The 65,230-nt window shown below is 35.6% G+C and overlaps 1 protein-coding gene across 2 annotated transcripts; it reads left to right on the top strand.

Moving 5' to 3' along the window:
• The first annotated feature begins 6,940 nt into the window (after positions 1-6,940).
• CAAP1 (caspase activity and apoptosis inhibitor 1) lies at positions 6,941-43,979 on the top strand. 2 transcript variants are annotated; one of them, XM_004387743.2, is made up of 6 exons: positions 6,941-7,333; positions 12,197-12,397; positions 13,256-13,340; positions 14,266-14,341; positions 27,980-28,053; positions 41,522-43,979. In XM_004387743.2, the coding sequence occupies exons 1-6, from the start codon at positions 7,028-7,030 to the stop codon at positions 41,866-41,868; spliced, it is 1,089 nt and encodes a 362-aa protein (XP_004387800.1). In that variant the 5' UTR covers positions 6,941-7,027; the 3' UTR covers positions 41,869-43,979. The 2 variants fall into 2 exon arrangements, with proteins under 2 accessions (XP_004387800.1, XP_023597611.1); XM_023741843.1 differs by lacking the exon at positions 6,941-7,333 and adding an exon at positions 7,425-7,498.
• Positions 43,980-65,230: the final 21,251 nt, after the last annotated feature.

The following is a 65,230-nucleotide window of genomic DNA, read 5'->3' as shown; positions in this document are numbered from 1 at the left end:
GCAAGCCGAGGGGGTAGGTTCCAAGCCACGCAGAACCGCCTGGCCAGAACGGGCTCCCAACTCAAGAAAAGGAAAAGAAAACAAACAATTCAAAACAAACGAGCTAAATTATTTGTGTCAGCATTTTGAAAGTATTCTCTCCTCTAGCATTACGTTTTTAAAATAATGTATGTTACTATTGTGATTATTTTTCTAATGACTAGCAGAGTTTATAACTATATAACAAATGAAGTTTGCATCTACCTCATAGCATTCTTAAATGATAGAAGTATAGCTAAAACAGATTCTTTACAAAGATAATTCTGGGGCTATAACAGGGACATGGGTCCTTAGCAGTTATTTTGTAAGGAAATGCTAAAATGCATAGTGGGCTTTTGTGATATATCATCCTGCCTTGAAATCTTAAGGTATATAGTACCCATTTGAGATTAGGAAATGTTATTCAATCTTTTTTAAAAAAATAATTTGATGTATTCTAATGCATTTTTCTATAGGAAATTATACACGGTGGAGTTGTGATTATAAATACAATTTTGAAGTCTGCTTTATTAGAATTATCATGGGAGTGTTTTTCCATGTGTTTTTTTGTGAAAATGTTCATACATTCAGAGAAGTTGAAAGATGAGTACAGTGAGCACTCATGCACTTGCCAGCTAAATTTAGCAGTTGTTAACATTTTGCCATATTTATCTCTCTAGTTTGTATTTTGAAATAATTTAAAAATAAGTTGCAGATACCATGATAATTTAATCAACTAAATACTTCAATACACATCCTCAAAGCATAACAGCATTTTAAAGGACATTCTTCTTTATAATCATAATATCACACCAAAGTAATAATTTCATAATATCTAATATCCAGTCCATATTAAAATTTCCTCTTTGACCTAAAAATACTTTTTATAACCTTTATTATGAAACCAGCATCTAATCAAAGTCTGTATATTATATTTAGTTATTTGGCTGTGTGCCTCTTTGATCCCTTAATCTGGAACAGCCCTCTTAGATTTTTCTTTTTTTAATACCCTTGACCTTTTGAAGACCTCAATCCAATGCAGAATATGAAGAGTCCACATTTTGCATTTGTAAAACATTCCTATATTGTCTGTTGCTGCTCAACAAATTACCCCAAAATTTAGTCACTTAAAACGACACACATTTATTACTTCACAGCTTCTGTGGATCAGGAATTCAAGCACAGCTTAACTGGTCTTCAATGTTTCACTGAGGCCATAATCAAGGTGTCAGGCAAGGCTGGGGGCTCATGTGAAAGCTTATCTGAAGAAGTTTGTCAAGCTTACATGGTTGCCAAGCTCACTTAACTTGGTTGGTAAGTTTTTTTTGGATTTTGGGCTGAGGACTTCAGTTCCTAGCTGGCTGTTGGCTAGAGGCTGCCCTTCATTTCTTGCCCTGTGACCCTCTCCAACATGGTAGCTTGTTACATCAAAGCCAGCAAGGGAGAGAGTCTGCTAGCAGAATCAAAGTTCAAGTCTTTATAATCTGATCACAGAAGTGACATTCCCCAATGTCTATTGATCGGAAGCAAGGAGAGTGGATTACTAATGAATACCAGGTGGCAGGATCCTGGAGCCATTTTAGAGTAGTCATGCAACATTTATTTCCTATAAACTAAAAGCTAGGTCTAAAGACTTGATTAGATTGAGATTAAACTGTTTTGGCAAGGATATTTTATAGGTGATGTATACTTGTTATTCGGATTTGATTGCATCATGTCTGAGCCTCCTTAAAGATGTTTCCCTTCCCATAACTAAGAGATATCAGGAGAATAAAAACAGGACAGAGGTATAACTGGCCTTCTAGTTACCATGTAAATATGGATTCAGGAACATTTTAAAAAGCTTTTTAGCTCCATTTGTAATTTATTTATCTACCTTTCTGTCTGCTTCCCAGAGTGATGATCAAGTTTTATTTGTTTAATCATTAAAATTAAGGATGCTCATGTGCTTGTTTTCTGGGGGTACTAAGGAAGGCAGGATCTTGACTTTGAATACAAGTAATCCACTCCAGTGCCAATTGTGGAGAAACATAAATTCTTCAGAATAAGTGGGTAATGGAAGTTTTATAGAGGAAAATGCTAAGATCCTTCTCATCTTCTGCCTCAGATGAGGTCCTGGGGCTTAATATTTAACCTTGGAATTCCTGGACACATTGTAATAAATTAAAAAATACAGTGTCCAAATGGCAATGACATTTTCATCAGATTTAAGGTTACATAGCAATGCTTACCACAATGATTTGCAGCTGGCTTTAAATCATATATTTTTTAATAGAATAGCAATACAGAGAACAGACATAAATTAGGTAATCTAGATAACTTACATTAAGTAATTTCTGTATGCTAATTGTATATGAGAGTCCTCGTGGCGCAGTGGTTAAGCACTCACCCTGGCAACTGGTCAGCGGTTCAAATCCATCAGCCACTTCTTGGGAGAAAAATGTGGCAGTCTGCTTCCATAAAGATTGCAGCCTTGGAAATCCTATGGGGCAGTTCTACTCTGTCCTGTAGGGTCACTATGAGTCAGAATCAACTGGATGGGGACCGGTTTGGTTTAGCTGTATATGTATAACCTAAGTTTATCCTCATCCCTATGGGGTACAAAACCAAAACCAAACCCGTAGGTACTACTAATAACCTTACTTTTTCAGATGAAGAAAGTCAAAGATAGGCCAAGTAAATATCAGGAATAACAAAGCAATGGCAAAGAGAGTGATATTTAATAAATGATGTTGGCAAAACCGGATATCAATATGGAGAAAGATACCAATTTGTTTTATCCTAACAGCAAGTATGGTGGCTGGTAGTGCCATGTAAGCTTTTACATAAGCAGAAGCAGGTGGCTTGAAACAAACACTCAAGCCACATTTCTTTCATTCTTGTATCCTGAAACGAACAAGTGAATTAGAGATGTTTGTTAATTTCTACATCATTTAAAAATTTCAATAGTATAAGCAACCAGAGTTGCAGTATAATATAGTGAAAGCACTAGCTTTGGCGTTATGAAGACATATATTTGAATAACATTTCCACCACTTACGAGCTAAACGAATTTGGGCAAGTTGCTAACCTCAGCCACAGTTTAATCATCTGTAAAGTGGAACTTTATATGATAGGAGATTCAAATAAGATATTTATATAAAAGCCTAACAAAATGTCTGACACATGCTTAACAAATATTCCTTCTAAGGGCAATACAAGGCTACCATATCTTTAACAAAAAAAAAAAGTGACTCCTTGTGTACAAAGAACATCCAAAAACAAGTAATTTTTATTGCTACTTTGGAAAAAATAGTGAATTTTTATAAAAATGGTTCTTTGGAACTCTAAACACAATCCTCCTTAACCCCCTTTTACATTTCCTATAGTGCCACAGAACCTCACACCAAATATAAAGGTGTTTCTGTGGAAATGCAAGAATCATATCTAGCCATACTACAGCCCTGGCAATGATGTCCAGGTTTCTCTTCTTAAATCCTCTCTTCTGTGCATTTAATAGTGAATTCGAATAATGCAGAATATATCTGGTTTTCCATCTGAAAGTGCAATCATCCACTCATTCATTCAACCATTCATTCAAAAAGTATTACCAAGAATTGGCTACATTTTATATTTTGATTAAAACATCTGAGTATTGGGAAAACAGAAGTAAACAAAACAAGGTCCTTGCTTTCATGGGGAAACCCTAGTGGCATAGTGGTTAAGAGCTACAGCTGCTAACCAAAAGGTCGGCAGTTCGAATCCACCAGGTGCTCCTTGGAAACCCTGTGGGGCAGTTCTACTCCGTCCTGTACGGTCACTGTGAGTCAGAATTGACTCAACAACAAGTTAACAGGTCATTTACTTGAATCCACAATCAACACCCATGGAAGCAGCAGTCAAGAAATCAAAGGACATGCTGCACTCCACAAATCTGCTGCAAAAGACCTCTTTAAAGTGTTAAAAAGTGAAGATGTCTCTTTGGTCAGGTGCGCCTGACCCAAGCCATTGTATTTTCTATCACCTCATATGCATGCGAAAGCTTCACAATGAATAAGGAAGACAATTGATGCCTTTGAACTATGATGTTGGTGAAGAATATTGAATATACCATGAACTGCCAGAAGAATGAACAAATCTGTCTTGGAAGAAGTATAGCCAGAATGCTTCTTAGAAGCAAGGATGATGAGACTTCGTCTCATGTACTTTGGACATGTTATTAGGAGGGACCAGTCCTTGCAGACGAATATCATGCTTGGTGTTCTGGATTGAAGTGTGTCCCCCCAAAATGTGTGTCAGCTTGGCTGGTCCATGATTCCCAATATTGTGTGATTGTCCACCATTTTGTCATCTGATGTGATTTTCCTATGTGTTGTAAATCCTACCTCTATGATGTTAATGAGGTGGGATTAGAGGCAGTTGTGTTAATGAGGCAGAACTCAATCTACAAGATTAGGTTATGTCTAAAGTCAATCTCTTATGAGACATGAAAGAGAGAATCAAGCAGAGAGACATGGGGACCTCATCCCATCAACAAAGTAGAGCCAGGACCAGGGTCCCTGCCCTGAGAAGAAGCTCCTCAACCTGAGAAGACTGAAGACAAGGCCCTGCCCCCAGAGCCGACGGAGAGAGGGACTTTCCCCTGAAGCTGATGCCCTGAGTTCAGACTTCTACCGCCCTAGACTGTGAGAGAATAAACTTCTGCTTTTTGAAGCCATACACTTGTGGCATTTCTGTTATAGCAGCACTAGAATAACTGAGACACTTGGTAAGGTAGAGGGTCAGCAAAAAAGAGGAAGACCCTCAACAAGATGGATTGACACAGTGGCAGCAAAATGGGCTCAAACATAGCAACGATTGTAATGATGGCGCAGGACAGAGCAGTGTTTTGTTCTGTCGTACATAGGGTAACTATGAGTCGGAAGCAACTCAACGGCACCTAACAACAACATAGTTCAGTGTGGAGCACTGAAGGGAAATGAAGCGGGATATGAAGAACAGCTGCCAGAGTGAGGCTAGAAACACTTCCTATTGTGTATCTTCTTGTGTTGTCTGCCCCCCCACCCCCACCCCACACACACCCGAGAATATAAGCTTATGGAGGCATGGATTTTGTCAATTTTATCCTCTTTTCTACTGCCAGCAGTAGAACAATGCCTTTGTGTCCTAGAACAAGTATATGAGAGGGTGGATGAAGACTGGGATTCAGCTGCCAAATAATCTACAGCAAACTAGTGAGCATTGCTTGCCTTGTCTCTGGTTCCGACCGGAGAACTATGAAAACTATTTTGACAGGAAGCTGTAGAAGGAGGTGGAAATCCAGAAGCTTTTCAACTGATTTTATAAGGTATTAAAATAAAACCCGGAATGAATAAACAACTAGCTTTACCCAGGCAAATACACACATTTTAAGCAATAAAAGTTTTGTATTATTAATTTTATATATTCCATCCATGAACACAAGGCTCTTATTATTATTAGATATGACACTTAATGAAGTCAATGTGGAACTTATGCAAGCACCATTGGGCTGAACCTGAGCGCTTAACTTTGAAGGCAAAGCTAAGGACAGGGACTGGGAACTAAGACAATTGTTTTCCCAAGGCTACAACTAGGCCTATTTCAAAAACACATTAAACAGTTGTTGAATAACTGAGACAGGTAGGGAATGTAGTCAAAGAGAGGTTCTTTTCTTTCTTTTTTTTTTTTAAACAGATAATATCTGTTGGGTGCTTACAATGTGGCAAGCATTATTTTAAGTGCTTCAAGTGATTTACTTATTTTGGTAAAATATATATGAGAAAAATTTGTCATTTTAACTATTTTTAAGTGTACAACTCAGTGACGTTAATTAACTTCACCATGTTGTGCAACCATCACTGTTATCTATTTTGAGAAGTTTCCTACACCCCAAACAGGATCTCTGCATCCCTTAAACATTAAATCCTCCTTCACCCCAAGTCTTAGTAACCACCAAAAAACTCTTGTCTCTATGCATTTGAGACTCCTTTTTAATTGCTTCTTATCCAGCATCAAAGCCATCCAAAAAAAAAAAAAAAAAAAACAAATCCATTGCCATTGCGAAAATTCCGACTCATAGTGACCCTATAGGACAGAGTAGAACTGCCCCACAGGGTTTCCAAGGAGCGGCTTAACCCAGCTAGCTTCTTCCCAAGGCCCTGCTTTGTGCCTCCCGTAGATAAAGGCCCCTGCTGAGACCACCCCAGAGACAGAGTGGCATATTTTTGTGCAATCTTGACTTCTGCTTTAAAAATCTGTTGTAGAGTAACGACACGTATTCTATTTAAAAATAAAATCAAGAGAGATTTATTGAAAGTAAAAGCAGTTCAAGCCGGGGACACGTTAGATCTCACAAAGTGAAAGCCAATGCTCCGGATAGGACAGTCACAAGTATAATTATAGAGCTAGAGCAGGAACTCAAGTTACAATATTCTGATTGGAAGTTGCAACATTAGGGAAGGTGAGGGCGGGACAACTCAGAGGGAGTGGGGGGCTTTATAGCAGGAGTGTGGGCTATTTGGGTTGTGCTTTAAATCCTCTTCGCTTTCAGTTTTCCCTAAATTCTCTTTATTGTTATAAGGTTGTTAGTGTCATGAATAAAAACTGTAAGACGAGTGACAATGGAGAATCAGAAACTATACCTTTACGCTAATCTGTATGTTTTATTAGCAAATATTGAAAAATACTGTCAATAAGGCAAACAGCTGTTTGATGTTTGTAAAGCTCCACCTTTCCTCCTTTGTAGAGGCATAAAAAACAAACCAGTAAAACAAAAACTACTGTACTTGCGAGCCAGCCCGCCACCAAGCTCAAGTCGACCTCCGCGGTTCTCCGAGGCTGCGCGATTGGTCCGGACCAACTCCAGAAACGCCACAGGGCGTTCTGCAACGAGGTCGGAAGTGACGCATCAAGCTGCGACGCCAGCGTCCGTCGCCTGACGCCGCGGGAGCCGGGCTTCGGTCGCTCAAGAGATCACCGGCTTTCTCCCTATGGTTGCAGCAGAGAGATCATGACGGGGAAGAAGTCTTCCCGGGAGAAGCGGCGCAAGCGAAGCAGTCAGGAGGCAGCCGCAGCGGTCTCGGCCCCGGACCCGGTACCTATCCTCGCCAGCAGCGGCAGTGGAAGCACCAGCGGCTGCGGGAGTACCAGCGGCTGCGGGAGCGTCACCTGCTGTGGGAACACCAGCTTCAGTGGAAGTGTCACCGGCGGTGGGAGCGTCGGCAGCTGCTGGGGTGGGAGCAGCGTGGAGCGTAGCGAGCGCCGGAAGCGAAGGAGCACCGACTCGTCTTCCAGTGTCTCGGGTTCCCTGCAGCAGGTGTGTGCGCGCTGCCTAGCCGCTTCCTAGGGTTGCTGCTGCTTCGAAAGAAGGCCGATGCCCAGCGCAGTGTGGCGGCGACATGGGGCTTCGAGCGTAGCTCACTGGTAGCGCGGTAATCCCGAGGTTCCACCCTGTGCTTGAGGTTCACATTCCTAAATCCCGGTGAATCCCACACTTCCTTGTCTTGAATTTAAGGTTCTGATGAGTTAACTTCTTGTAACTTTTGGCCCCTTCCATGTCTCTGCTTTCCTCCGTCTCCCTGAAAAGTATAGGATGGGAGTTAGCCTTCAATGCCCTTGCGAGGCGGACACGTTACTTGTCTCTTAGTCTTCACTTTTTAGTTAGATTGTGATTAACTCTGCATTACAGATAAGGAAGTTGAGGTTCAAAGAGATTAAGGAAGTTTACCCACGATAACAGAGTTTAATAGCGCCTAGATTTGAATCCAGATACCTGACTATAAAAGCATATTGTTTATTCTCCATTCTGCCGAGATAAGTTTTCCTTAATCGTTTGTTTATAGTATATAAGACAAATGCATGAATACATGAACAGAATTCATACAACAATGAAATAAAGGGAAACGCGTTGATGTCCCTCTTCATTCTTCCCCATCAATAGTTTGATACGAAGCCCCTTTCTTTTCATTACCCTTTGTGTGTATATAAATTCCTACACGTAGGCTTTGTTGTGATTCCCCTTCTCCAGTTGGGTAATACCACTGTATTGTTGGGATGAAGGTCTTTCTATATTTGTTCCTTATTTTTTTAGTGACTGCATGGTATTTCGTTTTGTCTTTATGGATGAGCATTTAGGTTTCCAGTATTTTGCTATCACATAGACATTATGAAAATGAGCACTTTTGTACATATATCTTGTGCAAGAATTATTTTAGGATAGAGTCTCAGAAGTGAAATTGCTGGGTCAAAAGGTATGTATTTTTAAAAATTTAGTAGGTAACCAAACTGCTTTCCAAAAGACCATTCACTGATGTATAGTCCAAACAGTATATGAGAATTAAGTATGGGAGAATTGGGAGATGTGGAAACATAGAAGACCATTTATTTTTATGTATTTTTTTGTAACTAGCCACAGTATTAGTTATTAGCTTTAAATTGGTTCTCAGAAAAATTTCAGCAGTGAGAATTTTGTCTTGTCGTTTTCAGCGTTTATACTTCTTATTTTTCTTGTCTTTTTGCATTGGCTAGAACTTGTAGTGTTGAACAATAGCTGTGATAGTAGGCATTCTTTTCCCATTCTTTAGTGGGAACATTTTTAATATTCCACCAATAATATAATATTTTCCATAGGTTTATGAAAGGTATCTTTGATCAGCTTAAGGAAATTTTCTTCAATTCCAAATTCACTGAGGGTTGTAGAGTTCTCTCAGACACTTTTCTGGCATTCTGTTGATACCACATAGTTTTTCTCCTTTAACCTGATGATGTAATTTTATTGATAAATTGTTTGATATTGAGCTGTACTTGAAGTATTGGGATAAACCCTATTTGGTTTGTTGATTTGTTTGTTCTCAGCTGAAATTTGGTTCGGTGATACTTTATTTAGGATTTTCACATTTGTATCTATGTTCAAAAGTTAAATAGGCTTATGGTTTTTATTTTTGGAGTTAACTTGTCTTGTTTTGGTGTCAAGATTATGCTAGCCTCATGGATGGAGTTGGGAAGCTTTTTATTTTTTTGTGTGTTTCAGAATAGTGTTTATCTTTTTCTTGTAGATTTGGCAGAACTTAATCATTCGACCATACTGCTGTCTAGTGCTTTTTTTTTTTTAGGGGTAGGTTATTATTTTCAAATTCTTTATAGTTATAGCTGTATTCAGTTTTCCCACCTCTTCTAGATTTAATTTCGATGTCACTATTCTTAGTTTAAATAGTTTCCAGTCTCTAGTTCTCTTTATCATGATGGCACTAAGTTTGTAAATGTTTACATATGGAAGTAAACCCAACTTCTAATGAGAAAGCAGTGTATTTGTGAAGAAAAAAAGAAGTTAGTTCATATTAGGCATGTAGATAACATCTCAAAGTTCTGAGAACGCCAATGTATCTGCTGTGTGTTGAATTTCATAGGTGATTTTTTTTTGTAACAGCTTTGGTGGTGTTGTGGGCTGCCTTTGAGTTACCCTGACTCATGGGGACCCTTGCACAATGGAACGAAGTGTGGGCTGGTCCTGCACCATCCCCAAGATTGGTTGCAGATCGGTCTGTTGTGATCCGTAGGGTTTTCATTTGCTGATTTTCAGAAGTAGATCACCAGGCCTTTCTTCTTGGTCCATCTTAGTCTGGAAGCTCTATTGAAACCTGTTCAGCAACATGTAAGCCTCCACTGGTGAGCCTCCACTGACAGATGGGTGGTGGCTGCCCATGAGGTACATTGGCAAGGAATGTTGGGCGAGAATTCTACCACCGAATCACTAATGCCCCCGTAACAGCTTTACTGAGATATAATTCACATACCATACAATTCACCCATTCAAAGTGTATAATTCAGAAGTTCTTAGTAGAATCACAGAGTTGTGCAACCGTCGCCACAATCAATTTTAGAAAATTTTTAATACCCCAAAAAAGAAGCTGTATGCCTAACCTTTAGCTGTCATTTCCAAACCTCCCTCCTGTCCTTAGGCAATCACTAATCTGCTTCCTGTCTCCATAGATATATAGGTTTCCCTGTTCTGGATGTTTATATAAATGGAATCATATAATATGTGGTCTTTTGTGACTGGCTTCTTTTACTTAGCATAATGTTTTCAAGGTTCATCCTTATTGTAGCGTGTGTTTGAACTTCATTCTTTTTAATTGCTGAATAAAATTCCATTTTCTGCATATAGCACATTTTATTTGTCCATGCATCAGTTGATAGATACTTGGATTATTTCTAGTTTTTAGATTTTATGAGTAATGTTTCTATGAACATTCATGTACAAATTTTTCTGTTGATCTGTGGCTACATTTTATTGAATGTATACTTAGGAGTGGAGTTGCTGGGTTCTATTATAACTCTATATTTAATTTTTTGAGGAACTGCTGAACTATATTCCAAAGTGGCTGCACTATTTTATATTCCCACCAGCAGTATATGAGGATTCCAGTTTCCTCATATTCTCACCAACACTTAGGTGTTTTTTCCATTGTAGCCATCCTAGGGGATGTGAAGTGGTATTTTGTAATGGTTTTGGTTTGTATTTCTCTGGACTAATGATAGTGAGCATCTCTTCTTGTGCTTATTGGCCATTTGTATATATTCTTTGGAGAAATGTGTATTCAGATCCTTTTCCCGTTTTTAAATTGGATTATTTGTCTTTTTATTTTTGAGTTGGAAGAGTTCTTTATACACTCTAGATACACGTCCCTTATCAGATACATGATTTACAAATATTTTTTCCCATTCTGTGGGTTGTCTTTTCACTTTCTTGATAGTGTCCATTGAAGTACAATTGGAAGGTGTGACTCATCCAACTTGGTTCTTTTTCAGTATTGTTTTGGCTATTTTAGGTCCCTTGAGTTTTCATATGAATTTTAGGATTAGCTTGTCAATTTCTGCAAGAAAAGGCCATTGAAGTTCTGAGAGGGATTTCATTGAGTCTGTAGGCAAATTTGGGGGAGTATTGTCATCTTAACAATATTAAATCTTCCAATCCATGATCATGGGATGTCTCTCAATTCATTTAGATCTTCTTTAATATCTTTCAACAATGTTTTGTAACAGTATACATTTTGTTCTTCTTTTGTTAATTTTATTCCTAAGTATTTTATTCTTTTTGATGCTATTGTAACTGAAGTTATTTTTGTAATTACCTTTTTCTGATTGTCCATTGCAATCCAAATGTATAGAAGTACAATTGATTTTTGTATATTGATCTTGTATCCTGCAGCCTTGCTGAACTTTTTGTTAGTTTAATAGTTTTTTTTTAGTGCATTTCCTAGGATTTTCTATATGCAAGATCATATCATCTGCAAATATAGTTTTATATCTTTCTTTCCAATCTGGATACCCTTTATTTTCTTGCCCAATTGCTTTAGCTAGAACTTTTAGTACGTATTGAATAAAGATACGGGAGGGGACATCCTCCTGGTCTTGTCGTTGTTGGGTGCCGTCAAGTTGATTCCGACTCATAGAGACCCCATGTGACAGAGTAGAACTGCCCCATAGAGTTTTCTTGGCTATACATAACAGATTGGAGAAACCTCAGATTTGATGTAGGGAGTCCAGTTCAGTAAGCTATTGAGACAATCCAGGCAAAACCTGGGTTGTGGCAGTAGATTTGGAGAGACTGGATAGATCTACGAGGTAGGAGGTAAAATTGCCAAAAATGTGTTAAATAACTGAAATTACTTGGCTACTTTGAATGTTTAAATTATATATAACAGTTTTTAAAATGACAGTAGCTCCTGGTAAACAGTATTACATTACTGTATAATAGTTGTGGTTTGTCATATTTTTGCTGCTCTCTATTCCATTTCTTTATATGATTTTAGGTAGAATGACAGGCATATATGTAAAACTTATAGGTGAATGACCAACTGCAGGAATGCTTGAATTCTTCAGTTTTATTGTAGGAAAGCATTCAATATTGAGTATATTTTCAGTTGTGTGTCCTAGGATACCGTCACTTCCCATATATCAAGTTGCTGAGTTAATTGCAGTATGGAGAGTAAGATCAGAGAATACTGTACAATTAAATAGTCTTTCCTATGGTTTTAGATGAATAATCTGTCCAAACAAAGAATTTGGAAATGTTTAATGAAGAAGAATTTATTATGTGAAAATGTGTAACATCATGTACATGTTTTATATATTTTAAAGAGTATTATTTAATGGTTCTTTTTATCACTTCTAATTTTAGGAAACCAAATATCTTTTGCCATCTTTGGAAAAAGAATTATTCTTGGTAGAGCACAGTGACCTTGAAGAAGGTGGACTGGACCTGACTGTGTCATTAAAACCAGTTAGTTTCTATATATCAGACAAAAAAGAAATGCTTCAGCAGTGCTTCTGTATCATAGGGGAGAAGAAGTTACAGAAGATGCTTCCTGATGTGTTAAAGGTACTTCGTTATATACATTATCAGACTATATGCATATATAGAATGCAACAGGTTTTGTAGCAGTCATCTTACGTATGCAATTTATAACTGAATGTTTTCAACTGGAACAAGTTGGTTGAAAAGATATAAAAAGGGATTTTGAGAACCATAAATGGCCTTGTATATTTAAAAATTTGCCAAGAAAAAACAAGACATTTTACTATGTGTAGGCAAGGATTTTATTGAGCCTAACCTATGGAAATAATTCTGTTAAGTGCAGGCAATAGTAGTAACTAAATTGGAGGAATAATAGATCTTTCTGGTGCTTTAAAGAATAATATAATAATATATTGCTGTGTAACAATACACAGTGATGATTGGTAGGTAATAGTTTGTATTCCATTGAATTCACAGGTGTTTTCATGTACTTATTTCTGAAAATTATCCAGAGAAAAACATGGCATTATTCTGATTTTATAGTTGTGGGAAAAGAGCTTGGATAAGTTAAGCCCAAGATCATATATCTAGAAAGTACAGAGCCAGGACTTGAATATTTAAACCTTTAAAAGAATTGCCTGGCATAAATAGGCTGCAGTTATGAATACTAGGACACTTGACTTACTCTTTAGTTTATTCTTTTATAATAAGTATGATTTTAGGTATTCCCACCAAATTTTTGTAAAATGTTCACTTGTTAACTGGCAGTTTTTCATATTTCATCCCACAAAAAGATTTATGTGAATTCTGCTTGAAACTTTTAGTTTGTTCTCCTGCAAGATTTTGTTAACCAGATTTTTTTGCATGTGATTGCAGTTTTCTGGTTTACATTGGAGCTATATTACATAAGTGCACTTTTTTTTTTAATGTTATTTTCCTTAGAACTGTTCAATAGAAGAAATTAAAAAACTATGCCAGGAACAATTAGAACTCCTGTCTGAAAAAAAAATTTTGAAGATTCTTGAGGGTAAGTATACATATTATATTCTAATAACTTACATATTCAATAGAAATCCTGCAGTATTCTTTTTCTTATTTTAGATATTTAATTTTATTAATATAGGTAATCATTGAAGTTGTATTTTTACTGAGAAATATGTACATATCAGAATAGCATTTCAGGAAAAGATTTGCTATGTATCATTTTTCTAAATCAAGTGTATAGGTAAGTGTATAAGTTTGTACACAGTAGTAAAATGGAATAAAAAATGTTTACTCAAAATACCATAAAAATTAATTATTAAAAAGGCAGAGATTTCTCTTAAATTAATTTTTTACTTGCTGCTTTATTTCCTTCATAACTTTTAGTTGTCTTTTGCATACTGTTTGTTCTACTCAGACCCAGATTCAGAGTTAGAAGAATTCCTTGCAGTTAGTCAACACTTACATCTGCCTGAAGTAGGACTCGTCTTTGTAATACCATTTATTACCTCTAGAATTTTGGATTTCCAAGCATTTTTGTTTTTTTGAACATTGCAAGGATATTTGCATTAGCATCATAAGAGTAGGAACAAAAATAGAGATTTTCAGTTATTAGAAATTTTTTAAAAATGTAAAACGGTTTACTGGAATTTTATAACTCTGGCAATAGATGTATATATGCGTATATAGTCTGTAAATATATGTACACACAGTCTTGTGTATCTCTCTCTATATATATAATGCATTGTATGTATATGTACATATAATGCATTAAGGGAATACAATGAGACATAGCTAATAAGGCATTAAAAATATAAGCAATTAAAATATAAGCATGTAAAAAATGTAGTCTTTCAATAGCTGTAAAGTTCCTTATCTGCATCACTTTTAGAGTTGATACTTTTTGGCTGATTGAATCATTTTGACATTTTTTATAAGCATGCTTTTATATAGTTTATTTCATTTATAAGGTGACAATGGTATGGACTCTGATATGGAAGAGGAGGCAGATGATGGCTCTAAGACGGGATCTGATTTAGTCAGTCAGTAAGTTAAAAACTTTCATTTTTATTTTTAAATTTCTTCATTTTTCTTTTGATGATTTCTTACCTCAAGGATGTAATTATTTTATTGTGGTTTATTTATATAAAATAATTCTACAGTGTAGAAGGATTGATTTGTTGTAATGACCTAGAGCATTACAATGATTGGTCCTTTTGATGTATGTGAAGATGGAGTTAATTGCTTTCAGAATTAATGTGGTTTTCTTAAACTACTACACATAGATATAGGACAACAGGGATGTCATCCTAAAGCAGATTCATATCTCTCCTTGGAATTTGAATATATTACTCATAGTGCCCACTATTTATTAAGTATGTACCATATGGCAGACACTATGTTAATAGCTTTGATCAGTTTATCTTACTGAATTCTTCTACAGATCTATTAATATTAGGTTATAATAAACTAATTTCACAAACGAAATAGTAAGATGGTTCATTTTATATATGTATATGTAATTTGATTTATTGTGGTGAGAAAAAATGCCTAAAGTTTTGAGATACTGACTGACCAAGAAGAAACATGCCAATTGATTTTTTCCTAAATTTTTTGGTGCTCTAACCACTGCTCATCAAACTTTCACCCACTAATTTTGGCATCTATTGATGATTTTTGCCTGGAAAACTTACTTCTTTGGTGATTGCCAAAGACTGATTTTTATCCCCCTTTGCGAAGCCTGGCATTTTTCTTAAAGAATAGGACAAGATTTGTGCAATAGGTACAGGTATTAGGAAAAATAAGAAGAGATTACTGGGGCAGTAGAATAAATAAGCAGCACATATTTAACTTGAAATCTTGAGTACTTTTCCGTTTCTAATCTTTTCTGAACTTTTCCAGATCATTGAGACTCTTTTGAATTACTTCAGAATATAGGCTTTTTTTAACTTGTATTTTAGATGAAGGTTTACAAACCAAACTAGTTTCTCATTAAACAGTTAAGACACATATTGTGTTGTGACATTGGTTGCCAACCCCATGACTTGTCAACACTCTCCCCTTCTCGACCTTGGGTTCCCTGTTAACCAGCTTTCCTGATCCTCTTGCCTTCTCATCCCTGTCCTTGGGTTGGTGTGCCCATTTAACCTCGTTTTGTTTTATGGGCCTGTTTAATCTTTGGGTGAAGGGTGAACCTCGGGAGTGACTTCAGTATTGAGTTAAAAGGGTGTCTGGGGGTCATACTCTCAGAGCTTCTCCAGTCTCTGTCAGACCAGTAAGTCTGGTCTTTTTTGTGAGTTAGAATTTTGTTCTACATTTTTTCTAGGTCTGTCTGGGACCCTCTGTTGTGATCCCTGTCAGAGCAGTAGTGGTGGTAGCCGAGCACCATCTAATTGTACTGGACTTAGTGTAGTGGAGGCTGTGGTAGTTGTGGTCTTTGGTTTTCTTCATTCTCTCTGGCTCCAGATGGGGTGGAACCAGTGGAGTGTCTTAGATGGCTGCTCACAAGCTTTTAAAACCCCAGATGCTACTCACCAAAGTAGGATATAGAACATTTTCTTTATAAACTGTGTTATGCCATTTGAGCTAGATGTCCCCTGAAACCATGGTCCCCAGCCCTCAGCCCAGTAATTCAGTCCCTCAGGGAGTTTGGATGTGTCTGTGAAGCTTCCATGACCTTGCCTTGGTCAAGTTGTGCTGACTTCCCCAGTATCGTGTACTGTCTTACACTTCACCAAAGAGAATATAGGCTTATTTTTAAAATCAAACTTCTAAACTACAAGATGCCAGGTAAATAATACTACTCATAGCTAACACTTTCTGAGCATTGTATTACAGACATTGTTCTAAGCAATTTGTGTGCATTCATTCACTCATTGTGTTCATGTAGCAACTTTGTGAGTTAAGTGATATTGTTACACTATTTTACAGATATCAGCAATGTTCGGTTGGAAATTAAAATTAAAAAATTCCTTTATAGTAATGCCAAAAACTGTAATACTTAAGTATAAATCTAAAAAAAAATGTACAAATTGTTTGCAAGAAACTGTAAAATGCTGGTGAAGGAAATCAAAGATGACCTGAATAAATGGAGAGACGTACTGCGTTTATGGATTGGAAGACTCAACAGAGTAAAGATTTCATTTATTTTCAAATTGATCTATAGATTTAATGCAATTCCAGTCAAAATCCCAGCAGGATTCTATGTAGAAATGTGCTCATTAAAAAATTTATGAGGAAAGGCAAAACAACCAGAAGAGCTAAAATCATTTTGGAAAATAATAATTACACTACCCAATATTAAGACTTACTATAAAGCTATAGTAATCAAGATAGTGTGGTGTATTGAAATAGGGATAAGCACATAAGTTAATGAAATAGAAAAGAGTTCGGAAATAAACACACACAAATATAGCCATTTGGTTTTTGACAGTAGAGAAAGACTAGTGTTTTTAACAGATAGTGTTGAAACAATTAGATACCCATATGCAAAGAAATGAACCTCATTCTAAACCTTATACTTTATACAAATATTAACTCAAAATTCATCATAGATCTAAATGTAAAATGTAAAACTGTAACACTTGTAAAAGAAAACAGGAGAAAATCTTCATGATGTGGAGTTTCGGCAAACGATTCTTAAGCCTAGCACCAAAACCATGACCCGTAAAAGAAAAAAGTTGGTAAGTTAGATTTCATCAAAGTTAAAAACTTTGCTCTGGGAAAGATTCTTGTTAAGAGAATGCAAAGACAAGCTACAAACTGGGAATATTTGCAAATCACGTATCTGCAGAGAACAGGTATCCAGAGTCTATAAATAACCCTTAACACTCAGCAGTAAGGAAACAAACAACCCAATGAAAATAATGAGCAAAAGATTTGAACAGCTACTTCACTAAAGAGGATATGCTGATGGCAGATGAGCAGATGTAAAACAATGTAGGTGGCCTCTAGAAGCTGGAAAAGACAAGGAAATGAAATCTCCCCAGGATCCTCTGGAAGGAATACAACACTGTCTGTATCTTGATTCTAGCCCAGTAAGACTCAATTTGGGCTTCTGATATCCAGAACTGTAAAGGAATACATGTTGTTTTAAGCCACTGTTTGTGGTAATTTGTTACAGTAGCAATAGGAGAAAACTAATCCAGCATACTTGATTAAAACCTAGACATAAGCCAAAGTTACTGATTTATTTGCTCAGGCCACATAGGTATTTTCTTGGACCTAAACAACATTTAAAAATTTCTGAAATGGTTTCCAGCATTTAAACCTAGTGGCATAACACTAAAAACTGGATATTTAAGTTGTTTATAAAGTCAGATTAAGTGATTATTCCTGGGAGAGCAAAAAAATTAGTTGGAGCTGAGGGCAGTTGCTTTCTTTTTGTATGGCATGTATATTTTGGTGTGCTACAGAGTAATGCACTTGCCTTAATGTTTATTGTATGAAACGTCTGTAAAATGAGACTTATATTGAAGGGAAAACACATAAAGGCCAAAGGTTGGCCTTGAAAACAATTATGTCCGTTTGTCAGCTTCTTATCAGCTGATATATAGACCTTTACCTTCTCATCCTAATTTTAATGAACAAAAATAGTTTTAATAACATAGATAATGGGATCTATGTTAGTAAAAATCCATGAAAATTTTGAGTTTCTTTCAGTGCTACCTATGCTCCTTTATTATAGTTCGTATCAGAAACTGTAAAGTGACAGAGTTCATTATAAGGTGTGCATGTGTGTTTATGCAGTATATCGTACACCCTACATGCATTAACCTTCCCTGGGTGGTATGAACGGTTAGGCAGTTAGCAGCTGAGTGCATTAACCTTTTGCACCTCTCAGGTACTCCCTATGTATACTAGTTTTTTCATACTCCCTTAAAGATTTTAAGATACAGAAATACACACAAATGTTTATGCACAAGTAAAGAGAATCTAAAATTACATTTACAGTTTTATCTTCTCACATTGTCACCTTTATATGTTCAGATTCTGTTTATCCTTTAAAGTCGGCATTCAGATGCATGTTTTTCTTGCCAAACTTCTTGATCTCTAGTGCTATTTAAAAGATTATTTGCTTACTTTTATTTTACCTTACAGTAGTTTTTTTTTTTTTTTTTACTACCAAAAATAACACCAAGAAAGCAGTACTTATAAGAAATTATTGAGAGTGGGCTACCTTGAAACTGAAATGAATGCATGGATGTTAACTTTATAACAATTGCAGTAGGAATGAGATTTAGCAACTGTGAAGATAATAATAACATCTATAGTTTTCTAAATATCTTCAGTTTAACAAATGTGAGGGATGGGATTGGCAACTTAAATAAGCAAATAAGCAAATTTATATTGTCGGTAATCTAAAAATTTTAGCATCTGTAGTTTGCAGTGTTTTAAAACTACTAAGAATTGTGTCAAGATTTGCAAATGTTACAGATGAAGACAAATTACTTAATACGAACAATAATGTTAAGTAAATAAAAGTAATATGGAATTAGAGTGCCATCTGCATTTGAAGATGGACTGGGAGAAGCTTTGTTATAACTAAAGTAGCACAAAAAGTAAGAACAGGTATTAGCTTGACCTTTAACGTTACTTAACTGTGCTACAAAGAATGTGTTTTTAATGAAATTTAAGTCTTGAATAATGCAGTAAAATAATAAGGATTGAGGTTTTTATATATATAAAGAATGAAAGTAAAAACACTTTAGGGAAATATCAGCAATATTTTAGAATTGCTCTCTCTAGTCTCTTCATGAATTTTAAATTAATGTACTTTTAGTGAATGGTATAGAGGGAGTTGTGAGTGGAAATGAGGCTGTATTTCTCTGTAGGTGATAAGTAATGTTGAGATAATAAAGTAGGTTCTGTATGAATGTTCTGGAACTATTGATCCTAGCCACTGCCACTTTTGTATCGGCAGATGGACGTGTTCTAAATTGGTTTTTATCAAATTCTAATTTTTAATGATTAACTTTTTTTAAACTAGATACTTCTAAAGAGGCCTTAGAGGTTTACATAATATATATAAAGAACCATTTTGTTTTCACTAGAATATTTAAATATCTAAGGTAATTTATAGTGAATTGTTTCATAAAGAATACCTCTTTGGAAAGAATTATTTTAAAATTGCCATTTAAGTTGTCTATTTTGTAAATCGGAGACCTGGTGGCGTAGTGGTTAAGAGCTCAGCTGCAGACCAAAAGGTCGGCAGTTCTAATTCACCAGCTGCTTCTTGGAAACCTTATGGGGTAGTTCTAATTCACCAGCTGCTTCTTGGAAACCTTATGGGGCAGTTCTACTGTGTCCTGTAGGGTCACTGTGAGTCAGAATTGACTTGACAACAATGGGTTTTTTTGGGGGTTTGGGTTTTGTAAATCTGAAATATGTGAAGTTTTGGTTAAAATGGAGTACATGAGTATTCTTGAAATGTAAAATGGTTGAAAGAGCAAGCTGAGGATCAGATTTATATTTATATTTACTATTTATAATATACTGGTTACTATTTATATTATGTTAAACTTTAGTACATTGTTATAGTTACATTTCTTAAATAGTCTACCAGTTATTGCACACTTCAAAACAGGAAATTTCCTATATACTGTTATTTATAGTCAGATGAGGCACTTGAGGGATGATAGAATGAAAGAAGATCATACTACATAAATGTAGGGGATTTAATGATGATGGAGCCTTGAAATAGGATGTTTATTCTTAAAAATATTGGGCATTTCCTCTGCAGTCTTACTGAAAGTAGCAGCTAGAGTTGTGTACAAACCATTTTTCTATTGCAGGACTCTAGCAATGATGTTTGGTAGAACTCTATTGCAGGCATGGAGTTTTTGTATGTATAATAACTTTCAAAGGGGCAATGATATTCAGCAATACCCTAAACTCTCAGTGTCAACAAAACTGAACTTGTTGGAAATAAAAGAGTCCTTCATAAACTACTATTATTAAAGTTAAAAGAAAGTATTTGAGTAAAATTTATAGTGTGCTAGAGCACTGGATTGATGAATAGCATAAATCTGTAGTACATAATTAAAGAAACATTTTTATCAATGGATGCAAGAACAGGCCTCAGGTAGACATGAGACTTGGCCTTGTTGGGGATAATACATTTAGGAAATTGACCTTTGATTTATCCAACTCACATCACCGCTCTGGAATATATGGGATTGTTTTGTACCAGTTACTTTTTTGTTTGTTTAATTCTTTATTATGGAAAATTTCAACACAAAAGAAGATAGATATATTGAGCCCCTGCATACCTATATATCCCATTCCATATTATTTTAACCCCCCTCAACTTCTCCCACTCTAATTACTTTGAAGCACATCTTGACCTAGTTACTTTTAAATGGTAAGCAGATAGGCACTTCCTCTAGAACATTCCTAAGAATGGGAGGAATTGAACTTCTCAGAGGTCCTAGATGGGATAGATCTTCACTCCAGTCAAGTGATATGATTTGCACTCTGTGTTTCTGTGGGGACCTTTGAGAATTTGAGACAATTTACTTTTTATTACTAAAAATGTCAAGCATATAGAAAAGTAGATACCAGTATAATGAATCTCCCATATACCTGTTGCCTAGATCTAACAATTATAGTACTTTTGCATATTTACTTCATCTTCTTTTTTAAAAACTATTTTAAGTCAGTTACAGATATCTTAATTCTAAATCTCTATGTTTGCATTTCTAGAAAATAGGGACATTTTCCCACATAGGCATAATATCATTATAACACTTAACAAAATTAGTAATAGTTCACTAATATCAGGTGATATCCGTTTTGTATTCAGATTTTCCCAGATGTCCCAAAAGGGTATTTTTCCAGGTGATTTCTTTAAAACATAGTACGAGTAAAGTCTTCACATTGTATTTGGTTGTATCTCTTAAGTGTTTTTTCATCTAGAACTGTCTTACCTTCTTACTTTTTGATTAATGATTTTGACTTGTTGAGGAAACTAGGTAAGTTGTCCTGGAATATCTCACCTCCTGGCTTTATCAGATTGCTTCGTCATGGTGTTGTTTGACTTGTTCCTGTATCCTCTGATTTTTCTCATAAGCTGGAAATTATTTATTTATTTTTAAAATTAATAAGTATATTAGTATTCTATTGCTGTTTTAACAAATTAACACAAACTTAGTGGCTTTAAACAGCACACATTTATTTTTTTACAGTTCTGAAGGTCAGAAGCCCAAAATCAGTTTTACTGGGCTAAAGACAGGACGTCGGCAATGCTGGTTCTTTCCAGGGCTTCGAACCAGTTCAGACTGGTTCAGTCATGGCCGACAAAGCAAAACCAGAACAGACCCAAATTTTTAAAATTTGGGTGATCCAAAACCATAACCGAAATGGGAAAAATTACAGGCTGAAGTCCTGGAATTGGAAACATGCAAGAGGTGTCAGTGAGTGCTTTCAGGAGCCTGATGTGTGAGATTGTATTATTGCCAAGATTGAGGAGAGCAACACACATTCATAGTGGAGCAGTCAGCCGCCATCTTTCAGCAGGGCACCACTGTTTTTGACTGTGTGCAAAATCTGATGGGCAAGAGATTTGGTTGCTATGTAACACATACGCTGCCCTTGTTTTCTAAGAGGGAGATTAGGTTTCTAGCAGGGCTTCAACCCATAATTTTTCCATTCTGGTTCCGGTTCACCCAAATTTTAAAAATTCGAGTCTGTTTCTGTGTCGCTTCCTCAGCCATGACTGCACTGGGAAGAACTGGTTTGAAGCCCTGGTTCTTTCTGAGGCTCTGAGGGGAGAATCTGTTTTCTTCCCTTTTCAGCTTGCTTGACTTTTCAGCTTCTGGTGGCTGCCTGTATTCCTTGGTTTATGGCCTCTTTTGCCATCTTCAAAGCAAATTTCTCCAGTCTCTGCATCCTTCATGACATTACTTTCTCCTCTGACTCCTTATGATAAGGACGTTTGTGATTACATCAGGCCTACCAGGATAATCTCCATGTTTTAAGATCCTTAATTTAATCACATCTGCAAAGTCCTTTTGCCATATAAGCTAATATTCACAGGTTCTGGGAATTTTAGGATGTGGAACTATTTGAAGGGCTATTATTCAACCTACCACAATAAAGACAAATATGAATCTAATGATAACCTCTGTTGACAAAATATCTATATATATGTATACATATATACACATATATACATATATATACGCACATATATACATATATACATATGTATATATATACACACACATATATACATATATAGACATATATATACATATGTGTGTGTATATATACATATATATATACACATATATGCATACATATGTACGTATGTATGTATATATATATATACAGGACCCCTGGTGACAAAGTGATTAAGAGCCCAGGCTGCTAACCCAAAGGTCAGCAGTTCGAATCCACCAGCTGCTCCTTGGAAACCCTATAGGGCAGTTCTACTATATATATCATAAGAAAAGTGAAACAGTACACAAAGGTATAAAATGAAAATAAAAAGCCTTTCCTTCACGTCTCCACCCCATCCAATCCTTCTATTTTTGTCCCTTCTTCAGAGCAGTACTTCTAAAACTTTTTTGTGCCATGGACCCCTTTGGAAATCTGGTGAAGCCTTTTGAGCATTTTTCAAAATAATGCTTTGTGTGTGTTTAATAAAATAGATTCACAAAGGAAACCAATTATATTGAAATGATTAATTAAAATATTTTGTGATACGGTAATATAGGTACTTCTTACAACATATTAATAAAATCTAGCAGCAGTAATTTTGATAACTTTAAAATAGTGATAGGCCTAAATAATATTTTGATATCTGCAGCAACTGTATCATGAAGTGAAAATATCTATGAAATCTATTCATGAAAAAATTACAAATATTGCTAATACCTGAAGAAAATGTTTTGATCATTAAATTCTAGTGAAAATACAGATGTAATATTTTTCTACCTGTGGTAGGCTGAATAAATCCCTCAGAAGATACCCATGTCCTAATTCCTGGAACCTGTGAATGTTAGCTTATATGGCAAAAAGGATTTTGCAGATATGATTATCTGCTGGAATTGGTCCTCAGTTTAAAGCCAGCAAGAACATAGGGACTTCAGGAATTGAATGGATTCTTCTCTAGGGCCTCCTGAAAAGAGTACACTCTGTGGACACAGCTTGCCTTTAGTCCAGTGAGACCAATACCTGACTTCTGACCTACAAAACTATAATAAATTTGTGTTGTTTCAAGCCATTAAGTTTGTGGTAACTTGTTTTGACAGCAATAGAAAATGAATACAGGAACATTTGAGTTATTTCCGGTTTTGGGGGATTCCAGATAAAGCCACTGTAAATATTTGCATGCAAGTTTTTGTATGAACATAGGTTTTTTTATTTCACTTGGACAAGTACCTAAGAGTGGGATTGCTGGGCCATATAGTAAGTATATGTTTATAAGAAACTGCCAAAGCATATTCTGCAGTGGCTGTACCATTTTGCATTCCTACCAGCTATGTATGAAAAGTTCCATTTGTTCTGCATCCTAGCTGATACTGTGAATGAGAATTCCATTTGTCAATGGTTTTGATTTTAGCTATCTTAATATATGTATAGTGGTACCTCATTGTGGTTTTAGTTTGCATTTGTGTGTGTTTGCCATCCATGTATCTTCTTTGGTGAAGTGACTTCATTTTTTACCTATTTTTTTAAATTGGGTTGTTATCTTTCTTATTACTATGATTTGAGAGTTCTTTATATAGTCTAGATACAAGTCCTTTATAAGATCTGTAACTTGCAAATATTTTCTTCTAGTCTGTGGCTTTTCTTTTCATTTTCTTAACAATGTCTTTGGTAGAGCAGAAGTTCTTAATTTTGGTGAAGTATAATTATTTTTATTTATAGATCTTGTTCTTGATGTCATATCTAAGAAATCTTTGCTTAACTTAGACTCACAAAGATTTTTGCTGTGTCTTCTGTAATTTTATAGATTTACATTTAGGTCTTTGATCAACTTTGAGTTAATATTTGTATGTGGTACAAGGTATGGATTGAGAATCATATTTAGATAGATATTCAATTGTATCAGCACCGTTTGTTCAAAAGACTATCGTTTGTCCATTGAATTGTCTTTGCATCTTTGTTGAAAATCAGTTGACTATGTATATCTGGTTCTATTTTTGGACTGTATTCTGTTCCATTAATCTATATGTTTATCCTTTCTCCAGTACCATAGTGTCTTGGTTTCTGTAGCTTTGTAATCTTGAAATCCAATAGTTTGTGTCCTCCAACCTTGTCCTTTTTATTTTTTTTCAAAATTGTTTTGGCTGCTCTAGTTTCCTTGCCCATCTCCTATTTTTAAGATAGGCCAGCTTCACTCAGTCTCTATTGTTTAATCCTAGGAGTGCGGAGAGAATTGGAGGTTATTTCTTTTGTGATACCATTTTACCTGCTTCTCTGTCAGCTAACTTTTATCAAAATGAGAAGAATCAGGCTGTGCGTGTTTGGTTCTGTTTCCTTATTTTTCTGTTGAGACATCTTTCGGTATTTTTCATTTGGATAAGAAATTGACTTTTTTTTTCTGTTTAGAATACATTTAAAACCTTTAGTAATACACGTTTGATGTTGTGAAGTTCCACAAACCTCCCCAATGTATTACACTGTTTAAAAAAATCACTGAGTTGTAAGAAAGGATTGTGAGTGGATAACTGTATTTGAATGAAGGAAAAGTTGGACTGATGTTGATTTGAGACCCTAAATTCCAAGGATAGATATAGGGCTCTGTCATAACCCAAGGCCAAGCTTGCAAATTAAGCTGCATTAAAGAAGAAGGGGCACTGCAGATGGGGGAAGGAAATTAGAAAAATAAGGTTTTGTTGTTGTTTTTTTTTTTTTAATGGAGAGTAGCACAGAGATCATAAAAAAGATTGTTAACCCAAACCAGCATTGGCACAGTCTGTTTTCTTCTCTCTCTCTGTTTCTTTTTCTTTACCTCTCTCTGTCTCTGCCTATGTATCCCTTTCCTTGTCTCCCTCTCTTCTATCTTCTCTTTCTCTTCTCCTTTCTCCTCTCTCTCCAGTTGTTTTAAAATTCTTACATAGTTTTAAAAACGGTTGATAGAAATGTTTAAATGTCATTCCTAACTCTGGCACCTAGTTTGTCTTATTTGCTAGGGGTAACTATTTTCTTATTTTCATAAAACTAGAAATAAAAATGTATCATGTGCATGCTGTAGTTTTCTTAAACTTGAATACATTTCCCTTTTTTGCAAATGTATCACCTTTCATACTGTTTAATGAAGATCTTTAAATTGTATCACAGAACTATGAACCCATATGATAATTTTAGTTGTAAAGTCTACATCTTGGAAAAATTAGCTAGTATAGGTTTTAAAATTTTAAACTCTTGGGATTTTTTTCAACTTCTGATAATAGTGATACAAAAACATCTAGCTTTTCACTTCTCAGCCACACGGTGGTGTCCTACCCCTACTATCTGAAATTTTATTTGATGACTTTCTTCAACAGCCTGATCAAACCCAACTTGAGATCAAATAGATAGTATGTTATAGAAGTTCACGTTGGGCACTAAAAGAAATTGTTTCTGACAGCAGATGGTCTTTATACCTGTTGCCATCAAGTTGATTCTGACTCATAGTAACCCTATAGAAGAGTCTAATTTTATTTGAAGGAGCTTCGAGGGACTTTCAGAGAGAGGCTAGTTTTACTGCATTGTTACTAATTAAAAAAAAAATTATTTGGAAATAATTTAAAACTCATTAAAATATTGCAAGAATAAGAATAGAACAAAAAATTCATATACCCTTTATCTAGGTTTACCAATTAACATTTGCGTACACACTTTTCATATGTGTGTGCGAGTGTATTTTTTCCTGAAACATTTCACGCACATATATCATGACATTTTACCCCTGAATGCTACATTGTGTTTTTCCTACAGATAGCGGTATTCTACCTATAACCACAATACAGTTATCAACCTCAGTCAGCATTGATATAATACTTTTATCCAATCTACCGTCCGTATTTCGGTTTGTCGTTCGATTCAGTGATGTTCTTTATAACATTTTCCTCCTCTCGTTAGCAGTCTCAGGTGTGTTTGTGTATTTAGTTGTCATGTCTCTTTAGCCTCCTTTAACCTGGAATATTTCTACACACTTGCCTTTTATAACATTACCATTGAAAAAAAAATCCACTCCTTACCCTTTTAATAGAACATTCCTTATTTTCATTTTGGGTTTGTCTGATGTTTCCTTTAACATAGGTTATACATTCTGAGCTAGAATATTATGTAAGTCATGTGTCCTTCTCAGGACATTACATATGTCCATCTGCCTCTTGTTGGTGATGTAACGTTATGTTTTGGGGGAAGTAATTTCTTTGTAAATTTAGATGTATGTGTTTAAAGAAGAATTAAGTGCTTTTCAAGGATGTGTAAGTGCAAACAAACATTTTTTCTGAAGAAAGATACTTAGAAATAGATTAATGCTCCCAGTAGCTGAAATTTAATTTGACTGCAAGGCTTGAAGTAGCACATTTAAACTTTATTCCTTGCAAAGCTCTTAATATAGTATGTTGGCATTTAATCTTTCCCTGGATTTTAAAGAAGCATTGTTGATACCCTCCTTGGGATTTACCAATGAATTATTCTGGTAAAAGAATAGAAGAGTAGGTGACATTAGAAGTAAGTATAAAAAACTGAGATATCTTAATTATAAATCTCTCAGATGTCATAATTAATACCAAGTCCAAATTATTTTGTAGTCTGTGTTTGAGTTCTTGCTTAAATTAGTGAAGTTTTGATACAAAATAAACATGTAAGTGCCAATATGTGGGCGGGAAAGCATATGATAACCTTCTAAAATAAATGATTACAAGTCTTTGTTTTTTTCCTCTTTGATTATTTGAGTCATTTGCTACTGTTAAGTGGGTAGAGTTTTGTGAGTAGAAAAATTTCCTAAATATTTCTAGTATATTAGTTTTAGGGTATATATAAAACTTCTTAGAAGGTTAGATACTAGGAAACTAATAGAAAATAGTCACTTTTCTTGCTTGAATAGTTGAAATTAATTGATTACTTGATTTGTTAGCTGAGAAGTATTTGTAACATTAAGATGGTATAACGCTCTCTAAGAGCGTGAGTTTAATTTATAGTTCTGTTGCAGAACATGATGAATCAAAACCTTTTTTTGCATGATCTTACACTTGATCATTTACTTTGATTACATATGTATATTACATATAAAATACACATTTCCCACAGACTGTAGACATCGAAGTATTTGAGGTATGAAATTAGATGAATATAAAATAATTTGAGTGCCAAAGTGCCCATTAAATTTAACAGTCGAACTTGAAATATTACTGGATACTGCTGTGTTTTGTGATTTCTCCCATCACCTACCCTGCAGAGTATTAGAAGGGAGAAAAAATTACCTTCATATTCCTTCCAGGTTTGCCTCTTGATTTTACAAAGAAGTACATGTCTTAAATTGGCAGTAGGTGTTGCTGCTACTTCTGACACTTGTATACATGTTTCTGCGTTTCCAGAGTGCACTAAATGCTATCCTGGGGGCTTAGAAGAATTTAGTGTGTCTTTCCAAATGCCTAACTTAATTCTAGGAACCTGGACAGTAAATATCATTTGGATTTAGTGTCGTTTCAAAAATTGTTTTTATTTCTTTTCATTCCTCAGACAAGACATCTGTATAGATTCTGCTTCATCCCAGAGGGAGAACAAGCAACCTGAAGGTTTGGAATTAAAACAAGGTAGGGATCAAGTACTTAATTTTGTATAACACTTACCTGAAGATTAGAAGCATTTTAACAGTAATATATTTTCACAGTGTTCCAACTCACCTCCCCTTTGCAGATAGGGAGACAGGATCATTTATTTGGTCAAAGATCAAAAGAGTCAAGAATACATCCTTTAATTCATGATTCCCTAAACCACTAGAATCTTCCTCAGTAATGCATAGTGGCTGATGCCCACAGAAAGTTGTCATCTTGAATAATTTTAGTTCAGCAATCTCTATTACTCCTCAGCTGCAGGATATTGGAGATATGTTATCTGGATAACTTCAGGTTGTACATGGAAAAAAGTGATAAATTTTATAGAATAACTTTTCTCCTTTTTTTGCAGAGATATTTTGTCTTTGCTTACTTACTACCTTATTTATTGTTTTCTCTAAATTAATAGTTTTTGATGGGACCATCTAGCAGAAGTGAAGTAGTAATATGTAATTTATTAGAGCCAAGTTAGATTAATAGGGCTAATCTTCTAAATGTCTTTTTGTTTCTTCTTATGCCTAGTAGGAAAAATTGGAAGTATAATAAATTTTTATTAGTTACTCAAATGCCACCTCACATTTTTCCTTTTTCCTGATAAAATTAATTTAGAGGAGTGAGAATCTGTTGCTGCCAAGAGGGTTGTGTTTTCTATTATGTAAGCAACTAATCTTTGATGTCTTAGAATAGTTTCTTTAAAACTTGAATCATAAGAACATATTTGGTATAGAAAAGTAGGTCATCTGTTTACTTAGGTAACCCCCCTATGGTCTGTTACTAATGTTTAATTAGCAAAGTGAAAAATAAAGTTGGATAATTAATTTTGTGATTCATTCAATTTATACATGAGGAGAACAAACTCTAGATTTTTCTGTAGTTCTAGTTTATATACTCTGGGCCTTATAGATACTTCTGATGATTTTGAGAATTCCCAATGCTTTTCAGAAGTCCTGTTGTTTAGTCTCATAAATAGCTTGACAAAATTATGTCTTTGTACTCTGACAACTTCTGAATACCGCCCACATACATAAACACAGATTCATAGTTTGATTTACATATATTTGGCATATATACATACATTTCAGCTAGGTACACATTGTTTTCGTGTATTATAGTTTTAGTCATATCCTTAGTTCAGCTCTCTGTATCACCATGTATATTGGACAATACTGCTATTTTTTTCCCTTTGTTTCCGCTCTTTGCCTCAGATGAGCAGGCAGTGATGTGCAGGGTATGCTATTACTGTATTTTTACTCAAATAATGTGTGCCTTCTATGTTTGTTTGCCAACCACGCCGTCTGCCCATGACATATTTTCATAAGCACTGCTATTCCAATCTTTTTCACATGTTGCTGTGAAAAAAGAAATTAGCGTAGCGCGTTTACAAGAGTACCTTGCTGGGGGAGGGTGCAGTTGGCAAACAAACGTAGAAGGTGCGCATTATTTGTGTAAAATATGATACATCATTTGGAGAAGGAAGAATATCATATAAAATATAGAAGAAGCTAGAATGCGCAAGTTGATTCCAGTTCCTTAAGGAAAAAGGAGTGGAGGTAGTATTCTACAAATTAGTCAGTGCTGCCCTCCTAGGGAAGATGTTTTTCTACTCCCATGTACTACCACTTATACCAGTTGCTGTGGAGTCAGTTCCAACTCATGGCAGCCCCATGTGTGTCAGAGTAGAGCTGTACTCCATATATACAGGCACCTGGAATTAGAGGTCTTTAGAACTCCCTTCTCAGTGTCAGCCTATTTTACTGTAGTTTTCTTACGGTAACGTCAGTCATTTGAAAACTAGCCATGGAGGTAAAGAGGGGGAGCAAATGGCCTCAGATGTCACAAAGCCCAGGCCTGTTATGCCCAGGAGCCTATAGACCACCCTCAGGTTCTCAACTAGGCATCAGAAGCATCAAGGACACACTCTGATGACATCAGTAAGTGTCAACAAGCAGAGGTGAGAAAACATAAGATCAAAGTGCAGCAGTACTACTGTGCAATACAGTAATTCACGCTCATGTGGTAACTAAATCTATAGGAAATGGTTAAATTAAGTGCCAGCTCTTTTGTTAATAAAGCAGGGAAATAGATACAGGCTTTTAGAACATGTCTATAAAAATGATTAAAGTACAAAATGTTTTGTTGCATAATAGGATAAACATACATTATATAGAAAATTCTTTTATGTAGAATATCGTCCAGATAAATACTACTATAGCTGAAATGTGAACGAGACATTAAGTAACTTGCTTGGAGTTGCCCAATAATCTGAGGTGCAATAGAACAGAAAAATCTTGGTAGGCTCAATAAAGATGATTGCCTTTTTCCTGAATGAACAAATATTGCCTATTTTTTTCTATGTAAAACTTTAAAAATCAATTTAATATTATCTGTAACTTTTCTTTCATAGCTATGCTTGCTCGTAGTGAGCTCAATAACAATAGAATATATAATGCTCCCTGTGAATACATTCCATCATTTTATTTAATGGCTTGTCCATTCAAAAAAATTCATCTAACTTTACTTTGTACTAAAGTAAACCGTTTTTCAGTAGGCCAATACATAAAGCAACACAGAATTTTCCTTTCGTTCTTTCAGAATAAAATAATCGTATTACGTGACATATTATTAGTGTATGATGGTGAAAGGTTATATAAATTACATTTTCAGTTTTTTCAGCTTGCTAACTATGAATTAGTTAAATTGGCATTGGCATTTCTTTGTCTAGTACTGGTTGCATTTGTCTTGTTGACAGAAAATACCATTTATGAAACTGGCAGTATTGAAGATGAGTATCAGATTGTAAACTAACTTCTACAACATTGGACTAATACCTACAGAACTACCTTCACTGTGCAAACATTCTTTAAATATAAATATAATATGTTGGTTGATTGATTGGTACTATAGTAAAAGAAAACTCTTTTGTTAGGATTAGTTTCCTAAATCATTCATTTTAAGCCAGGGGTCAGCGGTATAAGAAATATCAGTTATGGTTTTGCTTTTTAATATTGTGTGCACACATGCAGATTCACATCTGCAAGTCTGAGATTCTGTGTTAATTTCCTGAAGGATTTCAGAGATTGTGTCATTGAAAAGGTAATAGTGACAGTCAATATAAATTTTCTAAATTGATCATTTGTGTTACAGTTAAAAATGAAAACTTACTTGTCTAATGCATATGTAGAAAGTATTTTTAAAATATCAAACAAGTCTTTGCTAATCTTAATGAATTCTTACAGACTTTTTTTAATAAAAAATGTAAATTTACTCAAGACATTAAAATATTGGTCTATATTTAAATGGTTGCTTTGAAGGTTACAACTGGGGTTATGCATAAGTTTGCAAATTGTTCTCCTTTGTAACTTCCAGAATTAAGTTCTCATGTTTGCATTCTTTCTTGGAAGTTTTCATGAGTAATTTTTAAAAAATTATACATCTGAGAGAAGTATGGTTGAAGAGTTTAGGTGTAAAGTAGTCATTTAAAAAATATTTGAAGGGCTGTCACATGGAAGAGGGGTATTATTTTTCCATGTGGCTTTTGAGAATAAAAATAGGGCCAGTAGGCAGATTTATTTCAATTTATTTATTTCAAATAATCGAAAGTATCAGAAAAATGTAGTGGGCTGCCTTGAGAGGTATGTTCCTATTGCTGAAAGTATTCAGCCATAGGTTACGAAAACAGCCACTTGGTGGTGCTATTGTAGAGCTGATTCAAGCCGTGCTTGGCTGTTGGACCTTGATCTTGAAGGTACTTTCTAACAGATTTTGAAAAGACCAACGCCTAGTGCAGTGTCTGCACTTGAGAGGGGTGTTTAGTAATTGTTTTTGTAAATCATTTAGTGGAAGCAGAATGTCTAATTGTACAAAAAGTTTTTTCTGTTGTCTCTACATTTTTTATCTGTTGGGAAAAGAAAAGATGCTTGATTTAGTCTTTAAGCTGTGTGAAGGGTGCTTGAAATTCATTCATTTGAATACAGTCATTAAAATATATAACTGTATAGTATATGAAATGACAGAAGTTAATAAGACCATTTACTACATCTTACTCTGTATCTTTTCACTTTAGATTTCTCGTGTAAAAAATACTTTCTTTTATTAGAGAGATATGCAAACACTTGCACAAAACATAGCACAGAGTTTTGCTTTATGTAAGACTCAGATCTTCCTACTTTAAAACAAAAATAATGTAGTTGCTTCCAGCAATTATATTTTGGCCTTCTAGTTCATGAGTTAGATAGTGAATGATAACTAAAAATTGCCTCGTTAACAAGAGCTTCAGGAAGTTGAAAGGTAGACTTTAATAAGGGAAGAGTGTTTGAAGCTATGTGATGAAAACTTAGACTAGGTATTTTCTGTGGAATTCTTTCAGCCTTTCAGACTAGTGGTTACCAAAGTGTGAATGTGCATACTCTATGGGGATGCAGGAAGAAGATACCACAACTTCTAAAATAAATGAAAAAATATATAAGCATGATTATTTGTCCTTTTTAAAATTTCAGATTATGTGTATATTAGTGTAGTAGTAGAGCCCTGGTGGCACAGTGGTTAAAGAGCTTGGCTGCTAACCAGAAGGTCAGCAGTTCAAATCCACCATCTGCTCCTTGGAAACCCTCTGGGGCAGTTTCTACTCTGTCCTAGAGGGTCACTGTGAGTCATAATCAACTTGATGACAACAGGTTTGGTTTTCTTTTTTTTTTAATTGTAGTAGTACCAAACCAAAACCAAACCCACTGCTGTCGAGTCGATTCTGACTCATAGCGACCCCATAGGGTTTCCAAGGCTGTAAATCTGTGGAAGCAGACTGCCAAGCCACATCTTTCTCCTGCAGAGCCGCTGGTGGTTTTATACCACTGACCCTTCAGTTAGCAGTCCAGCACTTTAACCACTGCACCACCAGGGTTCTATACATATTAATTTCAAAGTAAATAAAAAATATATAGTGGGGCAGGTACTTAAAAATGTGTTTACTGATAGAGTTACATAGATAAAAAAGTTGAGAGTCCACTCTTTCAGGCTCTCATAAAGAATTGATGTTGGCCGTAGCTTATTGATTTATCATTAAAAAAAAAATTAGGTGTGATATGAGAGATTTTGCCATCATTAAGCAACGGTTTTAAATATAAAACTGTGTGAGATACCAGAATCCTTAAAGTGAGGGATAAATTGAAAAGCCCAACTGATATTTATTCTTGCTGTTATTATTGTTGTAAAGTACTGTACTAGGAGAAGTAAAGATGAGTAAGTAGATGAATTAGAGTCAAAAAGAATGAAGAAATGAATTTTCAGATAAAAAGGAATTGAGTTTTGCTGAAACTTCACAACTATAGTTGAAGGAATAAAAACAAGTTATCACAATTAAAAAGATAATGAGAAAAATGCCATCAGAGACTTCTATTGCTTTGTAAAGAAAGGTAATAAAGATCATTAGCTAATTAAGCAGTATTTGTAGGCCAGGGGGTTTATATCCCCACCATCTGTGTTTTGCCATACAAATCTCCGATTGGTGGAAGCTCTGTGTTACCTCTTCCTTTGAAGACCGAAATTGCAGTCCTGAGTGTTAGAGAACTGTGGGGAAGACTGAAAAGAGTTACAAGGTTGTCTGGAGTTGGAAGCAGAGAAGCATATGTACCACTGATTTGTTTTAAAAGACTGTGTTTAATTCCATTCTTTCTAGCCCTTGATTATCTCCATGACTGCCTTTAGTAAATAAGTGTTCACAGAATGAAGCTTCTAATCATGACCTTAAGTTCTTTAAAGGATTTTTAAAAACTTCTTCTAGGGAAATGATGTCCAGTTCAGCAATTGGTGACGTAAAAAGAGATTGTGATATAACTCTCAGTGGAACTTAAGAATTTACATTTCTTTTCTCACTACTGTCAGCTTTTTCACAAGTTATTACCAGCAAATGACCCCAAACAGGATCCGCCCAGCTTTTTAATTTGTCTCTTTCTCTAAGTAGTAGTTGAATGAAAGGGTGAGAATTACATTTTGTATGGCAGATTAGCACATGCTGTTTCTGTACCTTTTGAAGGCTTCTCTGCTGCATTTAATTATGACTTTTCTGAATTAAAAAAAAAAAAGTTTACTGGCAAGGTTTTTGGATGCAAAATGACCTGTGTCTGTTTTGTCAAGAATAAAATTACAAAGGATTTGATTCATTACTGTGAGAAGAGTGTTTATTTCCATGTTTCTTTAAATGATGTCCATTTGAAACTTTCTGTCCTGTGTGATGTATTTCATAGGGTCCTAGACATGCTTTTAGGGCCGCTGCTTCGGAGATTGCACGGTGCAAACCTGCAATAGATGCCTGGATCTTTGGAACAACACTGTGCTTTTCAGTCATTCTGTTCTCATCCAGTTCATCGGAAAATAGCCTCCTTATATAGAAGTGCTCCTACCAAAGGAAGGATAGTAAATGCTAGACTTGAATTCAGGTTTTGTTGCCAATTCCTGAACTTTTTCTGTATACATTGCCGTAGTCAGTGATTTAATTAGCAGTTTTTAGTTCTGTCTCCAGCATCTTATTCAGGTGGGTTTAAGGGACCTCAGGAGCCCTAGTGATGCGATGATTAAAGTGCTCGGCTGGTAACCGAAAGTGGCGGTTTGAACCCACCAGCCGCTCTGCTGGAGAAAGATGTGGCAGCTTGCTTTTGTAAAGGTTTACAGCCTTAGAAACTCTACGGGGGCAGTTCTACTCTGTCCTATACGGTCGCTGTGAGTCGAAATTGACTCGACAGTAGTGTTTTTGGTTTGGTGGTTTTAAGGGACCTGTAAGAAGGTACTTTCAGCTTGAACTTAGTCCATCATTCCAATCGTTGAAGCTTCTGTGGTTTTGATTCTGTTACGATTTAGAGGCAGTATAGAATGTTTAAGTGTATGGATTTTGTAAATATACTTGGGTTTGAATTCTGATTTTGCCACTTAACTAGCTGTGTGAACTGGGGCAAGTTATTTAAACTCTCTGTTCCTCAGTTCCTTCATTTCTAAATGTTGATAATAAATATGAGTGCCTATTTCATTATGTTGGTATAGGATTGTTGTTGTTAGGTGTTGTCGAGTCAGTTCTGACTCATAGAGACCCTGCGTACAGCAGAATGAAACACTGCCTCGTCCTGTGCCATCCTCATAATCATTGCTATGCTTGAGCCTGTTGTTGCAGCCACTGTGTCAGTCCATCTCAGTGAGGGTCTTCCTCTTTTTGCTCACCCTCTGCCAAGCATGATGTCCTTCTACAGGGCCTAATCCTTCCTGATAACATGTCCAAAGTTTGTGAGACTAAGTTGCACCATCCTTGTTTCTAAGGAGCATTCTGGATGTACTTCTTCCAGGACAGATTTGTTTGTTCTTCTGATGGTCCATGGTATAGGATTAGATGAGTTAATACATGTGAAGTACTTTAGAGAAGTGCCTAGTACATAGTAAGTGCTCAGTAAATATTGCCTCATTATTATTATTGTTGTCGTCATTCTTTTCTGCCTCATTACCTCAGTATCATTCTTGGCTGTCTGTAATTGGTAAGTCTCTGTTTTGAATCATAGTCCCTCTTTATGTAACTTTTATCCATTGGTCTTTCTGTGAAATGTGATGTCTTTGTGGTTTGCTTCTGCTTTCATTTTTCTGTCAGTTTGATCCTATGTACTTACATTTTGTAAAAATTCTGCAAAATTTCTGATCTTTAGATGACACTCTTTCTTGTTATCTAACACTGATTTTATTCTTTTCTTTTTAAACTTTTTACAAAGTTATATTCTTTTCAAAATTGAAGAAATATGTACATTCATACAGCAAAATTGGGAAACTCCCTTTTCCTCTCTTCCCTTTCTACTTCTACTCCCTTTTTCAGAAGTAACCACTATTAATAATTTAGAGTACTTATGTTATTTTTAACATAAACACAATTATTGCTCTTTAGCATACTTTTTTGACTTAACAGTATATCTTGGTCATTTTTCCATCCTACCAATCTAGTAATTTTTTTTTCAGATGGATAAAAGTCCTGTTTTTTACTAATGGGTAAAAAGTAATATCTTATTTTAATTTTTATTTCCCTGATTAAAAGTGAGTTGAATTTTTTTTCATGTATATTGGCCGTTTGTATTTCATATTATGTAAATTGCTTGACTTGTTTCTATGATGTGCCCATGTTTTTGATTGTTTCTTAATGATACATAGAGATTCTATATACTTATATTCATTCTTTTTTTAAATATATTTTGCTAATATTTTCTTTCAGTCTGTTTCTGTCCTTTAATTTTATTTTTATCTCTTTTCTCAGAAATCTTATTTATTTAGCTAAATCTGTTTTTTTCCCCTTGTATATTCTCCATTTTGTGTTTCTTAATTTTATCCGAAGTGAATGTACAATTTCATGCTATTAGTTTTAAGTGTCTCTTCTGTCACTTCAGTGGGTTCTTGGTAGAGAAAGAAGTAGATATGTGTGCTCAGTTTACCACCTTGAGCAGAATTCAAACAAGCACTTAAATACTTTGTGTTCTACGGTTTGAGTCTTGGCTTACTTTAATAATTCTCTATCATGAGGTTTCACAGATACGCAGTCACACATTGCATTAGATGAGCCCTCATTTTATTCCTTAGAACTATTTCCAATGAATTGAATTATTAGCAAGTAGAATATTATAAACCCTGTAAAGGTTTAAATACGCCAGCATAACTTATTTTTTAAAAGCCTTTTGAAATTTTTTATAACTTGAAATATTTTATGATATGATTAATAATTCATGTAAGTTTGTTTACTTTTATTGGGTATTCTATTGAAAATTTTTATTTTAACCAAAAGAAAACCTATGCTATAAAATATTTTTCCTTTATCTAGTTTAGGAAACACCTGCAGCTGTCAGGCATTGAAATTTGTTATAGATGATAATAGGAGTATTGGCATTATATTTTAGTTTTTCCTGCTACATAGTATACTCCTTTTTATCTATATTAAATGTATATTACTTTTAAAGTGAATGAGTCCTATGTAGTTGTCTTTTTTTCTTTCTGTCAATAAAATGCGTAAAGGGTGTTGGCGTTCTATTTAGTTGTGGGATAGTTTGCCTTTATCAGTTTATCCCACGTTTATAACTATGCCTCATTGAATAATATAAACAGATATTTTTCTGATAAATTATTCCATTTATTCGTCTGTGTCAGTGATGAATTTGAGTAGTGAGTGATTCATTTTGCTGTCTAGATAATCACAGACTAGATCGATTGGCTTGTTATTTAAAAAAATCTTTGGTACTTGGGTGCAGAGTTTGACTGGGGTATGAATCAAGTTGGTAGCACAAAGATACCAGGAAAATGAAAGACAAGAGAAATGGTGAATGTCTACAGACAAAAGGACAATGTAATAGAATATACACTGGTGAGTAGTTGGTCAGGGAATCAACGATAGGAGATGAGTGTTCAGTAAATCCGTGTAATCTTTGTTACTTTTTCTCTGAAAAGATTTTTAACTCTGACTTTGGCTTTCTGTAACTTGGTAGCCAAGCTCTTTGAAATTAATTCCTTTAATTCTTTCCCATAAGCTCTTTGCTCCATTCCTTCGTTCTTATTGCTGTATGGTATGTAGTATTTTAGGGGCCATCCATCTTACTGGATATATAAAGTAACATAATTAATGTAAGGAATATGTCATATTATATCCTCTTCTTTCTTTGTGTATAGTTTAAAATAACTTTGATTACTATGAAATGAGTAACTTTTATCTGATTTTCTGTTTGCTCTCTTCCCTGAGCTACTTTTGATTATTATGTCTTTAGTAGTTCCTAATCTGAATTTTTAAATTATTTTTAATTACATTTTTATTATTTTACCTTAGATTCACCTAATTTTATATTTCTTGATGCATTTTAGTAGCCTTAGTTAACGTGCATACATTAAAACATTTGTTTTCTTTAGGCCTTTAAAAAAATTAAATGGGGTTAGGTTCTAGTGTCTTTGTAAAGCCCACGAGCATCTTTAGTTCACAAGTTGATAGAAACATTTAAAACCTTTTTTTTTTTAAAATTTTTACCATAAATCATGTCATGATTATTTATAATCATTATTAAAACAGTTTTTTAACATAACTTCAGAATAAGGATATTACTGTTATAAGCTCAGGGCAGAGGAGTTCGTTAGCTGTGGTTACTTCTTAAGCTTATATAAATAGACTTAAAAGGATGATCTGAATTGAGGGTCTATAGTTCAGTGGTTCTTAGTTGACAAGTGTTTGAAAGCTGTCAACCTCCTCCCAAGGAAAAAAGAATGGACATAATATACATTCCTGGTTAAAAAAAATCTCTGCACACTCATATAAATCCCTGTAGTCTTTTGATGGGAGGTATAGTCTGGTGGTGACATGGCAATGACATTTAGCTGGAAGATTTGCCACATGTCTTCATTATCCAGTAGTGTAGAATCTCCACTTATTTAATGAAAATATCTCTAAATTTTGCTACTATTTTATTTAATTTCATCTAGATTCAAAGCAGATTAATTTCATACAAGTGCAGCCACTTCACATTTTGTGATTTAGCATATAAGGAATTGTATACACCCACTCCTCACTTATCGACATGGTTAGGTTCCAAAGACCAGGTCATTATTTGAAAATTAGCGTTATGCAAAAATGGAGGATTTTTTTTTCTGTTTTCAGACCATCCATTTGCCTGATTTTTTTTTTTTTTTTTCCAGAAAATATGATCATAGAAATAAGAACAATTAAGATTTACTGATGTGCTCATCACTGTGATGAGTCTAGTTATGGATTATTCCCCTGCGGAGAAGGAGGATGGAGGAGACAAAGCTGGATAAAGCCGGGCTGTGTGACTGGAGGGCCTGTGGCTTAACCACTTCGCTTTCCTCCTGTGCTGGGTCAGAGCTTCCCTGGTGGAGCCACCTCCAGGGCTCCACTGCCACCCCTGCACGTCAGAGTCTGTTCTGCCTTCCTTGCCTGGCAAGTCACCGAACCTGGGCTCCAGGCTTCCTGCAGGGTGCTGGGAGCCTGGCCAAGCACCCGGCCCCACTGAGTCAGAGGCTTTAGGCCCAGTTAGGCTCACTTTGGGATGTCATTAAACTCACACTCATTTCTTCCAGACACCCTCTCTGGTGCCTCCTTCTTTCCTCCCTTCCCACCTACAGCAGATTTGAGCTGCAGGGCCTCAGGCTGCATAGGAGCTGGGAACCCAGAACAGGCATCTGCTGCCTGGTGCTGCCTGCACATCCTCCTGGAGTTGTGGCCATGGAGGAGGCTGGCCCTGGGTGGCAGCTGGACGTGGCACCCCAGCTGGCAGACGGGAGCGGAGGGTGTGGGGCAACGTAGCCCAGCTTTCCCTAGGCCCCCTGGAGACCCTCCTCGAGGGATGGGCTGCTCCATAGCCATTGCTGCTGTACCCGCCGCCTCGTTAATGTGCAAAATAGTTGGCTAGTCAATTTTTGACTATTGTCGTAAATGCGAAGTGTCGGATAACAAGAAAGTTGATAAGTGAGGAGTAGGTGTAGTTGTATATTGGTATATCATTACACATCAATTCTTGGACTAAGATGATAAGTATGCTACAGTTATAATGCCTGGGCATCATAAATATACTTCTTTTCTCTAGAAAATTCGTTGCCAAAAAGGTTGTTTGGTAAAAAAAATTTAGTAGAGCATAGTTTGTTCATTTGTAACTTATCTTTCCTTGGCTACTGCTGCCAATAAGAAGTTCTTTGGGAATTATCATCCAGGTGAAGAATATATTAAGTGAAAGATAAATGGTAACTGTATCTTACAAAAAAATCAGGAAAATAAAGTATTAATATTTTATGTAATTTTATATAGACTTACTGTAATATTAGACCTTGGACTTCAGAAATATTCTAGAACAACTTGACTTCTTTTTTACAGGAAAAAAAAGAAAAAACCCAGATGTTAAGGGATTTGTTAGAAATCACATACTTTGTGTTGGAGTATGGATTAGGACTCAGGTATCTTAATTTTCAGGACCACCCCAACACTCCTATTATATTCTTGTGCTCTTGATTCATTATCTTACAACAACCTGTAGTCTGAAAAACAAATCACATTTTTTTAAAACAACATAAGTTTTAAAATCTTTTAAATAGCGTACAGATTTTCATTCAGAATCAGTGACTACAGATACAGAACTTTAGGTTAAGGAGATACTACAATTAACTTCTTGAGGCAGTGAACCACTTAGCATTTCTTCTCTTTTAATTTGTTTTTGTCTCAAATTAGAATACTTATATAAAGCATTATTTCTTCAGGCAAGAGGCTATATTCATTTTTCCCGTAATTTTTCTTTTGCTCTTTAGAAATACTTGCTGCTTTCAGGAGATGTATAAAATGTTCTTTGGCATCAAATATTTGTAATTGCAGCCATTTTATTTTTTTTTTACAACTTCGGTGTGCACAAAAATGATTTATTCTTTTTCCATTTTAATTTTGGAATAAGGAGTATGTTTTGATTATATGAATGTAAGAGGATCGTGACCAGTCAAGGTCAGTGAATCGTCTATTACAAAACCAGTGAAGTAGAATTGTTTAATGTCCTTCCTACACATTCTATTATCACAAGTTTTCACCTGTCAATTTATATTTTGTAAGTAAGTTATCTCCCCTATATGAAAGCTAACATTTTTGGGGTCGTTTTTTTTTTCCTCCTTTTTAACGTATTAGGTATTTAAATAATAAATGAATTAGAGAGCTAATTGTGTACTTAAAGTTATGAATGACACCTGGACTTAAGTAATGTCCAGGGTCAGTGTGGTTGAGAGCCATAATCTGAGTTTATATTCAAGTTCTTAGCATCAGTTATAAAAGTTTTATAACAAATGCATTTTTTAAAATTATGCTGTACTAACTTTACTAATTAAATTCCTCTTGATGAAAACTTCTTTTATCTTAGAAAATGGCCTTAGGCATTCTCTTTTAATTTATCGATTTAGAACAAACTGAAAAGATTTAGGATAATTACAATGCACATGGTGTCTAGTTTGCTGATGGTATTTTTCCTTTTTTGTAGCTTATAAAGTGAAGTATTTTAAACTCCTAAAATTAAATTTTACTTCTCTAATGATAAGTAATAATCTATCCAAAGGGTGTTCAACATCAGCTTTCATTTTATAGTGCAAAAGCTTCACGGTGATATAAAACCTTATGACATTTTAATTAGGAAAATAGACCATAGAACTCCATAAGATGGAATAAATTTCCCACTGCTTGCATCTTCTACTAAGTTGGAATGAAAAATATATTAAAATTTACATTAAATCAGATCTGTTTTCTAAGTTGAGGAGTCAGGGAAAAGGGGGATAGAATGGGGATTATAGGATGTGTTTGGGACTCCATGTGGGGGCAGGGTCAAAGCAGATCTTTAATGATAAAGAAAAAGGAAATTTTTGCCAGGGCATTTGAGTTACATGGTTCTTCCCTTCCTTTTTTTTTCTTTTTTTATTGCAGGCAAAGGGGAAGATAGTGATGTACTCAGTATAAATGCAGATGCTTATGACAGCGACATAGAAGGCCCATGCAATGAAGAAGCAGCTGCTCCCGAGGTCCCAGAAAATACGGTCCAAAATGAAGCTGGTCAGATAGATGACTTGGAGAAAGACATTGAGAAAAGTGTGAATGAGATTCTGGGACTGGCAGAGTCTAGTCCAAAGGAACCCAAAGCAGCCACCCTGACAGTTCCCCCACCAGAAGATGTTCAGCCCTCTGCACAGCAGCTGGAGCTGCTAGAACTGGAGATGAGGGCAAGAGCGATTAAGGCACTAATGAAAGCTGGCGATGTGAAAAAGCCAGCATAGTTATTGAATTTGAATTTTAGGTGTATTTGAATGAAGCCATGTCATATAATTTTGTTTATGAGGTTTATTTTGGGTCTTATATGACATTTCTCATGTAACTCTTATTAGGTAAACTGATCATAGGCTTAAGATGTCTGGTTGTTTTTTGTTCCTTTTATATTGTATATGTGTGTTATTGTTTTATGAATTCATGACAGATATAGTTGGATAGCCTGGAAATTTTGTTAGATGAGTACTTAGCTACGTCTGCAAATTAATATCTTGAAAGCCATTAGCAAAGAGTCACAGTGTTTTTTCTTTACTTGTAAATATTTTGACACCAAACCTCAACGCTTCAGAAAGATTGACCAAGCATGTTACTCTTAAGGCTACCTATATTTTAAAATAGAATATTAAATTATTACTCCTAGATTTGTTAACAATTTAAGAAATTTAGTTTAGTTTATCTGCACTTTTAAAATATATACTGTCTTGGCGATGCCTTCTGTTGGTGTGGATTTACTAGTTAAAACTGAATCACGTTTTTTTTTATAAGGATGAGATCCCAAATAGCTGAGGGAAACTTTTTTTTAATAAGTCAAAAAAGTGACTTAATTTAAGGCAATTATTAACAATGTAGAACTAATTGCCCAAGTTTAATTCCAGCAGACAAGTCATTCTGACAGGTATTGGACATTATTGGACACTTAGTTCAAGTTTTTTTGTTTTCAATTAAAAAAGAACCAATTTTCATTTACATTCCAAGCTGTCAGGAAGAGGAGAATGTTTTATTGTATAATATTTCATTGGGTGTTTTTTCTTGACGATCTGATGTGATATAAACTCCATGAATCAAAAAAAAAAAAGAAGATTGTCATTCTGGAACTGAAGACTTTTGATACTTTTCCAAAGGCAAAATTAATTTCAGGGACCTTTGATAGGTTGATGTCATCATTAATCTAATTTTGTATAGTTTTTGTAAATAAAGTAACATCCTGCCGTAATGAAAGATGCTTTTTCCTCCCTTTACTAATTGCAGTTGTTTGATACCAACATAAATTTAGGTAGGGACCCTTAACTTAAATTAATTTTTCTTCTTGAATATAAATTTCAGGCTATTGTTTTAATATTCAGTTACAACTATAGTGCATTTTATTTGTAAGTCATGCTACTGGTGTTGTATGAGAATCTACCTCATACACAAAGCTTGTAGGGATTGATTTTACTAGCTGACTTAATTATATGTTCATTTTAGAGGGTTTCTTATGAACTAGAGGGCATTTATTAAACATTGGAGTTGCGGTTACAATTTTTGTTTTTTCCTGAACATGGCTTTAAAATAACCCTGCTTTTTTTCTTTATTCATGAATCTTTCTAATGAAACAGAGATCTATATCATTTGAAATGCTGCTTTTACAGTGGTAAATGTGGATATGATTTACACAGTGAGTTCTCATTGTTACTGCTTTAGGATGAAAAAGCATCGATTATGGTAAAATAATTTTTCTATTCCAAGTTAAAATAAAAATAACAATAAACTTCATTGCTGCTTACTAATTACAAAATGCAGTAGATGTCATTCATGTGATTCAGTTTATGACATAAACATAGAAAAAGGTCTGAGTGCTCTATGACCGTTTAAAGTCACCACCTTCATGAGCATTGTGTGTCTGTTTTATTCAGTGTGCAGAATGGTTGAGAGGACATTTGACTGGAGTAGAGTAGATAATGTGTGAGGTAGAATGAGCTGAACAAATTAGAGGCTACTTAGATGCCGACCTTAAAAAATCAACTTTGTCTCTCTCTCTCCCTTTTTTTAATACTGAAAGACCTGAGAGGTTTTTAAGAATGAATAGCTTTAGAGAATAGGAATAACTTAGTTTTAAAAATGCCAAAGTAATGGGAAAATACCATATATTGATCTGATGCTGCCATTTAAATCATCAACTTCCAAGTATTTATTGAATGCCTCCAAGGTGTTCAGTCTTGTTTAGAATATTAAACCCAGAGATGCTACAGTATAGATTTGTGTATGGAATACACTGATTAATAAAGCTATGAGTGCTGCTTCTAATGCCTAATTTCTCCTTTTTGCTGAGGTAAGGAAAATTTCTAGGTACTATTTAATTAATTAAAACAGCCACAAAAAAAAAAAGTCAGCTTAATTTCCCATTCAGTATCAAGCAGTCCTGATATTTTGCTTGCTTCAAGTCTTGAATAGGTGGTAATTCATAAGAACCTCTGCATTAATGAGCAGTTGCCTCAAGCACTAGGCCTTGGTCTGCTTTTCAGTGTTCCTACTAATCTGCACACTCAAGATATATCCTAAACACTTACCAGCCAGTTACCAGCATAACATTCCCATTATGAAAAAAATCACTGAAGCCCTCCAAATCTTTTCGTTGTACACTATCATTTCCTTAAAACTTTCAGGTAATATGTTCTTTCCTTATAAATCTTGCTGCCAAAACTTATTGTCAGCAAAATGTTAGATTTAGGCGTGCTATGCTAATTTTTTCTTACAGCAACATGTGGAAGAGGATTGGCATGGAGGCACTTGTGTGGGTGCCTTGCAGGGGAGGGCACAGCCGTCAAACCCAGAGGCTGCGCGTTATTTGCATAAAATATGGTAGTTATCTTGAGTAAAGGTGTTGTGAATCATTTGAACAGTAATACAAATTACAAGAAAATATGCATTTTTAAAATGCCATTTTCAAGGCAAATATGAAGCCAGAATTGGAGCCAAATCTATAGAGCAGCCTAAAAATGTTAAAAATTCTCAGAATATTCTTCTATTATAAAAACTAGGAAAAAAGAATCTGTGCATACTTTTCCTTTAATATATCTATTTAATCTTTAAGATTTAAAAGACCAATATGTTTTAATTTAAAGCTGCTTTAGATATTTTGGAGCCCTGGTGGTGCTTTGGTTAAGAGTTTGGCTGCCAACCAAAAGGTCCACAGTTCAAATTCACTATCTGCTCCTTGGAAACCCTGTGGGGCGTTCTACCCTGTCCGCTAGGGTTGCTATGAGTTGGAATTGACAGCAACGGGTTTGTTTTTTGGTTAGATATTTTACATTTTCTTTATTTTCAAGTAGCCTCCCTTTTTAAAACAACAAAGTGCTAGTGAGTAATCAATAGGAACTCTATTTTCCTTGATATTTAATAATTATTTTAAAATGCTTTATGATCAATGGAGTGTGAAGAGCTAAGAGCACAGGGTTCTGGGTCTGTCCTAACCAGCTGTGTAACCTTGGACAAATAACTGTAAATTAAGAGAAATAAATAATCAGCCAATATATAAGACTTCTTTTAGCTATAATCTGTAATATGAATACAGGATACCGTGAAATTTTTAGGAAACATGTAGAACTCTTTTGAGGTTACGTATTATCTTCTTCCCCTGCACACATTCAAATTGAAGCAGTCTATTTAATCTTTGTCCCTCAGTGTTGCTGGAGATGAGCAATAGTCTTAAAAGTTATTTTTTTTTTCTCTTTACCTATTATAGTCTTCATTGTCAGGATCACTTCGTAAGTACACTGTCTAGAATTTCTTGCTTTGGCCCATAAACTTAGGTTAACTTATCATTAATTTATGGTTTTATTTATTTCAAAATAATATGTAAATTATTTTAAGAGTCAAAGCTTTTTTCAAGTTTTGTAGTGAAAAACAGCACTCTCCTTCCTGACCCTTTCCACACACTGTTCTTGCTTCTGAGAGTTAACTACTTCCAAATCTTAGCTGTTTCTTCTAGTGTTTATCTCTCTATTTCTAAATAACATGATCGTTACATTATTTCTTGGTATTGTTTTAGATTTTATCTATTGATCTATTTTGGAATATGAAGATTAATCTCTATTCTGTCTTCTTGCCAAAGCATGTACCTTACTCCCTTATCCTCTCAATACAGTGCAGTTACATCACAATTTTTGGTTAAATTAACATTCAATATTTATTCAATTTTAACTACGTAAATACTATTAAAACTGGGCTATGTGTTACAAGTAATTATGTTTCCATTTTTTTTCCCCAAATTTTTGTTTTAAGGTTTTTGGGATTAATAATATAATTACCTTGTTACTTCATTTACTTTATTTTCTGTGTTGTAGACCTTAATTTATACCCTAACTTGTTCTTGTTGGTGCACTTGAATCGGTTCCGACTCAGACACCCTATGTACAACAGAACGGAACACTGCCAGGCCCTGTGCCATCCTCACAATTGTTGCTATGTTTGAGCCCATTGTTATAGCCACTGTGTCAATCCATCTCATTGAGGATCTTCCTCTTTTTTTCTGGCCCTCTGCCAGCATGATGTCCTTCTCCAGGAACTAGACCCTCCTGGTAACATGCCCAAAGTATGTAAGACAAAGTCTCGCCATCTTCACTTCCAAGGAGCATTCTGGCTGTACTTCCTCCCAGATAGATTTGTTAGTTCTTCTGACAGTCCATGGTATATTCAATATTCTTCACCAACACCATAGTCTAAAGGCATCAATTCATCAGTCTTCCTTATTCAGTTTTCCCAGGGATGTGAGGCAATTGAAAATACCATGGCTTAGATCAGGCACACATTAGTCCTCAAGGTGACACCTTTGCTTTTTAACACTTAAAAGAGGTCTTTTGCAGCAGATTTTCCCAGTGCAATACGTAGTTTGATTCCTTGACTGCTGCTTCCAGTGGGCGTCGATTGTGGATCCAAGTGAAATGAAGTCTTGACAACTTCTCTTTTCTCCGTTTATCATGATGTTGCTTATTGGTCCACTTGTGAGGATTTTTGTTTTCTTTATGTTGAGGTGTAATCCATATTGAAGGCTGTAGTCTTTGAGCTTCATCAGAAATTCTGCAGAAGTGTAAATCTCTTCTCAATAGGTTCAAATATATAATATAACCTATCACTTGTCTTTAAAGAATTTCCTCCTGGAGCTCGCTAATCTATACTGGTTGCTCTTCAACTTGATCCCCATTTACTAATCCTCTGTCATCCTCTTTTGGTTTATTTCCTCATCTTGGTGGAACAGCTTTCTTCCAACAGCTTTCTGAGAAAGACTGCATGAACAATAATTTGTTTTGATTCTTTATTCTGTCTATGCACTCAATTGAATTTTTATATAGAGTGTTGACTTCTAGGCTGAAAATCATTATCCTGAATTTTACAACACTGCACAAATGTTTTCCAAACCAACCCAAACCTGTTGCAGTTGACTTGATTCAGATTCATAGTGACCCTATAGAACAGAGTAGAACTGCCCCATAGGGTTTCCAACGAACAACTGGTGGATTCAAACTGCTGACTTTTTGGTTAGCAGCCGTAGCTCTTAACCACTGTGCCACCATTGCTTCTACTTACATTGAAGTTGTTGAGCAGTCATTTGTCATACTTATTCTTGATACTTAACGTGTTCTGTTTCTTTCACTTTGGAAGCTTTAAAGATCTTTATCCCCACTAATATGAAAATTCTTGATGATATGTCAGGGTATGGATCTTTTTTCACTCATTGAGTTAAAATTGATGGAGTCTTCAGTGGGGATATTCATGTTCTTCAGTTCTGGGAAGCTTTCTAATATTACTTCTTGGATAAATTCCTTTCTCTCCCGCCCCCCACTTTTTTTTAATCTGCAATTCCTTTTATTCATATACTGACTATTTTGGCTTGACCTTTTGATTTCTTATCGTTCCTATTTTTCATCTTTTTCTTCTACTTTTTTGATCTTTTCTCAATTTTCTCTTCCAGTTCTTCCAATGATTTAAAAAAATTTCCCATATCATATTCTTAATATACAAAAGATTTTTTTGTTGTTTATTATTCTCTAAATATTTGCATTAAAAAATAGTTATTATGTTCTTGTTTCTGTAGGGGAACATGTCGGCCGTGGCACCCTGGTGACATTGCATGTATCCACATAGGTCATGAAGACAGAACTTGGACTTCAGGCAGACCTAAGTTGGGGTGGAACACCCTGTGATCCTCCCAGGAACGTGGCAAGACAAACAGTCTTGTGTGGAGCTGTCACATGACCATATTCTTATCCCCCTTTCTATCTTGCAGGAGGTTCCCTAACTTGCAGGCAGACATCACAAGACAGTTTTTTCCCATCTGCTTCCCTGGTTCCTGTGAGGCAAAAGACTTTACGCCTTTCCCTCTCTTAGGGCACAGCAGGAGACTATAAAAAGCTTGGCCACAGCATGGCATTAGTTCTTGTGCAATAGGGTATCACACAAAGATACCTCAAGTTGCATTGTCGTTTGACCTTTGTGTGTGTGTCACTCTGTACAGCGGCCATGTGGGGCTGGCACCTTTGATTACTATTTTTTTCACCAGCTGCTCCTTGGAAACCCTATGGGGCAGTTCTACTCTGTCCTGTAGCGTTGCTATGAGTCAGAATCGACTCGAAGGTAATGCGTTTGGTTTTTTTTTTTTTTTTTTGATGTAAGTAATAAGCTGTGTTAACCTTTTTTTCTTTTTTTTTAAATTCTGCTTTAGGTGAAAGTTTACAGCTCAAGTTAATTTCTCATACAAAAATTTATACACATATTGTTACTTGACCCTAGTTGCCGTCCCTATAATGTGATAGCACACTCCCTGTTTCCACCGCAGGTCTTCTGTATCCATTCAGCTAGCTCCTGTCCCTTTCTCCCTTCTCATCCTGCCTTCGGACAGGAGCTGTCCATTTAGTCTCATGTATCTACTTGAACTAAGAAGCACGCTCTTCAAAAGTATTATTTTATGTTTTATAGTCCAGTCTAATCTTTGAAGAATTGTCTTCGGGAATGGCATTAGTTCTGGGTTAACAGAGAGTCCGAGGGCCATGTCTTCTGGGGTTCCTGTAGTCTCAGTCAGACCGTTAAGTTTGGTCTTTTTACGTGAAATTGAGATCTGCACCAAACTTTTCTCCTTCTCCGTCCAGGACTCTGTTATATTCCCTCTTAGTGCAGTCATTGGTGGTAGCCAGGCACCATCTAGTTCTTCTGGTCTCAGGCTGATGAGGTCTCTGGTTTATGTGGCCCTTTTGTCTCTTGAGCTAATATTTTCCTTGTGTCTTTGGTGTTCTTCATTCTCGTTTGCTCCAGTTGGGTTGGGACCAACTGATGCATCTTAGATGGCCACTCGCAGGCTTTTAAGACCCCAGACGCCACTCACCAAAGTGAGATGCAGAACATTTTCTTAATAAACTTTGTTATGCCAATTGAACCAAATGTCCCCCAAAACCATGGTTCCCAGACCCCCACCCCAGCTACTCTGTCCCTTGAAGTATTTGGTTGTATTCAGGAAACTTCTTAGCTTTTGGTTTAGTCCAGTTATGCTGACTTCCCCTGTATTGTGTGTTGTCCTTCCCTTCACCTAAGATAATTCTTGTCTGCTATCTTGTTTGTGAATTCCCCTCTTCCTCCCTCCCCACCCTTGTAACCATCAAAGAATGTTTTCTTCTGTGTTTAAACCTTTTCTTGAGTTCTTATAATTGTGCTCTCATACAATGTTTGTCCTTTTCCGACTGACTAATTTCACTCAGCATAATGCCTTCCAGATTCATCCATGTTGTGAAATGTTTTGTGGATTCATCCTTGCTCTTTATTATTGCATAGTATTCCATTGTGTGAATATACCATAATTTGTTTATCCATTTGTCTGTTGATGGACACCTAGGTTGTTTCCATCTTTTGCTGTTGTGAGCAGTGCTTCAGTGAACATGGATGTGCATGCACCTATTTGTGTGACGGCTCTTATTTCTCCAGGATATATTCCAAGGAGTGGGATTGCTAGACCATATGGTACTTCTATTTCTAGCTTTTTAAGGAAGTGCCAAATCGATTTCCAAAGTGGTTGTAACATTTTACATTCCCACCAGGAGTGTATAATTGTTCCAGTCTCTCCATAACCTCTCCAACATTTATTATTTTGTGTTTTTTGGATTAATGCTAGAGTTGTTGGGGTGAGATGGTATGTCATTGTAGTTTTGATCTGCATTTCTCTAATGGCTAATGATCGTGAGCATTTCCTCATGTATCTGTTAGCCACCTGAATGTCTTCTTTGGTGAAGTGCCTGTTCATATCCTTTGCCCATTTTTTAAGTGGGTTATTTGTCTTTTTGTTGTTGAGGTTTTGCAGTATCTTGTAGATTTTAGAAATTAGACCATGATCGGGTATGTTATAGACAAAATTTTTTCCCAGTCTGTAGGTTATCTTTTCACTCTTTGGTGAAGTCTTTTGATGAGCATAAGTGTTTGATTTTTAGGAGCTCCCAGTTATCTAGTTTCTCTTCTGGTGTCTGTGCATTGTTACTTATGGTTTGTATTCTGTTTATGCCATGTATTAGGGCTCCTAGGATTGTCCTTATTTTTTCTTCCATGATCTTTATCGTTTTTGATTTTATATTTAGATCTTTGATCCATTTTGAGTTAGTTTTTGTGCATGATGTAAGGTATGGGTCTTGTTTCACGTTTTTGCAGATGGATATCTGGTTATGCCAGCACCATTTGTTAAAGAGACTGTCTTTTCCTCATTTAATGGACTTTGGGCGTTTGTCAAATATTAGCTGCTCGTAGGTGGATGCATTTATGTCTAAATTCTCAATTCTGCTCCACTGGTCTATGTATCTGTTGTTGTACTAGTACCAGGCTGTTTTGACTACCGTGGCAGTATAATAGGTTCTAAAATCAGGTAGTGTGAGGTCTCCCACTTTGGTCTTCTTCAGTAATGCTTTACTTATCCGAGGCCTCTTCCCTTTCCATATGAAGTTGGTGATTTATTTCTCCATCTCTTAAAAAAAATGTCATTGGAATTTGGATCAGGATTGCATTGTATCTGTAGATCACTTTGGGTAGAATTGACATTTTCACTATGTTGAGTCTACCTATCCATGAACAAGGTATGTTTTTCCACTTATGCAGGTCTCTTTTAGTTTCTTGCAGTAGTGTCTTGTAGTCTTCTCTGTATAGATCTTTTATGTCTCTGGTTAGATTTATTCCTAAGTATTTTATCTTCTTGGGGGCTATTGTAAATAGTATTGATTTGGTAATTTCCTCTTCGAGGTTCTCTTTGTTGGTGTTCCCTTTAGGAATCCAACTGATTTTTATATGTTTATCTTGTATCCTGAAACTTTGCTGAAATCTATTAGTTGCAGTAGTTTTCTTGTGGATTCTTTGGGGTTTTCTGTGTATAAGATCATATCATCTGCAGATAGAGATACTTTGACTTCTTCCCTACCAATTTGGATGCCATTTATTTCTTTTTCTAGCCTAATTGCTCTGGCTAGAACCTCCAGCACAATGTTGAATAAGAGTGATGATAAAGGGTATCCTTGTCTGGTTCCCGTTCTCAAGAGGAATGCTTTCAAAGTCTCTCCGTTTAGGATGATGTTACCTGTTGGCTTTGTATAAATTCCCTTAATTATATTGAGGAATTTCCCTTCCGTTCCTATTTTGTTGAGAGTTTTTTATCACAAATGGGTGTTGGACTTTGTCGAATACCTTTTCTGCATCAATTCATAAGATCATGTGGTTCTTGTCTTTTGTTTTATTTATGTGATGGATTACAGTGATTGTTTTTCTAATGTAGAACCATCCCTGCATAGCTGGTATGAATCCCACTTGGTGATGGTGAATTATTGTTTTGATATGTTGTTGAATTCTATTGGCTAGAATTTTTCTGAGGATTTTTACATCTGTGTTCATGAGGGATATTTGTCTGTAATTTTCTTTTTTTGTGGTGTCTTTACCTGCTTTTAGTGTTAGGGTTATGCTGGCTTCATAGAATGAGTTTGGGAGTATTCCATCCTTTTCTATGCTCTGAAATATCTTTAGTAGTAGTGGTGTTAACTCTTCTCTGAAAGTTTGGTAGAATTGTCCAGTGAAGCCGTCAGGGCCAGGGCTTTTTTTTGTTGTTGTTGTTGAGAGTTTTTTTAATTACCTTTTCAGTCTCTTCTTTTGTTATGGGTTTGTTTAGTTGTTCTACCTCTGTTTGTGTTAGTTTAGGTAGATAGTGTGTTTCTAGAAATTTGTTTGAGTACAATTTTTCATAGTAGTCTGTTACGATTCTTTTAATTTCAGCTGGGTCGTTTGTGATAGCAGCCATCTCGTTTCTTATTCAGGTTATTTGCTCCCTCTCCTGTTTTTTTTTGTCAGTTTGGCCAACAGTTTATCAATTTTGTTGACCTTTTCAAAGAACCAGCTTTTGGTCTTGTTAGCTCTTTCAGTTGTTTTTCTATATTTCATTTAATTCTGCTCTAATTTTTATTATTTGCTTTCTTCTGGTGCCCGTGGGCTTCTTTTGCTGCTCCCTATTTGTTTGAGTGTAGGGTTAATGTTTTGATTTTGGCCCTTTCTTCTTTTTGGATGTGTGCATTTATTGCTATAAATTGACCTCTGAGCACTGCTTTTGCTGTGTCCCAAAGGTTCTGGTAGGATGTGTTTTCATTCTCATTTGATTCTGTGAGTTCTTTGTTTCTTCTGTGACCCAGTAGTTTTTGAGCAGGGTGTTATTCAATTTCCATGTATTTGATTTTTTTTCCTTGCTTTTTCTGTAACTGATTTCTACTTTTATGGCTTTATGGTCAGAAAAGATGCTTAGTAATATTTTGATATTTTGAAGTCTGTTAAGGCTTGCTTTGTGGCCTAATATTAGGTCTGTTCTGGAGAATGTTTCATGTGCCTTGGAAAAGAAAGTATACTTGGCTGCTGTTGGGTGGAGTGTTCCGTTTATATCTTTGAGATCTAGTTGGTTGATTGTGGTGTTTAGATCTTCTGTGTCTTTATTGAGCTTCTTTCTGGATGTTCTGTCCTTCACTGAAAGTGGTGTTTTGAAGTGTCCTACTATTATTGTGGAGCTGTCTGTCTATCTATTCAATGCTGTTAGAGTTTGGTTTATGTATTTTGGAGCCCTGTCATTGGGTGCATTAATATTTATTATGGTTATGTTCTCCTGATGTATTGACTTTTTAATCATTATGTAGTGTCCTTTCTTTCTCTTTTTATTGTTGTAGTTAAATGAAGTTTACATTTCAAGTTAGTCTCCCATACAAAATTTTATACATACATTGTTATGTGACCCTAATTGCTCACCCCATTCTGTGGCAGCACACTCCTCCTTTCCGCCCCTGATTTCCCATGTCCATTCAACCAGCTCCTAACCCTCTCTGCCTTCCCATCTCATCTCTGGATAGAAGCTGCCCCTTTGGTCTCTTGTATCTACTTGACTAAGAGGCACACTCTTCACAGTATCACTTTATGTCCCACAGTCCAGTCCAATCCCTGTCTGAAGAGTTGGTGTAATATCCTTTCTTATCCTTTGTGATGAATTTTACTTTAAAGTCTGTTTTGTCAGAGATCAATATTGCCATTCTTTCTCTTTTTTTGAGTGTTGTTTACTGATTTTTTTTTCCATCCTTTGAGTGTTAGTTTGTGTCTTCGAGTCTAAGGTGTGCCTCTTGTAGGCAGCATATAGACGGATCATGTTTTTTTTATCCATTCTGCCACTCTCTGTCTCTTTATTGGTGTGTTTAGTCCATTTACATTCAGCATAATTATTGATAGGTATGAGTTTAGTGCCGTCATTTTGATGTATTTGTGTGTGTGTGTGTGTGTGCGTTGTTAAGTTTCTTTGTTCCATTTAATTTTCTGTGTGGAGTCATTTTTCTTTATGTATTTTCTTTTCATCTTTTTCATTGTTGTTGATTTTGTATTTGCTAAGTCTTTATGTTTTTTTAAATTTTTTTTATTTTGATGTGTAGGATTGTTAGTTTCCTTTGTGGTTACCTTAATATTTACCTCTGTTTTTCTAAGTTTAAACCAGTCTTTTATTTCTTGATATTGCCTTGACTTCTCCATATGAAAGTTGTATGACTACATAATTTAGTCCCTGTTTTTTGTTTTAATGTTGTCATCTTTTACATATTGATGTCTCTGTTTTCAGTGTTTTAGCTTTGATTTATTTTTGTGACTTCCTATCTGGGTTGATAACTGGTTGTTCTGTCCTGTGGTCTAGTTACCTGATGTTATTGACTTTCTAACTGGAGGACTCCCTATGGTATTTCTTATAGTTTTGGTTTGGTTTTTACAAATTGCCTTAACTTCTGTTTATCTGGAAATGACCTAATTTCACCATGATATTTGAGAGACAGTTTTGCTGGATATATAATTCTTGGCTGACAATTTTTTTCCTTCAAGGCTTTATATATGTCATCCCATTGCTTTCTTGCCTGCATGGTTTCTGCTGAGTAATCAGAGCTTAGTCTTATTGACTCTCTTTGTAGATGAATTTTTGTTTATCCCTAGCCACTCCTGAAATTCTCTATCTTTGGTTTTGGCAAGTTCGATTATAATATATCTTGGTGACTTTCTTTTGGGATCTACCCTGTGTGAGGCTCGATGAGCATAGATACCTTCTCGTCTTTCATGATATCAGGGAAGTTTTCTTCCAACAAATCTTCAACAATTCTCTCTATATTTTCTGTTATTGCCCCCTGTTCTGGTACTCCAATCACTCATAGGTTATTCCTCTTGATGGAGTCCCACATAATTCTTAGGGTTTTTTCATTTTTTAAAATTCTTTTATCTCATTTTTTCCTCCAGTAAATTGGTGTCAAGTGCTTTATCATCAGTCTCACTAATTCTGACTTCCATTGCCTCAATTCTGCTCCTATGACTTTCTGTTGAGTTGTCTGATTCTGAAATGTTATTGTTAATCTTTTGGATTTCTGTTTGCTGTCTGTGTATGGATTCTTGCATCCTGTTAAATTTCTTATTATGCTCTTGTATAACCTTCTTAAGTTCCTCTGTTGCTTTGTCTGAGTGTTCCTTGGCTTGGTCTATGTTTTGCTTGATCTCCTTCCTGATATCTTGAAGAACTCTGTATATTAATCTTTTGAATTCTACATCCAGTAGTTCCAAATTCTCTTCCTCCAGGAGATTTCTTGGTTCTTTGTTTTGGTCGCTTGCTGAAATCATCATGGTCTGCCTTTTTACCTGATTTAATATTGACTGTTGTCTTCATGCCATCAGTAAGTTATTATATTTATTTATTGTATATTTGCTTCTTATGTCTTAGATTCTTGTTTTGGTATGTCCAGATAGGCTGGTCATGTGAGCTACTTTGCTAATTGGTGTCTTTGAAGCTCTCACTTTCTATCACCAGGTGGTTAGAGCTGTTACGCAGTATGTGAGCCCAGGAGTCCATTTACTTTTCTTGTGTGGATTCAGCTCAGGTGTCCAGGTCATCAGTCACTGTGTGTGTGGTATAGGTCTCACCTGCAGTCCTAGACGGGCAGGGGTGATTGGAGTAGGCACAGGTATCTGGCTGCAGTAGGGGGTTATGTGCTGAGCAAGGTAGGGGGCTGATGGCTGGCCCTGAGTGCCTGGGTGAAAAGTGTGTCCCTGTTTCCTAGCATGTGTAGGTGGGTGTGTTTTGCAGCTGGACTTTGGGCACCCAGTGCTGTTGGCTGTAAGGACTGGGAGGCATCACTTATTCTTGGACCCCTGTCGCGGGTGGCTAGGTGGAGTGGGTCTAGCCATAAGTCCTCAGGCCTCTGATGTGGGTAGGTAACAACCCTGCTTAATGGGCAGGGTGGTGTCAAATGTCATGAATCTGCCACTCCCCCTTAGCTGTTGCAGTTGAAAATAGGCTTCAGGTATATACCCTGTTGTACTGTGCTAATGAGGGTGTATGCTGTTGAAATGGGCCCACATAGGTCTAGACAGGGGTGAAAGGCATTCAAAGTCCATGGACCCCTTATGCCTGTGCCTAGGTAAAGGGGTTTTGCCTGTCCTGAGTTCCTAGCTTAGGGGATCTGGCAGGTTATTTTTTTCCTGTTTTATTTGTTCCCTCGTCAAAGCCAGAAGAATGGCTCGAAGGGGGTGTGGCAATCACTGAAGCTGGACTGGGACGGGAATAGAGTGGGAAGCAGGCTGGCAAATGGGAGAGAGGTACTTCCCAGGTCGGGGAGGGGTTTTTTTGATCCCACTCGGTAGGTTAGACACTTGCATTTAACTTTCGCAGATTCAGCACCGCTTCTCTCTGGTTCTGGGGGCTTGTGCAGATTCTCTGCTGCTCAGTTTCTCCTGTGGGTAAAACACGTGATGAGTGCTATTGCTTGCCTCACTGGGCTCGCGCTGGCCAATCTAGCCTGCAGAGTGCTGGCCAGGTCACGTCTGGCAAATCCTTGTTGCTTCTGAATTGTCTCTCCCTCTTCTGTTCAATCCGACTCCTCAACTTTGTCTTTGATGTTCAGGGCTCCTAGATTGTCATATATAATTGATTCACTTGTTTCTTCGAGTCTTTTTTGTAAGAGGACCTCAGGAAGCCTCTAACTACTCTGCCATCTTGGCTCCGGCTCCTGTGTAAATCTTAAAAGGGGTCATTGTTTCTTTAACAGCTAAATTTGTCAGGCCTTCTCTCTCACAATGGGTTAGCCCATTTAGTCTCCTGTCATTTTAGTGGACTTTCCTGAAGGAGCATAGTGGCAAATGTGGTATTCAGTATACTATTTAAGGAGAAGTTTCCTGATTTTTCAACCTGTTTTTGCTTTTGTTAGTCTTAATTTTTTTTTTTTTTTATTAAATCCAGGTTTAGTGAGATTAATGTGGAATCTTAATTGACTGCAAATGGAAGGGATGTGAGAAAAAGAGAGACAACAAAGGATGACAACAGATTGGAATCACTGATACCTGAAGCTGGCAATGACACAGTTGTCTATAAGTGGCCATGTGTTTTTTCTTCCTTATTTCACTGCAGTAATTTTTGCTATAATATGTCAAGTTGGTTGTTCAGTGTTGATAGTCTCACATACATGATGTGCTCTTTCATTATGTAATTTCACATCCTTTTTTTAAAATTTCAGGAACAGTTTCTTGAATTATTATTATTTTCCCTTGCTTTGATTTTCTTCTAGATTTTTATTACTTGTATTGGATTTTCTTTGCCTATCTTCAAGATATGTGACTTTCTTATGGATTCTTTTTTTTTTATTTTTTCTTCATTTTGAGTTTAAAATTTTTTCTTTTACCTTTCTCTTAAGACATTATCTCTTAAGGGGCACTCCTGTGTTCCTTCTAGTTTATAATTTTTTGAAATTATTTTTTTCTTTTATATAAAAATCTCCCCTGAATTCTGTTAATTCTTATCTTATTCTGATTTATGTTGTCTTGTATGGTTTTCTTAATGACTTTTATCTCACTTTGAAATACACAGTAACAGTTCTGATATGTTTTGTGGACCTGTTTCTGGTTTACTTGTATTGTCTTTAGGGATGTTATTTTGCATCTTATTCTCTCCCTGTCTTTTTTTATTTATAACAACATAGCGTGGCATTTGGCCTTGATACTTTTGTTTCTCATTTTTTCCCCTAAATTTTATTTATTTTGTTGTTGTTGAGAATATGCACAGCAAAACATACACCAATTCAACAGTTTCGACATGTACAACTTAGGGACATTGATTACATTCTTTGAGTTGCACAACCATTCTAACCTTCCTTTTCTGAATTATTCCTTCCTTATTAACAAAGACTCACTGCCCCCTAAAGTTTCTATCTAATCTTTTGAGTTGCTGTTGTCATTTTGATCCCATATAGACAGTTCTTAAAACAGCATAATGCTCATGGCATTTTTTACTAGTTATCTTAGTTATCTAGTGCTGCTATCACAGAAATACCACAAATGGGTGGCTTTAACAAAGAGAAATTTATTCTCTCACAGTCTAGGAGGCTAGAAGTCCAAATTCAGGGCACCAGCTTCAGGGGAAGTCTTTCTCTCTCTATTGGCTCTGGAGGAAGGTCGTTGTCATCAATCTTCCCTTGGATTAGGAGCCTCTCAGCACAGGAACCTCGGGTCCAGAGGACACACTCCACTCCCATCATTGTTTTCTTGGTGGAATGAGGTCCCTCTGTGTCTCCACTCGCTTCTCTCTTTTATATCTCAAAAGAGATTGTTTTAAAACACAACCTAATCTTGTAGATTGAGTCCTGCCTCATTAACATAGCTGCCTCTAATCCTGCCTCATTAACATCATAGAGGTAGAATTTATAACATGGTAAAATCACATCAGATGAAAAAATGGTGGATAATTACACAGTACTGGGAATCATGGCCTAGCCAAGATGACACACATTTTTTAGGGGACACGATTCAATTCATAGCACTACTTAAGCTAAGTTACTGTTCAGTTTTAAGAAGACTTGAGAGGTTGTTTCTCTTGTGAAATTCTTGTCCCTGAATTTTTAGAAGGAACCTGGCTCAAGTTAGGTTTTCTGTCTTGATAGAGCTTCCAACTGTTTTGGTTCTCTAGTGTTTAAAAATATGATGTCTTGCTTACTGAGATTTCCTGGCTCTATTCCGTCTCCCACTTTTACCTGGACTTCTCTTTCCTTGCTGTCGATTTTCTCTATTCTGGTGAGCTTTGATTCCATAGTCAGTTGTTTCTCTTCACTGGGGACTCTGTCCTAGAAAGGGACCCGTGGATGGTCAATCTCAAGGGCTCATAGGGACCAAGTTGTTTCAGCTTCTTTCAGACATTATTATCTCTTGCATTCTCTTACTAATGTTAGAGGCAAAACCCCTCCCAGTTTCAGCTGTACTCTCAAATGGGCTCACCATGTTTTCCAGTTATTTGTGGTTCCTCCTACTTTCAGGTCTATTAGATGCCCACTTGGCTTCCTACAGAAATTATGATATCATGAAGGTCTTAGGGCTGTTGTCAGTAGTTTATTCTCATCTGCTTATACTTTGGAGTTCATGGGAATACCTTGTACTTAGTTTTTTTTTTTAATTTTTTTTTTATTGTACTTTAGATGAAGGTTTACAGAACAAATAGTTTCTTATTAAACCGTTAGTACACATACTGTTTTATGACATTGGTTAACAACCCCACGACATGTCAACATTCTCCCTTCTCGACCTTGGGTTCCCTATTACCTGCTTTCCTGTCCCCTCCTGCCTTCTAGTCCTTGTCCCTGGGCTGTTGTACCCCATTAGTCTCGTTTTGTTTTATGGGCTGTCTAATCTTTGGCTGAAGGGTGAACCTCGGGAGTGACTTCCTTACTGAGCTAAAAGGGTGTCTGGGGGCCTCCTTGAACTTAGTTTAATTTTAAATGTTCCCCATGGTTTTTGGTTTTTCTTTCTACAGTTCTGTTTTTAGGTAGGGATTTGGAAAGGCTCAAAAACTCTACTTTTGTTACTGCCATCTTCTCAGGACACTATACTGTGTTTTCATTTTAAAATATGTGTTTGGTCCTCATTGTATACAAATAATAATAGAGTTAATTTTTGTAAATGATGTGAGGTATGGTTCCAACGTCCTTGTTTTTCATTTTGCATGTGGAAAATGTCCAGCACCATTTGTTAAAGTGACTATTCTTTCTCTATTGAATTGAGTCCTTGTAAAAAATCAGTTGGTCATAGATGTATGGATTTATTTCTGGACTCTCAATTCTATTTCATTTGTCTATATGTCTATGCCATTACCACACTGTTTTGATAATGTAGTTTTGTGGTAAGTTTTGAAATCAAGCAGTGTGAGTCCTTCAAATTTATTCTTCTTTTTCAAGATTATTTTGACTGTTGCCCCTTGCAATTCCATATAAGTTTGAGGATTGGCCTTTCCATTTCTGCAAAAAGGCTGTGTTCAATCTGTATGTAGCTTTAGATAGTACTGATATGTTTTAAAGTCTTCCAATCCATGAATAGAGATGTCCTTCCATTTATTTAGGTCTTTAATTTCTTTCATCAGTGTTTTATAGATTTCAGTGTAGAAGGCTTTCACCTCCTTGGTTAAATTTATTCCGAGCTATTTTATTATTTTAGATGCTATTGTAAATGGAATCATTTCCTTAAATTTTGAATTTTTCATTGTTGATGTATAGAAACACAATTGATTCTTGTGTGTTAATCATGTACCCTGCCACTTTGTTTAATGTGTTTATTATTTCTGTAGCTTTCTTATGGATTCTTTCAGATTTTTTTAAATACAGGATCATATCATCTACAAAAAGAGATTACTTATTCTTTTCCGATTTGTATGTCTTTTATTTACCTTTCTTGCCTGGTTGCTCTGGCTAGAGAAACATTGTGTCACTTTAAAAAAATAAACCATTATTTCCTTTGACTAAGTCATATTTGTTCATTACTCTTCTGTTTTAATATATCTTCTTCGTTTAGGATGTATTTTCTCAAAGTCCAAAAAAGAACTAGAAATTTTGGTAACTGATTTTTTTTCCTTTAAATATATTTGATGTGAGATTTTTAATGAGATTCTGTTTTTAGTGTGATATTTAAGATAATGAAATTAATGGCAATTTGTTATTATTGCCTATCATGTATATCAGTCTATTATAATATGGTCATAGTTTAAAAACAAAACAAAAAACTCTCTGCCTGACACAAAATTCAGGAGGTAGTAGTAAACATTATTATATTAAGTTTTCTTTTTGTCCCTTAGCAAAAACATAACTCAATGTAGTTGATAACTATAAAACAATTGTTTGAGTATTAAACAGCTGTGTAATAGCTTATTTGCAGGATTTTTCTTTTACCAAACATGGAGAAAGAAAATGTAATATCAAGAACACTAAGACATCAAATTAAAATCTGATTATAAAGTCCTTTAGCTTATTCATGATTATATAAACTTTCATGCTTACTTCTATGTGAAATCTGCAATATGAGGAAAGAAAAAAAGGTTTACTATGTTTACCTTATTTATAGCCAAATTTAAATGTTAAAATACTGCATTTTTGTCAAGTTTTGTGTTTTATAGCTCTGTCTTTCCATTAACATTAAATTATGTAAATGGAATACTTACGTATTCTGAAGCCTGTAAAAAGGTTTTGCTGCACACTAGTTAATCAAACTGCTGCTGTAGTCACAGGGGAAAGAAGCAAAGACTATAACTGTAAATATTGCATGGTTACGAAACTATGGAGGACAAATAATCATTGCTTTTTTTTTGTTTTGTTTTAATACATGTTTATACAGTCAGCTATTCTTTTTTAAATCTACCATAAGATGTCATCTTTTCCACGTAATCTGTAGACTATTTTGTGAGACTTAAATGTAAATTTTAACCTATGTGGCCAAAATCAATCTTAGGTAACTTATTGTTTTCCATGTTGAGTAAATGAAGTCAATCCCTCCAGTTATAGAACATGTTAACAGCAACATATGAAAATATAAGAACTTGGTGGTTTTCATGCTCCATTTATATATTAATTAATGTTAATTGATTTTTTAAAAGCCTGCTAACCTTCAGTGAAGGATAAGCATTTCACTGATAGTTGTTTTCTGAGTCCCAAAAGTGAAACTTCATTGAGTGCACTGATTTGGAATTTGGGAACTCTTAAATTGTAGCTCTTCCTGTGAGTATTTAAACATTGTGAATCATCAATTTTAAACACATTGTGTGAATTTGTTTGAAATTATTTGCCTTTATCACCTAGATATTATCAGAAAATAGATTTTTGAATGGCTGGCAGGAGAACAAAATTTTTATCAGATCTTATGGAACTACCAGATGGATAGGAAGCTGAGGGGCACAGCTACTTGCATTTAGCTTGGCTGATTTGTCTGCTTTGAATGAGCTCTATCTGACCAACATTTTTAGTAAATCTTTTCTGCTCTCTATTCTTCCCTTTTCTCTTCTACGTCCCTGTTAACTATTTTCCTTTGCCCTTCTACCATTTTCCTGCCCTTCATTTTCTTTCTTCCTTGTTTTTGTTGTTGTTAGGTGCTGTTGAGTCGATTCCGACTCATAGCAACCCTACGTACAACAGAGCAAAGCACTGCCCAGTCCTGTGCCATCCTCACAATCGTTGCTATGTGAGAGTCCATTGTTGCAGCCACTGTGTCAATCCATCTATTTTACCAAGCATGATGTCCTTCTCCAGGGACTGGTCCCTCCTGATGACATGTCCAAAATATATGAAACGAAGTCTCGCCATCCTTGCTTCTGGGTGTACTTCTTCCAAGACAGATGTGTTCGTTCTTCTGGAAATCCGTAGTATATTCAGTACTCTTCGCCAGCACCATAATTAAAAGGCATCAATTCTTCGTCCATCTTCCTTATTCATTGTCCAGCTTTCACATGAATGTAAGGCGATTGAAAACACCATGGCTTGGATCAGGTACACCTTAGTCATTAAAATCTTTGCTTTTTAGCACTTTAAAGAGACCGCTTGCAGCAGATTTGCCCAGTGCAATGAGTTGTCTGATTTCTTGACTGCTGCTTCCGCGAGTGTTGAGTGTGGATCTGAGCAAAATGAAACCCTTGACTTCAATCTCTTCTCCATTTATCATGATATTGCTTATAGGTCCAGTTGTGAGGATTTTTGTTTTCTTTATGTTGAGATGTAATCCACACTGACGGTTGAGGTCATTGATCTTCATCAGTAAGTGCTTCAAGTTCTCTTCACTTTCAGCAAGCAAGGTTGGGTCATCTGCCTATTGCAGGTTGTCTCCAATCTTGATGCCCCATTCTTCTTCATATAGTATAGCTTCTGGGGTTATTTACTCAGCATACAGATTGAATAAGTATGGCGAAAAGATACAACCCTGATACACACCTTTCCTAACTTTAAATCACGCAATATCCCCTTGTTCAGTTCGAACGACTGCCTCTTGGTCTATGTACAGGTTCCTTGTGAGCACAATTAAGTATTCTGAAATTCTCGCTTTTGAATGACCTTCAGCAAAATTTTACTTGCATGTGATATTAATGACGTTGTTCGATAATTTCCGTATTCTGTTGGATTTCCTTTCTTTGGAATGGATGAAAATATGGATCTCTTTCAGTCAGTTGGCCAGGTAGCCATCTTCCAAATTTCTTGGCATAGGCAAGTGAGCCTTTCCAGTGCTGCGTCCATTTGTTGAAACATCTCAATTGGTATTCCATCAATTCTTGGAGCCTTGTTATTCACCAATGCCTTCAATGCAGCTTGGACCTCTTCCTTCAGTAACATCTGTTCTTGGTCATATGCTTCCTCCTGAAATGGTTGAAAGTTGACCAATTCTTTTTGGTACAGTGACTCTGTATTCCTTCCATCTTCTTTTGATGTTTCCTGCATTATTTAGTATTTTCCCCATAGATTCCTTCAATATTGCAACTCGAGGCTTGAATTTTTTCAGCTTGAGAAATGCTTAGTATGTACTTCCCTTTTGGTTTTTTATCTCCAGGTGTTTGCACATGTCATTATAATACTTTGTCTTCTCGAACCATCCTTTGAAATCTTCTGTTCAGCTCTTTTACTTCATTATTTCTTCCTTTTGCTTTAGCTACTCTACATTCAAGAGCAACTTTCAGAGTCTCTTCTGACGTCTGTTTTGGTCTTTTCTTTCCTTCTTGTGTTTTTAATGACCTCTTGCTTTTTTCACATGATATCCTTGATGTCATTCCACAACTCATCTGGTCTTCAGTCATTAGTGTTCAATGTGTCAAATTTATACTTGAGATGGCCTCTAAATTCAGGTAGGATATACTCAAGGTCATACTTTGGCTCTCATGGACTTATTCTAATTTTCTTCAACTTCAACTTGAACTTACCTATGAGCAATTGATGGTCTGTTCCAGAGTCGACCCCTGACCTTGTTCTCACTGATGATATTGAACTTTTCCTGCAGATGTAGTCAATTTGATTCTTGTGTATTCCATCTGGAGAGGTCCATGTGTATAGCTGTTTATGTTGTTGAAAAAAGGTATTTGCAATGAAGAAGTTGTTGGTCTTTCAAAATTCTGTCATGCGATCTCTGGTGTCATTTCTATCACCAAGGTCATATTTTCCACTACCAATCCTTCTTCTTGGTTTCCAACTTTTGCATTCTAATCACCAGTAATTATCAATGCTTCTTGATTGCATGTTTGATCAATTTCAGAGTGCAGAAGTTGATATAAATCTTCAATTTCTTCATCTTTTGCCTTAGTGGTTAGGGCGTAAATTTGAATAATAGTTGTATTAACTGTTCTTCCTTGTAGGCGTATGGATATTATCCTATCATCTTCCTTAACTGACCATTATTTGAAACACAAGTTTATTTTTTATTTCTTGTTATACCCTTAACCTATACAATTTTAAAAAATAAAAATAAGTTTCAGAATACTTTATGCTTAAACATCTGTTTTTTATTTTTAAAGTAGATAAACTGAGAATTTTATAATTATAGAACCAAATAAATTTTCCAAATAAAAATTCCGTCAGAATTTTTGATGGAATGAGATATTAAAGATCTAGTTCTAAATACAAAAAAATTGAAGTTTTTAATTGCATATGGTTTTCAAATAAATTCAATTTTTGAATTAATGTTTTTTCATTACAGGAAAAGATTACATTTTTTGTCATCCACTTTCCTCCCCCTTTTCCCACAATCATTTAAGTGCATATAATCACGGAAATATTCATACTCTTTCTCCTATCTTTCTTCTACGACTTTAGCTTAAATTAGCAAAACTACATGAACACTGTGATTTAGAGTTAAAAGGGTTTTTTTAAAGCTTTGTTTTCTAATTTTTAATTTATTTCCTCATTTCTCATTTGCATTATTGTAGGGTTATTGCAAGTAACTGGACAAAAGAAGAAACACGTTATTTAGATATAGCCTATTTGGTTGTTCTCCAATATTTATAATCATTATCTGTTGATCAAATTAGCAGTACACAGTTTTTTCATTAATCAAATTATATGTGTATATATATGATGGTACTCAGTGTTGGCAAGAGTGTAAGAAGTAAAATTAAAAGATAAAAGGCAAACAACAATCTGGAAAAAAATTTTTGTGACAATATGAAAGCCAAAGGTTTGATATCCTTAAGATATCAAGATTTTATGCGTATAATCTAGAAATTGCAAAGTCTCAGTATTCTAGGATTGTGTATTAACTATGCGAGCTGATTCTTCAAGCTTGGAGAATGTTGGAGGAGTGGGAGAGTGCTGGGAGTTGTACACAGGAAGCTCATACAATAAGGAGAAATGACAGCTGACAGTGAAAAGAAGTGAAAGCAATGGTTATGTCATTCTTGGAGACTAGTGGAATTTTTGTTTGCTTTAACTATTATACTACAGTATGATAATTGATGTTTCTAATGATGAATCTGAGTGCAAGAAATGGGGTTCACGTGCAGTTGTGTGCAAATAACTTTTGTAAAAATATGTAAAAAAAGATATTTTTGTGTGGCAAGAGTTGATACGGGCAACTTGTTGATTGGATAAATAAGGCATCACTGTACAATCTTTAGGCAACTATTTGAAAACACATTGTGATATCCACTTGTATTTGCTTTGTACCTTGGATGCAGACAAACTCTTTAGGTTTGCTGGAAATGATATAATTTCTGTTCACTGAAACAATAGAATAAAGGAAATGGAGTTGTGAACTCTGTGGTAGATGGCTACTTAATGTCATTTGAAG

Source organism: Trichechus manatus, unplaced genomic scaffold (assembly GCF_000243295.1).
Source record: "Trichechus manatus latirostris isolate Lorelei unplaced genomic scaffold, TriManLat1.0 scaffold00192, whole genome shotgun sequence".
NCBI lineage: Eukaryota > Metazoa > Chordata > Mammalia > Sirenia > Trichechidae > Trichechus > Trichechus manatus.
The sequence above is the reverse complement of the archived record's forward strand: the minus strand, read 5'-3'. Positions and strand labels throughout refer to the sequence as shown.

Excerpts from the sequence above, each read along its gene's own strand:
- CAAP1 (XM_004387743.2), top strand. The coding sequence starts at position 7,028 with ATGACGGGGAAGAAGTCTTCCCGGGAGAAGCGGCGCAAGCGAAGCAGT. Across the intron at positions 7,334-12,196 it reads TCTCGGGTTCCCTGCAGCAG|GAAACCAAATATCTTTTGCC; the intron begins GTGTGTGCGCGC and ends TTCTAATTTTAG. Across the intron at positions 13,341-14,265 it reads AATTTTGAAGATTCTTGAGG|GTGACAATGGTATGGACTCT; the intron begins GTAAGTATACAT and ends TTCATTTATAAG.